Source organism: Gadus macrocephalus, chromosome 20, assembly GCF_031168955.1.
Source record: "Gadus macrocephalus chromosome 20, ASM3116895v1".
NCBI classification, from domain to species: domain Eukaryota; kingdom Metazoa; phylum Chordata; class Actinopteri; order Gadiformes; family Gadidae; genus Gadus; species Gadus macrocephalus.
This window is the reverse complement of record NC_082401.1, coordinates 4189515-4250462: the sequence shown is the minus strand read 5'-3', so window position 1 is coordinate 4250462 and position 60948 is coordinate 4189515. Positions and strand designations below refer to the sequence as shown.

Below are 60948 nucleotides of genomic sequence, written 5' to 3'. Positions count from 1 at the left end.
GCCACTCTATGATGAAATGATAATCACACTAAGGGCCGACATGGAGTTGCTGACATGCCTTCTTTTTAATCCAAAAAGTAAAAACAACATATCTATGGATATATTGTATACAACCTGCGTACAGGGTCATATAGGCTAGGTTTCATTTCAACATTTTGGGGGACAAATTATAGGTGGGGGGTATGGGGGTGCTCCCCCAGAAATCTTTGAGCATCAAACATTTCCTGCATTCTGGTGGATTTTTATTCATCTATCTGTGCCTTTTCTGCATCATTTTATAGTGGCAATATTTTTTTTTCTGTGAAGGAAAAGACAACATTCAGGTTCCTAAAGAAACAACTATTATGGAATATAATGCAGTAAGGCTCTCAGGCATCCTGGATTTTTCAAAACTTTTTGCAAATTGAAAACATATCACATGTTTTGGGTATTTCTTTTTCAGGAATCATGACTCAGCACCAGTGTCAACTATTTATGACACTTAACATTGGTAATGAAATGACAGCCAGCCTTGGAATTGAAAAGGGTGGGCAGCAAGCTAGTTAGCTAAATTGTAACTTAAGGCAAAAGTTGGAAACAAATCATGTTAGCATTCATCCTTAGACACTTAGACAATCAGTCATGAATATTGGCATGCTATTTAGCCTCATAGATTGGCCTATTTACAGCCCACAGAAAACTGACATATCTTCTTCAATGCAAGTTCATCAATTCATGGCTTAAAACCTTGAGCAGTAGAACAGAAATTCCTAGCAGTAAGCTATGCAAGGGTCCTAACAAATGGGAGCATGTGCGACGTGCGGATATGGCACAGGCTCTGCATGCAGCAAAATATTAAAAACAAAAAAGATTCAGGGCTAATCATATTAGATCCGGGGCTTTAGCCCCGAATAAAACAGCGTAGTGACGCCACTGCTAGACACACATAGGAACACATGGCAAAAAAAGCTATTGGTAATAAATGATTTCAGGAAATGACAAAAAAAAAAAATACTTTCCCTAACTACATGGTTGAGAAGGAATTTGGTGCCTTTGGCAGCGGGGCTCCGGCGGGAGACATTCGCGGGCAACAATCCCTGTCTCCTCCATGTCGCGGTTCAGTCTACTTCAGATTGATATGGAAGTGGATGAACCAAAGACGTAGGAGAACCCGCCCACGCAGTCGTTTGAGATTCATAATAGGCTATCTTCTGGAGGCGCACACAGCTTTCATGGTACCCTGGCCGCAAGCTGCTCAGGGCCACACCCCCGATCTCCACCTTGACCCGCCTCTAAAAAACGGCACGTTTGTGGAAAACTCATTGTGGGACTGACTCGTAGTGGCTGTAATTCTGCACCATGGCTGAAATTCTTGAACGTCTTCAAATACTGTATTAAGGGCCCACTAACACCTATAAATAAGTATAAGTAGCATGCCATGGGACCTTTAAAATAATCATTAATTATCCGAAGCTTCAATTAAAATACATCAGACCTTAGTTTAAAGATGTCTTACATCTCGAGCACTGCTACTGTTAGGGGGTCCTTCAATCAGCCGATTTCTTCGCGCTTTGGTAGATTCTAGTATTATTGTTGAGTCTGAGCATGGAGATGACCCATGGGATGCAGGATGATGTCCAATCAGATAAGGATGAGCCCTCTGAAGAAGACTCTCCCACACTGTTGTCTAGACACTCTCCAACACTATCCGAAATTATATTGTAAGTTTGACAATATAACTATTTTGGATATAGCCTATTATTAAATCTCTCTCTCTCTCTCTCTCTCTCTCTCTCTCTCTCTCTCTCTCTCTCTCTCTCTCTCTCTCTCTCTCTCTCTCTCTCTCTCTCTCTCTCAAGTTAGGAATAAGGTGGATAGGCTACCATGAAATTATTTATTGAACTTTTCCCACAAACGGCATTTCCGAATAAATAAACAGATAAATGAAAATATAAACGTATGCATGATACTACAACAAATCTCTCTCTCTCTCACCCTCTCCCTCTTTCACTCACCCTCTCCCTCTTTCACTCTCTCTCTCTCTCTCTCTCTCTCTCTCTCTCTCTCTCTCTCTCTCTCTCTCTCTCTCTCTCTCTCTCTCTCTCTCTCTCAAGTTAGGAATAAGGTGGATAGGCTACCATGAAATTATTTATTGAACTTTTCCCACAAACGGCATTTTCGAATAAATAAACAGATAAATGAAAATATAAACGTATGCATGATACTACAACAAAAAACAATATAAAATTATTACATGATGTATTCATTTCCTGCGTAGGCGTCCAAATGACGTCCAAAAGATTGTCCCAGTTCAAAGGTGAAATGCTACAGCTAGAGGAAAACTAATGGTACAGAAAACATCTTGAAACATTAAGCAGTACAGTTGTATAAAAATATGTCTAAAATTAGTCTAAATTTGACGTTGAAAAGACGTCACTCCGACGTCACATTTGGATTATTGGTGCATTGACATCGCTGGAAATTATGGGGCAAACATTTTCGCGACGTCGCAAAGTTCTCGTGAACGACACCTCATGCCGCTCTTATGATTCTACTTCCGTTCGGCAATTGGGGTGAGATTTTGATAATAGATGTTGTTTCCCTGAATCCTCGGACGCCAGCCTTCCATGTCGGAAGTCGGAAATCTTCCATTTTTCTTGCGGCATTTCTCGGGGGAACACCCCCTTTTTGTCTTCATCTCTCGGAATTCTGAGAGTAGACCGAGAGCAGCGATGACTTTATCAACAAAAATGGCTGCGCCCTTGAAGAGATTTATTTTCTTTGTAAAGAGTAGCAATGTAATCAAGTGTGTAAGAGCATTTAAAATCGACATTTAAACCAAAGTCCTGAGGTGCTCCAAGTAGACAAACTAGTAACAATTGTAGTTTATGTTGTGATAAGGAGTGTAGCTGCTCCTCTGATGATATTCCACACACATTGGTAGTTTCACTTACAGAGTTGGCGTGACCTTAGACAATGGGCAAAAAAGATTATGAAACTGAACATCACACGTCATGGCCACAGATTGATAACAACCAAACGTTGGGTGCCTCCACCCCTCTTTGTAGCGATAGGAGTCCTGAATATTACTGAGACATACAAATGATCGAACGCATAACCAGGGGCGTAGCCACATGGGGGCCAGGGCCCCCTGGTCAGAGGTTGATTCTGAGTGCAAAAACGTCTCACTTTTTAATGTCTGTAGTCTTGCAGCAAGATACAGACATTATAGCAGACAGGACATGAACACCATCATAGGTATTATTACATTTACAATTAGGGCATTTAGCAGACGCTTTTATCCAAAGTGACTTACATCGGTTAATACACAATTATTATTTCTGAATGTGATCCCCCATGCATGTGAACCGCATTATTACTGATAAATATAAAGAGAATCCTCAAAATGTTGACAGTCTACAATAAAATGCATTCTTCTGAACTGGGTGAAAGAAAAGGTAAGTAAGTGCAAGTACTATTCTGAAGTAGCCTACCTCATGCAATTACAATGGCATGAGGTCATACTTGACTATGTGTCTTTATAATACTTTATAATAGGCCTACTGGACATTTCGGTTACCTTCCTTAAATATTGTAACCCATAGAACATGAACCCCTTGTCACGTATTGGATAAATATATTCACTAAATATCTGGTGCCCTCTGCTGGCCAACACTGTTACGTTCTGAAATGCGGATCTCTTCCCAGAAAGTGGGACTGCCGTGGTCAGTCAAAGGGTGACATCCATCTCTTCACTAAATGGCGCATTTGATTGCTCTATGGTAGGCCCACATGTATATATACATACATATATGCATCTTTATATATATATATATATATATGTATAAATAAAAAGCCGAGCCGATATGCGTGACACCCGTCTAAGAGTGACGTGTATCACGCTACAGGAATGAACACTCAACAAGGTGTTTTTAGTTTCCTGGTCACGTGACGTCCCCTGCGACGTAGGGCTTCCCGGTCTGTCAGGTAGATAATGAGTCCCCAGGACCATGCTATTTGCGCTGGCTTAGCTCATCGGTTACTTCCATGTCACTATTGTATCACCGGCGGTGGCCTTCATGGCTAATGCTGATCGAACCGCGAGCGCTGTCCAGCGTTTTGTCGTGACTATCATCAAAATTCTTGCTTTTCCCATCATTTATGCGTTGGTGGTTGGCGATGGTTGTTTTCACGTTATTAGTTCAGGTTAGAGCAGCGTAGTTAAAGGACCCGGCAGACTCACCTACCTTATATTTCTGGTCAGGAGGAAGATAGTTTGTTCCCCCAGAGTTAGGTTTAGTTAGGGTTTCCTTTCTGTTTTGTTCTATTTCCTTTTGTTGATTTAATAACCATCCCACCATGTGTCTAAAGCAATGCTTAAATGAATTCATTGTTTCCAACGCAGCCCATTGTCTTCAGCCTGTATATAATGTCCCTTATGGAGCTCCGTACAGATCATTCATTGTTGAAAATTGTCTTTATCTAGCCATCTATTCTCTTGTTTTTGGCTAGGTGAATGAACGTCCGCGTCGATGCCTCGATCGCAAGTCCAGTGTCGCGAGCGGACGTTGCCATGACATCTAGAAATCATACCGTATTTAATGGGTTGGACAACTACCAGTAGGGAAGAGCCAAAGGGATAGGTGGGCTATTGGCATACTGAACTAAGGTAACAACACACCATGACACACAACAATATAACTTTCGCTACAATGAGTGACGACAGTCATCTGGGTGACCTTGGGTGTCTTGAAAGACGCCTCTAAATGAAATGTATTATTATTATTATTATTATTATTATCTAAATCAGCGGATAATGGACTATGAACAATTTACTGAATTTAACACATTGGATCACTATGAGCACAACACAATGGACTTGGAACTGGACATTGACCCAGATATAAATTTATTTTCCAACATTAATAACTCTTGTAAATACTACACTACTGAACAGTATGATCACAACATCAAAGCAGATGGGAAGTTATCTATTATTCACATTAACAGTAGAAGTCTATATGCAAACTTTAAATCCATCAAGAACTATTTGTACTCATTCTCACAACCATTCAATATCATTGCAATCTCTGAAACCTGGTTCGACAAGGAAAGGGAAATGGACTTTGAGATGGATGGCTATGAACTTACTTATAAAAACAGACTTAACAAGGGTGGAGGAGGAGTAGCAATTTATGTGGATACAAACTTCAATTTCAAGATTGTAGAGGCTATGTCACAGGTGGTTGATAACCTTCTCGAATGCATTACAATTGAGATCTGCATGGAAAACAAAAAAAATATGCTAATCAGTTGTGTATATAGGGCGCCCGATTCAAGTATTGATACTTTTAAGGACTGGATGGGAGGCATGTTCTCAGGAATAGTTAATACAAATAGATTTATATGTGGAGATACCAACATAGATCTATTGAAACATAGCAATCATAAAAGTACAGAGGATTTTATAAATACAATACACAGTATGTGCCTACTTCCTTCAATCACTAGACCCAGTACACTGTAAGACATTTCAGGTCAGTTCAACTTGCAAATGAAGGTTCACCTGCTGCCTTAAAACTCAATTTAAGATTACCTTTGTTTCAACTCTGAAAATAAAGTTCAAAAGGTTGATTATACTACACTGTTCTAGTTGTCACAATGTTGTTTTTTAAGTTGTCAAAGTTGACTTAACTTTTAATCACTTGTAATCATAACTTGATACCATTAGTTGAAACAAAATATAATTATACATCATTGATACATGAAAACTTTTAATCACATCTTGTTTAAACTTGATACTGTGAGTTAAAACAACATTTTTTTAAACATTATCAATACAATAACATTCTTTAGCTAGTAAAACAAACAGATATTTCATTATTATTGTAACTCACAGTTCTGAGTTAAACTAACTTAGCCGTATTTATACGACTCCCCATTTAAAGTTAAGAGGATTAAAATTCTAAATTTGTTTCAACTTGCATGGTAAATGACAGAGCGTCACACTGAATTCTTGCATTTGTCCAAGAACATTTATTTTATAAATACATTTATATAAACTTTAACAGAAGTTAAAGGTTTTAACATGCCATACCCAATGTATGTCTCTGTAATGTACAGAGGGTGGACTTGCAGACAGACATGACAGTCAGACAGAGGGTGGACTTGCAGACAGACAGACAGACAGACAGACAGAGGTGGGTGGACTGACAGCGAGACAGAGGGTGGACTCGTAGAAAGAAAGAAGGTGAGGTGGGGTTGAACAATGACGTATGTGAGATAGTAAACAGATAATCATAAAATCTCGACATGAATATGAACAATGTGGAACATTGATACATCTTAAACATGTCTTTGCATCAAAACAGGCCTCACTGAGGTTGACAACCGAGAGTGCTGAGGAAAGGGGGACAGATGGGCAGGTGTCATAAGAGGCAAAAAGTGAGATAACCGGTCCATATCGTCATATGAACAAAAACAATGGTGTACATTATAAATACTTACTCACATTTCACTTAATTGAACTGTTAATTGAACACAATTTTAAAACTGTGAATGAGAGAATAAGTATGGCGAAGTTGTACAGAGGAAAAATGTGGTATACGCAGAGCTTTACAAAACATCAACATCCACGTCTAAAAGATTCTTTAACCACAAAAGTTTGTTTTCATTATGCCTCAAAATGTTTTGCACATTTAAACTATTTTAGATTTTTCAACAATTTCAGATTTTTCAACTTCACAAGTGACACATTTGTCACGCATACCTGACTTGTGCTGAACAAACTAAGCCGATGAAAACCTGTATGCTAGTGTAAAGAACAAGGCAAGCTTCCCAAATAACTGCTGCCTCCTAGTAGTTGCTTGACAAGTGCATTTCTTTGTTTACATGCGATATCTAAGCATTTTATTTCTGAGTCCATGGATTCTGGCTGAACATTGGTCCGGTTTAATGTTCATGACAACCCTCTGAAGGAACTCAAAAGAATACTTCATATTACGTGGGTACTTAAGGTTTAGGCAGTAGATTGCACCCAGTAACATGGCAAAGCCTGTGGACACATCTCGGAGGTCATGTAGGATTATCTTCTCCTCTACTACCAGAGCCACGTTGAAAACATCCAATGGAAATGCATCATGCAGAGGGCCTTCGTGTCCAATCAACATTCCAACTTGCATCCCGCTCATTAGCACGTCAAGGGTTTCACCATGAGCCTGGAAACATAAAGACAAAAACACACATCTTAACTGACTGACTTAAACATCACTGCTAGGCTAATAGAGAAAGGCTACAAATGTCTTTGACATTAATTGAGTGAGTGTTGTCATTGCCTTTCTGAATGTTCATTGTTAAGCCCAAATAATAAAACAAACCAACAGTAATTTTGGCCACTAGGAGGAGCTAAACTGAGAGAAAATGTACTGAATGTTCTCCATTTCTCAAAAATGTAGTATATTCTGATTTTAAGTATAAATAAGAATTCAATGTTATATACATTGCATTTGAAATGAAAGAATGATTATAATAGACTATGCATCACACAGCTACATGCACATGGACAGAAACTCTGGGACACACCTCTTAACTAGCATATAACATGTGGTCCAAAAAAAAAAATCTAGGATGCAGCCCACTACTTTATCATCCCAGCAAACCCTTCTCTGATATACTATACTACATACTAAGCTATTTTAAAAAGTAGCCTAATGTGATAAGTTAACATTACATTATTTAAAAACAATATAAGTCTGGATATTTTATTACATATTGGTTAAGTTACTGCATTTTAGGTTTCATTACATTTTCAATTTAAATTAAGGGCACATTTCATTAATTTTTCACTCATTTACTATTTTATTTGTAAAAAATTACCCCTTACGACTTATGAAAATAAAAAATGTTAAAACAAAACAATGTAATATAAAATGTGTAAATACGGTGTCTTACATCACACATCCTGATTATGTCAGAGGAATCTTCTGCAAGGTAGCATGGAAGACCAAGTAGGACAGCTGCTCTTTTGTTTTGGTTCGTGTCCTACAAGAACAAGACAAGAGTTTGTGAATAAGATACCCAAGCCAGAATACTAATTTTAGTACATTAACAAGAAATGATTTCTGTGCAGTACATACCTCCTTTTGAAGACAACTGAGAACACTGCTCAGGCGCACCCTCCTGCCTGATGCAGCAGCTTCTCCGTACATCTGTAGAACACCTGGCACCAAGGCATCAAGTCCATCCAGGAATGACTCCAGCAGGTCTTTGGTGACGATTCTACTGAACTCAGCACTGAGCTGAAACCAATAATAAAACAGCAGAGAAAAGGGCAATGAGTGAGGGAAAAATAAGAGCAGCATAGAGCTCTAAGGGACACACAGAAAACACAAATATGATTGAAACATATAGTGCATAGTTTGACTACCTAAAACAACAAAATATAGGATTTCTATGCTGTACTCAGTTGGCAAAGAATTACCTGTCTCTCACTAAACAATGCAGGCCATCTGCCCTTGACTGCAGAAATGAGTGGCTCGTCACCAATGATCTCTTGTCTTCGCTGGGAGAATGTTGCAGTCATCAATTCATCGAGCAGGTGCAAATCTGGCTCTCTCTTCTGCACTTCCAAAAGCATGGTCTCACGATCCTTCTCTGATTTAACAGTACTTTGTCCATCAGGTGGCTCTGGTAAGTAGTGGATCTCTCCCTTTTTTGCCTTCTTGACTGGCTTGGTGTTTCCCTTTCTTTTTCTTTTATTTACAAGAACTTCAGGGCATCCAGCTGCCATCATCCTCTGACGGTAATTGCCCATCTTGAATATCAGGCTGAATCTCCAGCAGTACCATCCTTTACCTGAACCCGGCTCCCTGAGACAAGGATGCTTTGCAACAAGAGCTTTGGCTACGCTTTCTAAATTGTCTTTAGTTGGATAGCAAGTGATTCTGGTTATGCTATCAGCCAGTCTGTCCAGTATTTCACTCTTCACACTCTTTGAGATGACCGTCACAGCTCCATCCTTGGCATAGGCATCATTTGCTACCCTCAGCTGAAACTCAACGTCATGGGAGAAATCTGAAATAACAAAGTGATCAGGCCATTCTGAAGAATCACCACTACTAGGGGGCTCGGGGCTAGCACTATTCTGGGAACTGGGGCTTGCACTATTCTGGGAACTAAGGCTTGCAGTATCTAATGTCGAGTCAGAAACTGGTTCAGAAAACGTGAACAGAACTTTCAGTGTGGCTCGTTCAGTTGGTAGGTCCTTGATGTCTGTCAAATTGCAGAGCTCATTCCCAAAGTCTGGATCTTCAAACTGTAAAAGGAACTTCCCACGGAGGCCCAGAGTGTTGCCCAGAACTACACATAACTCATCAACTGATGGGGGAACCTCCTGTAGGGTGACACGTCTTATTTCCTGAGGTGAGACGATGACTCTGAGAAGCATCATTGATGAGATACCAAGAACTGAAACACAGTGAACAAACAAGAAAACGCTTCATTAAACAGTAAATAACATAAATCTAAAAGAAGCTGTGAATGGAGTTAAAACAGCAGAGAGATTACAACAGATAGGGAGGGTGAATTCAGAGATCAGGTAGCCATTTCTACACTACATCGTTATATAGCAAATAGTGTCGTCTAACCTTTTAAGTGCAGTTTATATCCCGTTATGTGGTCCAAAGATTAAGAGTTTGTTTAAATGTATGACAAACCAACCCAATCAAATATTACCTTAATGTAACATGAATGTCCTTGGAGTGACGAGCAGCTTTTCTTCAACAGGGTATGCAGCAAGGGGAATGTAGTCATTCAGACGGTCCGGATCAATGACCACAATTGTTGCAGGATCTCTTCTGGCGAGCTGGTAACACCTGAGATGCTCTTGGAAGGTCGCTGTGAATAGTTCAGTAATGAATGATATGCAACCATCCACTACACAGATCTCCAATACTCTCCCAAAATCTGGCAGTCCACACGTCTGTCCAACTGAGAGTACCATGCCTTTAGAATATTTTGTCCCATTCAAGTAAGCAATGGAGGTGAGTGAAACAGAGTCCAGACCTTCAAACTTATTCCATACAGCCTCTCTGATTGCAGCATCTAGGATGCCCACAGACACAACTGATACTCGTCCAGTCTCAATGCTTGGCTTGAAAATAGTTGGCATCTCCAAGTAATATGACAACATCAGTTGATGTCTTGTGGCCAACGTGTGCAGAATATTTTTGAAATTGCCAGTATTGTGAACCATTCTTTTAAAAAAAGAATGTTTTGCCTCAAATCGTATTGTCCAGAACTCAATTAATGGTCCAAATTTCTGAATCAGAACAGGATAATGTTCAAGATAATGATGTTTAGGGCGTAATTTAGTACCAGGAAATAATTTTAAGAGCAACTGTCTGTGGTCAGAAATTTTGGCTTGTAGGTAGCACAGGGTTTCTGTTGTGAATGAGGGGCTTGATAACACCTCCACAATGTCTTTCAGTTCAAGGATCACAGACCAAGTCTTTTCACTCTCTGGAATATGATGGCCAATCAACAGTGGAAGAAATCTCAGAAGTGTCCAGTTCTCGTGTCCGTTGCCACCAATTGTTCTTTTTTTTTTTAAAAGTTTGTTGGTATTGTCTGAGGCCTGTTAGTTTTGTCAGAAAACTGAAAAGGAAATGATGCTATTCTATCATTAAGATCATTCAATGTGAAATACTTTTTAGCAATAAGATCTGAAAGACATATACATAGTTCCACAGGTACAATTCCCTCCAATAAATCGTGCAGAAAATCAGGTGGAAAACCTTTTGCAGAATGAAAGTGGGCAAGTCTGCTTAAAGGACAGTCTCTCTTCAAACCATGAACACACGAGGCATTAGTTGTGGTAAGCACATTAATGGCTTCATCAAACAGTTCTGGTGTTCTCAAAGTAAATGCCCCACTTCTGACATCATGATGCTGAATATCTTTAAGGTTAGCCAAACAAAATCTGCTAAATTTCTCCACGTTGAAAGACTCTTGGTATCCAGCAAGGGAGTGTGCACCTAAGTTATCGGCAGACACATACAAAACAGTACCTTTGACACAAGACCCAAGTCTTTTCACAAATACACCAGTCGTCTCTAAATGCTGAAGGTCTCTAATCAGAGGCTCCAAAACTTTGCTGTAATCATATTGTTTTATATGTACAGTTTTGCACAATGCAGCTAGATAAATTGATGATAATGTTGATCTAAGTCTTATGGGTAAGTTAGCTATCACCCAATATATACCACACAACTTATGTTTCTTTCTTGAAGTTCCCAATGGATTACAGATTTCAAAATCATCAATGTATAAGCCAAGAGCTATGCCTAATTCTTCAGCAAAAAGTTTGTTTTCTAAAGTATTCACCATCTTGAAATGAGCAGTAATGACCTTCCTGTCCATTGGATCTCTGTAATGTCTCTAGAATCTCACTTCTTTCCAACAACTTACTTAACAAATCTAAAATAGGAACATAAACAAATGAATGATTTTTTTGTTGTGGATTTAGCACATATTCAACCGGTTCAATCACTGTAAAAATCTTTCTGTAAAATGACTGCCTTTTAAGTTCTGTGCCCAAAGGCCCTGCTCTTGAAAGAAATTTGAGTGGGTTCAACGATTGTATTTCATCAGACAATGATGTTACAACAGAGGCATCAGCTGCACAGTTATTTTCCTCCAAAACTTTCTCTATAATTGTTTTAATATTTTTATAGGCAAAGTCTCCAATGTCAAATAACTCATCAATTACTTCCTGTACTGCAGAATTTGAAACATGCAGAATTGTTTGCATACGGATAAATAAAGATGCCAACTGACGTTTAATTGACTCTCCATTTTCAAGAGGAGGTACACCCTCGGGTACTGAATCATATGAAGTTGATGCCTCAGTCCCAGAAACAGAATCCTCTTCTAGCACTGCATTTGTAAGTGCATGGTGTACAAAAAGCTCTGGTCTTAAACTGTTTAAGGTGGACAACCTATGATAGCGACTTCTATGAGAAGTAAATGTTGACAGTACATTGGACTTGAAAGAGCAACCTGCAAACGGACATTTAACTGTTTCCCTGTTCCTCAAATGAGTCTTCAGATGGGCACAATATTTGATAATGTTACTAGGCTCTGAGAATGTACACAAATCACAGCATAACTTGGTCACAATTTTATGACCTTTTGAATGTTCTTTCAAGTGGTTTTTAAGTTCAGTTTGGGTTTGAAATGTGTTCAAACAGTCTTGATAAATGCAGACAAGGCCTCCGGTGATGTCCATGATGCTCTTTATAATGCTGTATTATTTTTCCTTGGCCACTGGAGGAAAAGGCACAAAACTTACATTTCCACATGAACTGGACGTGCTTGAATTCTGTGAACAGAAAAATGTAAAATTAAATTAACATAACATTTATTTAGACAACTAGTGGTTAAGAACAGTTATCTATTAACTACAAAAAACAACAACTATAAACCAATATTCTATGTTATTTTCAATTACATTTAGTTTATTGGATTACGTTTAGCTAACACTTATGCAGTATGATTCAACAACCCTGCAAGAATTAAAACCTTTATGGTGTTTAAAATATTCAGTTTGGGTTTGTTATAAGTAGTGTTGCTGTTAATTTTGAAGACTGTAAATTGTGATGTTGAATATTACATTATAAACTGAATAAAACAAAAACACAAATCAATGTTATTATTCAATTCATCAGTAGTGCCAACATGAGTTAAGTAGGCTCTAAAACCTCCAACCTGTTGATAATGATTAGTTAAGCATTTAATATATCCTATCCTTCCTTTCCTACCTCTCTGACTAAACATTAAAATAAATATATTTTACAATCTGTTCAACTCAATGGTTTAAACTGGTAAACAGCCCTGTGCCATCACATATCCTCTCCTCTGTCATCAGCCTACTCCTCTGTCAACCAAAGTAATAATTCAACTGTTCTCAGACACTTAACGTTAGTTAAAACAATATATTTTTTATCTATAAATGACGTTCATTTTCAGTTAATTCATCAAATTGCAAGCTGTCATGGGTAGATGTGTTCGAGCGACTTGAACTAGGTGGTAAACACTCAGTCGTGACGTGAATTTAAACCGCGTTGACGCGGCACGCAACCCCTAATACAAACACAAGACGAGACGTTTTACGCTGTGTTAACATGTAACTAAACTAAATAAACGGACATGGAAAAAAACAGTGCATGCTGCTCATTATTAATTATCGGCATAATATCCATGTTAAAACAACTTTACTAAATGAATTGGAGTAACTAGTCAATATAAAATACAAAGTGAGCAAAGCACGAGCACGAAGTGACAGCAGCCCTAACACGCATCCTCAACCGTTAGGTGGCTAACTAGCAAACTAGCTAACTCATGTCGGGCTCGAATAAAAACTAATGTTGCAGTCACATTTTCCAGGCTATTAAAAAAGCACAACCTACACATTTAACGTTATTACGTTACTACACATGAGGTTAATGTTAAAAGACTTAATTAGAGATAGATACGAGGCTAAACTCACCTGCTGTTCCTCAGCCTTGTGTAAAAAAATCTACTTCGACACGTTCACCACTCGTCACTTCGGTCCCCGCGTCGTGTTACTCCGCCTCGGTTCTAGGCCGTTGTCAGGCATAGTCTCTTCCCGCGTGTCGAAGTAGTCCTTGATCATTTACTACAAAGTGTCTGTATTTCGATATGATATATGACTTATCTGCGGTGTTTAAATTATTCTGTTCATGCTTCAGCCTTGCCATGAATTAAAGAAGACAATTCAACTCAAAAGTCCAAATATTAATTTTGTAGCTCCCATTGGCCCACTCCCGCCTTTTCCCCCACGCCCCGCCCCCCCATCTGATAACTTTGAAACCCAAGTTCAATCAACACATACTTATCTGATAACATTTTCAAATAGTCAACACAATTAATAACAGTAAGTTCTACTTTTTAAAACTCACGCAGATGAGTTCAAAATCCAAAACTTGTTAGAGCTCTTTGTGTTAAAGAGAGGAAGTAAGTGGACTTAACTAAACGGAGCTGTCCTGTTTTACAGTGTAGAATCACATCTCATAGTGCCACTCTCATAGACAACATATTTACCAATGTAATTGATAACAAAATAAGTGGGTTATTAGTCTGCGATATTACCGACCACCTGCCAGTGTTTACGGTAATTGATTATATTTATAAGAATAGGACAGAAAAACAAAAAATATTTAGACGGATCAAGACAGACATATCAATTCATATGTTAATACAGGATCTAGTATCACAGAACTGGGACATGATTTATAATGAAAAAGATGTGGACGGTGCTTATAATATATTTTTGGAGATATTTAAGGCAGAGTATGATAAACATTGTCCAATCAAAGAATACAACAAAAAAAGAGCATATGATAACTGTCCATGGTTAACGAAAGGTTTATAAAATGCTTGTAAAAAAAAAAAAAGCATTATACAGGAATTCTATTACACAGAGAACCAAAGAGGATAAATATAAAAAATATAAAAATAAGTTAATCAGTATAATAAGGATAAGTAGGAAAGAATACTATAAGAATAAACTAGATCGTAATAAAGATAATATAAAAGGGATATGGAACATATTAAACAGTATCATAAGAGATGGTGTCAAACAAAACAGCTTACCTAAATATTTCAAAGAAGATGATATTGAAAATTACAATATGGAGGAGGTGGCAGATCGCTTCAATCACTTTTTTGTTAATGTAGGCCCTGATCTAGAGAGTAAAATTATGGATCGAGGGGTGGAAGGGAAGCATATGGGGGATCTGGTGAACAAAAATCCATGCTCAATGCTCCTTGAGAGAGTCGAAGAGAAGGAAATATTGGACATAGTAAAGAACTGTAAAAATAAACAATCAACAGATTTTTAATGATATTGACATGTCACTGGTCAAACTGGTCATTGAGGGGATTTCTAAGCCACTTACTCACATATGCAATTTATCATTTCAAACCGGTTCATTTCCAAATCAAATGAAAATAGCAAAGGTCATTCCACTGTATAAAAATGGGAGCAAACACCTCTTTATAAACTACAGACCTGTCTCACTACTGCCTCAATTTTCAAAAATACTGGAGAAACTATTTAATAGCAGATTAGATTAATTCCAGGAAAGACCTAATGTACTCTCAGAGAGTCAATATGGTTTTAGAACTAAAAGATCAACTTCTCAGGCATTGATGGAATCCATTGAAAGAATCACAGACGCAATTGATAATCATCAATATGCAATTGGCATCTTCATTGACCTCAGAAAAGCTTTTGACACTATCAATCACAATATATTAATTAATAAACTGGAGAAAATTGGTATAAGAGGCATGGCAATAGACTGGATAAAAAGCTATTTGGACAGACGGAAACAGTTTGTGAAGCTGGGTAACCATAGCTCAAATTGCTTGGAAATTGCTTGTGGAGTCTCCCAGGGGTCAGTATTGGGACCAAAACTTTTTATACTGTACATAAATGATATTTGCCAAGTATCCAAGTTGCTGTCTATGGTACTTTTCGCAGATGACACTAATGTATTTTGCTCTGGTGATGATCTAGATACATTACAAAAGAACATAAATGAAGAGTTGTACAAACTGAAATTATGGTTTGACTGGAACAAATTATCTTTAAATGTGAGCAAGACCAAGTTTATGTTCTTTGGAAGGTTCAGGTTAAACACACAGTTAAAGATATAAATTGATGGGGTGGCTATTGAGCAAGTGCACAAAATCAAATTTCTTGGTGTAACAATTGACGACAAGCTCAGCTGGAAACCACATATTACACATGTAAAATACAAAGTAGCAAGAAGTATAGCAGTCATAAATAAAGCAAATCAGGTTCTGGATCATAAGTCTCTTCACACTCTCTACTGTTCTTTAGTCTTGCCTTATTTAAACTACTGTACTGAAGTCTGGGGTAACAATTACAAAAGTTCATTACAGTCACTAATAATTTTAGAAAAAAGAGCGGTAAGGATCATTCACAAGGTCGGCTATCTGGAACATACCAATCCACTATTTCTACAGTCAAAATTATTAAAATTCACAGACATCGTCTCATATAAAACAGCAATAACTATGTACAGGGCTAGGAACCATTTGTTACCATTGAACATTCAAAACATGTTTAGTGAACGTGAGGGGGGGCATAGTTTGAGAGAACTCAATTTTAAAATTCAGATGAGAAATTCCACCATGAAAAGTTTTCGCATTTCCATCACAGGTGTCAAGTTGTGGAACAATCTGAGCGAAGTACATAAGCAATGTCCAAGCATCAATGTTTTTAAAATAATGTAGAAAAATTTATTCTTCACAGGATATAGTGAACTGCACTAAGAGTCAGTAGGTTTGTGTATGTTTAGGTATACACGCTGTTGTGTCACATTCATACTGTTACTTGTTAAATGTATGTTGTAGATATATATATGTACATACTTACATATGTATATTTATTTATATAACATAACATTTTTATATACATTTATTATTATCATTATTATTATCATTAAACATACAGAGCAAGTAATAAGAGGGGTGGGACTACATACGTTTTTACTTCTTCTCACTCCTTTTCGGATGTTTACATTAATGATTATTTTTATTTCTTGTTTCTTTTTGCTATTACTATTATTATTTTTGTTTTGTTATTCATTCTTGAATGGTTTTATTGTTGTTTTTTTTGCAAAATGTGTTTGTTTTTGTTTTGTCTACATATTCGAAATAAACATGAACATGAAAGAAAGAAAGAAAGAAAGAAAGAAAGAAAGAAAGAAAGAAAGAAAGAAAGAAAGAAAGAAAAGAACACCAGTTAATGGCCTTGCGGCTTTGTCATTCAGCCTGATGCTCCCTGGTTAGGGTCATCTCCTGACGGGGTTGGGTTTGATCCAACTGAAAATCCACGCCTGTTGGAGATCAAATGCCCAAATGCCAAAAGCTACGTTGACTGTACATACCTGAAATTACAAAGCGACACCTTGAAATTAAAAGAACAGCACGGCTACTACTGGCAGGTCCAAGGCCAGCCTCTCATTACAGGAATGGAGTGGTGTGACTTTGTTGTGTTTGCAGAAGAGGACATGGTAGTCCAGAGGATCTACAAAGATACAGAGGTTGCTGCAGTCATTAGGGAGAAGTGAGATTACTTATTTTTTTACTTTTACATGGCAGGTTGCTTGAAAATCTGAAGTCAGTGGTGTGTGATGAGTAAGGAAAAAAATCACAAGTTATGACAACGAGATGTTTATAAATCAACCATAAATCTTTCATGTGGCCCCGTGATATTTTTTCTTTTTTTTTCTTCAGTGTAATTAAAGACTTGAAAACACAGAATGGTTGTTGCTTTTGACTTTTTTATCAGAATAAGCCAGTAGAGTATTTTACCAGTACAAACATAGTCTCCTTTCATTTTCTTCAAGCTCTTTGAATTAATTCATAATTTACAATCTCATTCATAACAAATCTCTATCTATCTATCTATCTATCTATCTATCTATCTATCTATCTATCTAAATGTATCTATCGATCTCTAAATCTATCTATCTATCTCTAAATCTATCTATATATATATATACAGATATCTATATCTACAAGTTTTTAATTTATATTGTAGAAAGTACATTTATTTTGTGCTACCACTTAATAAATGGATTCATCTAGCGTAACCTTCTACAAATTGTAAAGTAGATCTGAGATGAAATGTTACTGCTTCTCCACTACAACCGGTAACAGTCGTGCAAACCACGGAAAACCCGGAAGTTAAGAGACGCCATCTTGTGCACGTGAAACCATAGAGCGTGAAACCATAGCGTGAAACTGTTGTTTTGAAAGGAACAGGAAGTCGCTCGTTGTTGTTTATTCAGAGGATTCTGATTCGCTTGCATGGCTTTATCCTTCCTTTATCTAAACTCCCGCCCATTGGTTTGGCATAGTTATAATGGTGCTCAACGGCGTATTTATGCGGGTTGATGTAAATGACAACTTTTTTGAAAACGATGTTGTGTGCACGAAGTTCTTTTTGAAAACGGAGGGGGGGTAATATTCCTTTCTCTAAATGCCCTGCTATGTATAAACGTGGCCTAAGTATAGAAGTGCGCGATTTCAGACACAGCATGAGACTCCAAGGAGTCCAACTGAATGGACTCACCTTTTTGTGAGCTTATTTCGATGAACTAGATGTGAAGGAATACGGTCAATAACATACGTTCCCCGAGTTACTACCACACACACACACACACACACACACACACACTCGACATTACATTTTTTTAATGGTTTGCCTGTTTGCTCCATTTAGAATCCCTCCCTCAACTTTATTTAAGCCATTTAGTTTATTCGACTTAAATGTAAAAATGTCGGCATAGCTCAGAAGGGAGAGCGCGTTCACTTGTAACCAGAAGGTTGCTACAAATGATTAGTTCTCGGATCATGTGTGTCTGCTATTATGATTTTGATTAAATTAAGCAATGCCCATCACATTATGAATGTTGCTGCTCATGTTCGTTTTTGTAACACAGTAGTTAAAGTAAGCACAAGTATATCCGGTGAATATTAAAGATTTTTTTGGTGGATGTCCTTAAAGGCACCGAGTGCAACTTTCGAGGCTTAAAAATAAACATTCAATTTCTAGTCTTTTTTACACGTAGTAAGTTTCAATAACTCCATACCATTACATACCGACATTTAAGCAGCAAAGATGAGACGTCGTTGTGTGGTGAGAACTGATACAAAATCGATAACAACAATGCCGCCATTTTCTTTATTTTTTGTAACCTACAATAAATAAAGCAGGCTTCCAGTCAATGGAAAAATGGCTTCTCCCCACCGGCGATTGTTGTTGTTTACGATTTTCTATCAGTTTTCACCACACAACGACGTCTCATCTTTGCTCCTTGAATGTCGATATGTAATGGTATGGAGTTATTGAAACTTACGTGTAAAAAAGACTAGAAATTGAATGTTTATTTTTCATTGAATGTTTACATAAAGTTGCACTGGGTGCCTTTAACAAAGAAAGATGTACACTACACAGAGAGTTTATAACTTCACCTTGTTTGTTGGCGACGTCAGCCTATCACTCACTTTTCAGTAGTTTCCGATAATGCTATATCCCACAATGCTAAGCGGTTCAAGTGCAATTCAAATTTTACAGAAATGTGTCTTACGACAGAATGGCGTAGCATACATTGATTTCACATTAAACAATTTCCATTAATTTCTAAGCTACAATGGACTGTTCATTTCGTGGTTATGTGCAGCTAGCTAACTAAATAAATCAATTATTTAAATTGTGTTTATTGTTACTGCCTAGCAAGATTATTGCTGGGCAGTAATTTATTTGATGAACCATTGAATGCACCTTTAGACTACAATAAAGTAATAAAGGGAAAACAGAACGAATTTGTGAATGTATATAGGAACAGTCATGATATTTATAAAACGACCGGTTTTAGGCCCTAAGTGCATTGTAAGGCAACTTACAGGCAGCTGTGTACATTCAAATCTAAACTATATTATACTACAGCCTAATGGAGCAAATGCAAAATGCTATGTAAAATGCAACAAGTTTAAATGGTTAAAGAATATGACGTGTCCATTTAAAAAAACTTAAGACAGACTTAAAATGAATTGAGATCATTTTATTGAGGTCCCCCAGAGGGAAAATTAAACAAATCAAAAAATGCTATTCTGAAATAAAGTTTGTAAAAAAAGAAGAAAAAAAAAAGGTACAATAACTGAAACAAAACCACCTTGACTGCATTTTCAGAAATATTTCATGCCAAAACAAAAGATAATGAAGAAAATCAAAGTTGTTTTTAAACCCAGTCGCCAATTTACTTGAGATTCAACGAAGATAGTTATAAGATATAATTTTGTTTCGACAGCTACTAAAGACATATCTAAGCTTGCTAATATTCCTCTCCTTCCTCATCCTCCTCAAACGAGTCAATGCCCACCTCTTCATAATCCTTCTCCAGAGCGGCCATGTCTTCTCTGGCCTCTGAGAACTCTCCTTCCTCCATGCCCTCCCCAACATACCAGTGGACAAAGGCCCTCTTGGCGTACATCAGGTCAAACTTGTGGTCGAGACGAGCCCAGGCTTCAGCAATGGCAGTGGTGTTGCTCAGCATGCACACGGCCCTCTGGACCTTGGCCAGATCTCCTCCTGGAACCACAGTTGGTGGTTGGTAGTTGATGCCAACCTTGAAGCCTGTGGGACACCAGTCCACAAACTGGATGGATCTCTTGGTCTTGATGGCAGCGATGGCGGAGTTCACGTCTTTAGGCACCACGTCACCTCGGTACAGCAGACAGCAGGCCATGTATTTACCATGGCGAGGATCACATTTCACCATCTGGTTGGCTGGCTCAAAGCAGGCGTTGGTGATCTCTGCCACAGAGAGCTGCTCGTGGTAGGCCTTCTCCGCAGAGATGACTGGAGCATAGGTGGCCAATGGGAAGTGGATACGAGGGTAGGGCACCAAGTTGGTCTGGAACTCTGTCAGGTCGACGTTCAGGGCACCATCGAAGCGAAGTGAGGCGGTGATTGAGGACACGATTTGGCTAATGAGCCTGTTGAGGTTGGTGTAGGATGGGCGTTCGATGTCGAGGTTCCTGCGGCAGATATCGTAGATGGCTTCATTGTCCACCATGAAGGCACAGTCCGAGTGTTCCAGGGTGGTGTGGGTGGTCAGGATGGAGTTGTAGGGCTCTACTACAGCTGTGGACACCTGGGGCGCTGGGTAGATGGCAAACTCGAGCTTGGACTTCTTCCCAAAGTCGACAGAGAGCCGCTCCATCAGGAGAGAAGTGAACCCAGAACCGGTACCGCCGCCGAAGGAATGGAAAACCAGGAATCCTTGGAGACCTGTGCACTGATCAGACTTCACACAGACAGAACACGGAATCAGAAACACTTTCAGTAAACATTTTTTCGAAAACCTGAATAAAAACATTGACATAATGTCTCACCAGTTTGCGGATTCTGTCCAGGACAGAGTCGATGATCTCCTTGCCGATTGTGTAGTGGCCGCGGGCGTAGTTATTTGCTGCGTCCTCTTTCCCAGAGATGAGCTGCTCGGGGTGGAAGAGCTGGCGATAGGTTCCTGTACGCACCTCATCTGTGTGGTTTAAAGATACAAACAGTGGATGAGAAATGGTTTTGCCATGAGTCATAGTTCCCATTAAGTCATTAGTAGATACTTATCCAAAAGCCATCAATGGCCCATTCAAATGCACGTTATTACAAGGAAAGCTTCCACTTGGACACTTTCCACCCCCATAGTTTGTGGTCTTAGGGACTAATGCGGATCACTTTTCTTTTTTTTTTTCCTCTTTCTTTTTAAATTGGACTTGGTCGAGTATTGAGTGAGAGGGAACAATTGCAGAATAATCTACGGAAACGGTAATCCTATTTGGCAATTATGCCCAGACAATGTACGTCCTCTAAAAGTGCTTGTTTTACCACCGACAGGCAGATACAGTTATTAAGTGTCTGACCACATAATAGAAAGGATTACAGCAGGAACAATTTCAAGAATTGTTGTCCGCATTTGCCCCATAGACCTAAAATGAGGGGGAAATATTCAGGTTCAGGTTGGAATGGGGGTCGCGCATCTTGTTAAAGGACGCCAAGAGGTAGGTGACCTACATTAGGGAAGGGGAACCAAGTACCTCAGCTGAGAGTGAAACCCTAGCCACAACTCTATCTTGCACCTTCTCATCACATATGCTCCTGTGAATATCCTGGCCTTTCACTACAATGCTCAGCAACTGACCAATCACGGTGGGTTCCAGGTCGACGAAAATGGCCCTTGGGACGTACTTCCCACCGCCGGTCTCACTGAAGAAGGTGGTGAAGGACTCGTCATGCTTTTTCTCTGCCATTCTGCCATCGGGCTGGATGCCGTGCTCCAAGCAGTACAGCTCCCAGCAGGTGTTGCCCATCTGCACGCCAGCTTGCCCCACGTGAACAGAAATACACTCACGCTGCAATGGAAAAACATACATGTTAACGAGGAATGGAAGATGTTGGAAAAGGGCCAAATGGAATTCCAAAGACCTGAAATTATTTTATCAGGCAGGACATTCAAAGCTGTAATTTTGTGTAAACACCACTAGGTGGGAGCAGATTTTAATTTTCAAGACAAGAGGTCATGGATCAAATAGTGCTGTAGCAGCTGTCATTTGCTCTCAAGTTACAACCCTATGCTATAGGAACATACGAGGAGGACAACATGGAGTAGAAATAGAGTAATGATTGTTCAAATAAAGTACTATCAATAAACCAATAACAGAAGACCTCTCTCCAACAAAGTCAGGCATTTTTACTCAGTCACATGGGAACACGGAATGTGAGCAGACATGTTCGGAAGGGTGTTGCAGGACTCCTTACACTTGAAAGGAATTATCTTTTTAATCAATTTATTTGCAGTAATCCTAAATCTTTGTCATAACCTGGAAAGCAGGATAAGCAAGTTTAGTGAACGATTTCGGCAAACCCTAAACAGATTCTATGTTGAAATTCTTTCAATCCCAATCCACATTAATACGACTATCATAAATCTTAAATTCATGTGTTCAACGGTCTGCAAAAAAGCATGCCAGGTCATTAAATCATAAAAATGCATGATGCCATGTTACTTTAATCCCAGACTTGACATTTGGGATTATTTTAAACTGGGTTCCAACCGAGTTTCATACAAGGGTCTGGTCAAGTAAGAACTGCATTATATAGCTTTAGAATACCTTGAAAAAAACCCTCATGATGTTTTCTTTTCAATTATTGTTACATTATTACACAAATGTTTCGTTTGCATGGATTTAGTTTGCCCAACATGAAGCGATAGGGTCCGATAAGTGACAAACATTAAACATTTGTACCGGGGAACATCATTTGAACTTTTCCAACTTTGTGTATACAATAACACCGGGTGATACCAACACAAGCAAAACGCCATGTTTGAACTTCTGCTCTATATCATGGTTTGGCTATTACAACCTTTGCCCTGTCAAGTGTCATGTGACTGGATACTCCATGAACCTGTAGCGTTTATGAACTTTTTGTACCCCTACAACTGCAATGGTTTATTATATTTTTCTAAATACCGTACATGACCCTTGCTAGATGCCCTAAATGTAAATCATATGATTTCCGATGTACAGGGCCTGAATAACAAGCATATTTGACCATAATCTTCCCATATAGATCGTCAAAGTTGGATGGAGGGAGAGTAAAGGTGGAGGACGCATGACGACCTAGTGAGCGCCAGGGTGTGACAGTGGAAGAGGAAATGGAAATGAGGCGAGGTGATGGGGAAATTAGGTAAGGGATGGATTATGTTGAGGCTCTTTTTGTAGGTTATGATGTTGGCTGGGTGGATTTTCTTCCATAAAGATGTTGAAAAGGCAAAAAAATAAATAAGCCAATGTTACATTTCATCCGTTCAAACTGTTTCAGATCTGTGATTATTCTGCTTTAAATCTAAATTAGGCATAGTTATGTTTCGTTTGTGAAGACGAGGCCGATAAAATAAGCCAGTCCTGGACAGATAAACATACAAGAAGGTCTCTTGTCAGCTTCAATCATCACTGCCTTTGCAACGTTAAATAGTGACGATTCCAACCGATGACCAGCTTAACCATGTCAGCTTATTTGCACGTAGATTCTATTTTGAGATTCTTATTAACCAGACACCCACAGCTGTTAATGACACGGGTGACGTGAGGACGTTTAAATGTTTATTTTGTGAATACATTTTTAAAAAGGAAAGTTACTAATGCCAAGATTAGTTGGAAAATGCTGTAGTTATTACGACTCCAACCGCATAGTATGTTTTGCAAGCAATAAACAAAGGCTTTCTGAATCCGTAAACTGTCCCTGTGTGTGCGCTTTGACAGACACACAGGGTGTGTCTGTGGACTCAGGCCACAAACTGCTGAAAACAATTCAATGTGTGGTTTTAAAAAAATTGGTCAATAGAACTACTGTACTTTGACCTAAGAACATACATGGGGAAAGGCAGAGGAAGTGAGCCACGTTTGACTTTATTCAGTTCATTACGTATTTGGGATGACATGGCTACCTTCTTTGACCCCAGTGCCAGGCCAACATAACATTTACCCATATGGATTGCCTTCGTATGGGTATATGAGTGCAGCTCAACGCTAGGGAAGGCCATTTGGAGAAACCAGCCAGAACAAGCTAGTTTTTGAAAGTATACAACCGACAAGTATCTAAACACTCCCTCCAGGCCTCCCCGATGGCCCCTCCTCCCGTCCACGTGACCAGCTTGCTAGCTTTAGCATTAGTCTGCGTAGGCTCGTGAGGACTTATGCGCAATAAGTGCCCGGGAACACTGCGTGCAGACAGCCGGGTAGGTTGCCGGAAGGCCATCCAATCATTTATATGGGGCCGCATTAAACGATTGGATGGAACGTATACAACACAAAAGGTCTACATATAAGCCACATATACCCCTAATCCGATTTATTTCCCCTGTTTACATATTTGCATATGGTCGTCGATTTTCCCTCTCATTTGGTTGTATTGCGTCACCTGGTATACCCTTCAACTCTGTTGTTTGGGTGTGAATATCAAGCTTTTGATAGAAACGGTGTCGATATCCACATGAAAAAACAAACGGTGCGCAGCAGCTTTTGATTCAGAGTCTAACGTTCAGGCGGACTGACGCAGTTGGGACACACCTAATCCCATTCCTCGGATGCCTGGACCTCATGGAGTCCAACCTCGGCCGCCTTTTGGCCCTCTTCCTGCACTCATTAACCGACATGATTTTCAATCCTTCAATCCTTCAATCCTGCTTTCAATACGCAAATCTTCCAAACAACTGCTCTGTCAGGTCACTGGCCAAATATAGCTCGGTCGACTAGCAGCAGTGAAGGTCTACTTCTGGTCGACCAGGCTTGGGGGGGGAACAGGACCGTGGAGGGAGTCCATTACACTAATCCGTCCGCTCTTCCAGAGAGGCGCACACTAAAATCCTCGGACATAGTTTTAACACAAGGATTGGCCTTTATTGTGAGGATTGAGTCCGAACAAAAAAAAAACGCACTATACAAAACATGGCGATAGTTAGGCATAAAAGACATACAACCTGATTAAATAAAGGGTGAACTTACCATTTTGCTTTCGATGTGACTGCTTTTCAAAGATTGAAAACAAAGACTAAGTAGTCTAACTTTATATCTTCTCACAGCAACCGTCTATGGGGCTCTAGTGAGTTAGTAATGCCAGGTGGTTGAAGAGCAGTCCTGCTATCCGAATGAGTCATTCCCGCGTCACCACGCCACGCCCCCCGATAGAAGGACGTCACCAGGTCACGCCCCCCGGTAGGAGGCCGTGAGATGTCCGTTGCAGTTCGGCGACCATTTTGTTTTGCAGACGAGCCTGCTCGTCTTGTATCGTAAATAAAAGGAAAGGTAGAGACAACGAGCGTAATAATGTGAACGACTCCCTAGTGATACCGAAAATACGTTTTGTATTTGTTTACACAGTTAGTACGAACTTTTTTAGTGTGAGGAAGTACATTTAATATTTTGTACTCTGCCGTTTTTGCCCTTGTGTGTTTCTGGGAGGGGGGTGGGGCTTTAACAGGGCAGCCAACACAAGCTCTACCGGTCCGTGTGGCCGATTCTGAATAAGACATAGCATGTCTACTGATGTATTTCTATAGAGTGAGACAGTAGATGCGGAAGTGAAAATCCCATTGATTCATATTCTCATTAGCCATAGTCATTAGCCATAATTAACCACGAGCCGTGAAGCGATGGCATATGCTCCTGTAGAAGCCACAAGTTAAAGAAAGGTTCCCAGAATCCTAAAGAGTAAAACGGCGTCTATGATTGGTGGAGCTCCCTGTTACAATGGATTTTACCTAACCTTATTTTTTTACCTAACCTGCGAAAGTGTATGATCGTTTAGCACAGAGCAACCATGATTTGCTACGATCGTTTAGCACAGAGCAACCATGATTTGCTATCCGATATGAAGCAGTTTTCTAAGAGGTGAAGTCAAGAATGTCTAAGGGGGTGAAAATCTATTTAGGCCATGTATTGGACTGTTGTAGTTGTGAGGACCAGCAAGTGGGTTCTGTAGAGGCCAGTATAAAAGAGAATACATATTACGTTGTGATGAGTTTTGCAGGCTTGCAAGTTAGGTAGCTGACATTAGTTTTGCTAATCATGTCGTTATCATGCTGCAGTGAATATTACAAAATTACAGTTACATAACAGCCAATTACATGTCTAGCTAAAAAGTGAATGCTGATAACACCAAAGCCTTATGGAATATTAGAGGACTGTAACAACGTTTAGTTATCTTTAGATAAAAGTAGCTGTAAATGGTGAAAAAATATGAAATGGTATGGGACAGGATAGCTAATATTAGATAAATGCTACAATAGTACAGTATTATGCCAGCATTGATAGACGCTGGTGCGGTGAAAGCATTTAGGAACGAAGCACTGTACCATGCCGAGGACAACAGTATACAATGCAATATATGAAAAACTACTATAGATGGACACAGTCTTGTATATATGCCTTTTTTCAGTTTTACAAATGTTTTGATCTTTATCAAATGTTTTGTCAAAAATCATTAATTGGAAAATTGGCTTGAAACTGTTACATTTATGGATCCGGACCGATTAAAAAAGGGGGTCACTGTTAAGCTTGATTGCGGTGGAGGTCAATGGTGTGGGATCTCTCTGCCTCCTCCGGAAGTGGCAGGTGCTGTACTTCTCCTAAAATTCTGCTCCTGATGGAGCCTTGCACGCAAGAACACAGAGGAATAGGGCAGCCATCTTAGTTCTGAACGCTTTCTGAATAAGGAAACTGACACTGCAGTCGGATGGTCAGGAAATTATAGCAATGTACTTTTCCTAACCTAGATTGAAAAGGGCATGAGGTCACAGAAATATGTAAAGGAGGACGTAGGAAAAGACAACAGCTGGGCTGAGAGAATCCCACTACACTGCTACGCCATATGGGTCAGCCGTGATTGAACTACACTGTTCCGAAAATGGAACTACTACTATAAGCGCATCTTAGATACTTTGCCCCGAATGTTCTTACCCTGTTGTTTCATGGAGGCTGTATAAACATGGACAACCCAGTGAAAAATATAACTTCATTATCATGGTTAAATTCCCCAATTTATCTTTTAATAATGGCTCTCAGTCCCAAAAGGAAACCAATATATTTGTCCCATTTAGAATGCTTGCTCATGCCCACACATATGTCCGCTCAGGTCTGGGCATAGATACAAATAAATTGTATTAATAAATAAATAAATTAATTGTATGAAAATAATTATTGGTCATCTTGATTGTTTTTTACCGTGAATGGCCGAATGTGGTGACGTTTTTAAAAGTTCCTGCCGCAAGGTTTTGTGGGACGGCATTATTTCCTCTCCTTTCGTAGAGGAAGGTGCAGTGTACGCTATGCTAAAGAAGACAATTAAGGAAGCATCGAAGCACCTTTCCTTGGCATTTAGAGAATTCACACAGCTCTTATGTCACTTCGATACTTCATTTCACTCAGTAAGGAACCTTCTAACCTTCTAAGAATATTCGTCCGCAACCTGCAGAGGATGTATATTAGTTACGATTGACACCAAGATTGCAGCTGTATAGTAGAATAATCTGCATCACTACCCTGCCGTGCTGTTATACACTGCTTCAATGTTTACACTTGAGGATATTTGACCTGAATAGAGAAGAGAGAAAAGAGAAGGGAATGACACCAGCAGGTCTCTGTGAGAACTAATTAATAGAGAGAAATATAGAGAATGACACTCATAGTTTTCCGTCTACTTACATCTCTTTGAAGACCTATTAAAGCTCCCTGCCACCAAATCCACAAGCACAGCTTTTTCTACTACATTTGTAAGTTTTGAGGTGAGGTCCAATTAGAATCAGGACGATTTTGTTTACAGCTGTCTTTGCCCAATGCAAAAATGCATGGGAAGACGCCTCGCCAAAACACAAGGGGCATTTTTGGATTGAACATCTACGTCAGTATGTACAAATTGACATGACATATACTGTATCTTTGGATTGATGAATCAGCTTATTATTTCCGGTTCAAAAGGAAGTTTGCTTTTCATAATCAAAGGTTGTCAATATTGCATTCTCTTATAGCCTAATAATGGTGCAATTAAGGTGTGTCACACAAGAGTGTAGCACAGAGAAAATAGTTCACCTAAGGTGGGGGACACTCATACAATCTTCTTGGTGACTGACACAGTCGGCTCTTCTTGGATTCAACTCCTTCCATCTCATTTCATCTGCAATGATTCTGACCATTTCCCTGCGTCTTTCAGCAGTGGGATGCTTCTTAAATGCAATGGCAGTTGTGACACAAAAAGGTATCCTGGTCCGAGGAACAATAAAATTGAGCCCAAATAGATTGTTGAACCGGACCTTGACCCTCCTGGAGTGCTATGGGCTGTGACAGAGTGGCTGGAGGTGGAGGCCTCTGCCATGAGTGGGTTGATAGCTGTAAGTGTTTCATACCCATCTATAATAAATGAAAAAAGTCGGGTCAAAGTGGGTCAAAAAAACGGGTCAAAGTCCGTTGAGGGGCTGAAGCAACACGGTTGATTTGCCTCTGTGGTGGCACGATGATGGGTCTTTCTTTCTTGATACAAAAGTGAATATAAGTGGTGTTGGTTAATTGTAAACAGCATTTCCCACAGTAGCCTATAGGAAATGCTCAAAGGTAAATCAACGTAATTAAACATTGATTGTCGCTTCTTATGAGGGAAGAAGCAACGGTGGTGAACAGTACTAATCGTCCAATCCATTGTATCTGTCTGTGAAATGCTAATCAAACAAAATGTATTAATCAAACACATTTAATAACCAGGAGAAGGGGGGAGATATCTTCCTTCGTTATGCGCCCCTCTGATTTCTCAAACTTTGTTTATGTATTTGTTATAATGTCCATGGTTTATGAAATAAACCATGAACTAATACCTGTATAGCCCTGAAGTGTGTGATTGTAGGGAATTCAGAGCACAATTTATTAGGGCAACAATTTGGGGTAGTCGGCAACAGGTGTGGCATGTGGTTGCTCCCTCTCTTTGCCTGGTATATGTATAGTCCATTCTTTTGAGCTCCGCAACCCAAAACACATTTTCCAGGAAGCCAACTGAGAACCAAATTATCTCCAGCTATTGCACAGCCTCTTTAATGCATTTCCTATTTCGCAAAACAACCCTTGATAGAGATTCACAATTCACTGCATTTGCATTTACCACTCATTTGTACCAACGTATAAATCAATCAATGTTGTGTCCGACTGTCCAGATCCGCCAATACCGAGACACTTCTCACTTCTTCTCTGTATAGATGAGACTTAAAGGCTGAACATTTCCTGAAAGCACTATAAGAATTGTGTCTACCATATGTGATGGGCTGTTCATTACTGGGAATTTTAATATGCTGTGTATACATATATTATTGTTTACTGTTTACTTTTTATTTTACTTTTTATAGTTATCTAAGAGTGTATTGTTTATCTTATATTGTATATAATTTAATATTGTGTTTCTTTCTGTAAGCTACTGGACAATCAATTTCCTTGAGGGAGTCATCCCAAAAGGATCAATAAAGCCTAATCTAATCTAATACGGTCAAGGAATGTATTAATCGCTTAACAGTTAGATATGGTTTGGTATTGTTGTATGTTTGAGTTTTGTGATGAATTAGGGAGAACAATAATGGGAGCGATAAGAGGATTGACACTCTAAATTGAATTAGGACGCAAAATTAAGAGTCAACAATGTAGCATGATGGCGTTTGTTGTTGGGACATCCTGCGTGAGCCCACGAATAAAGCATTGAAGGTGAATTATCTATTTGGGACAATGGACTGGACCCTTGCACCTTGATTTAGTCTATTCATTATTTGGCGAGATAGGCCGGAGAGAAAAGGAGGACCACATCAGATCTATACTCCTTCAAAACCTTAAAGGTGCCATGACATGCTATTTTATGGATGCTTTAATATAGGTATTAGTGGGCCACAAACACAGTATTCAAAGACGTTCCCGAAATTCAGCCGTGGTGCAGAGTTACAGCCACACCGAGCCAGTCGCACATTGAGCTTCCCCCAAATGCGCTGTTTTGGTGTCTGTAGCTATAATGCCATTGAGGAGGAGTGAGGCGGGTCAAGGAGGAGGGTGGGGGTGTGGCCCTGAGCAGCTTGCAGCCACGGTACCATGCACTCTGTTTACAGTGGATGTATTGCAATGGCGAGGCGCATACAGCCTTTAGCCGTGTTCTGTAAATATTCTAGAACACACAGGAGTCCTGGAGCTCTATATCTAAATAATATCATACACTTATCTATATCATATAATATATATTATTACGGTCAGAAACTGTATGAGCCGATATTATGAATCTCAAATGACAGCGCTGGGTTCTCCGACATTCCTGGTTCTTCCACGTCCACATCAATCTGAAGTAGGTTGAACCGCGACATGGAGGAGAAAGGGATTGTTGCCGGGCAGCGCTTAGGCACCTCTGCCTCCTGCAGCGCCGAGGCGGTGGTCCCTCGGCAGCGGGAAGCGGGGCTCAAGCGGGAGACATTCGCGTCCAACAATCCCTTTCTCCTCCATGTCGTGGTTCATGTTCTTGAGGGAGTCAAAGCCAAAGTTCCTTTCCCCCAATTCATTCAACCATGGCTGAGATAACCCCCACTACGAGTCTCGTTGTAGAAATACCAGAGACAAGTCCGACGTTAACCAAATAACAAGTAAGTGTACAACACTTGCGTTACAGTCCTGGAGCTCTATATCTAAATAATATCATATAATACATAGATATCTATATCATATCAAACATATTATCACGGCCAAAAGCTGTGTGCGCCTCCAGACGATATTATAATGACCACAGGCGAGGCAGTGAGCTAAGTAAGCTTGATCGCGGGAATTTTTTTATTGAATTCCACAACAGGACAGTCAGGAACAGCTGGACCGGAAAAACTACAACCACAACAACTCCCACGCGGAAGGAAATCCCCGGAACCCCATCTCAGAAGGCCCGCCCCTTCCTCCAAAACCCTGTGACGCTACATTACCCCCCCTTCACAAAGTTCCTCGCCCTGAGGAATCACAGAAAAGACACAGCCCTCCGAATAACTTAACTTCCCTTTAACATAACGAGCTTCAACCCCCCCCCATATAACAACAGGCACAACACTGAACAACATTACTTAACTCATCCTACAGATAACAAACAAAGTCTTTTAAGTGCCCTGGTGGCCCCCTGGGCCGTCGAGTACCCCCTCCCCGGGACTCCGGTGTAAGGGGTGGGGCAAAGGGTATCGGTGGAATCGCTCCACCAGTCCATCACTCTGCGGCCTCTGGGGAGTGGTGCGGGGATCTTATGAATGCCCAGGCGCTCACACATAGCGGAGAACACCCGGGACTCAACGTTTCTCCCCTGGTCGCTATGCAAGGTCTCTGGCACCCCAAAACGGCTGAACATGCCCTCCAACAGTGCGTCGGCCACGGTCTCAGCTTCCTGATCGGGGATGGCATATGCTTCGGGCCATGGCATATGCTAGCGGGGCAGCGGCCCCACTACATCTACCGCCACCCTCTCCATAGGTGTGCCCACCAGAAACTGCTGAAGGGGAGCATGTGAGCCCAGTGGGGCCCTTTCGTGCGGTGCAGGGGTCACACCCGCCGGCAAAAGTCCTCGACATCCCTCCGGGACCGGCCCCAGTAAAAACCCTGGTGTAGGCGTCGAATTGTCTTAGCAACCCCGAAGTGCCCCGACCCGCGGCCCCGTGCATGGCCTCCAGCACTGCCCCCTGTAGGCCCTTGTGAACCACAACCTGCCACCTCTCTTCGCCCGTGGCCGGCTCCTTCCAGGCCTGCTACAGCACGCCCCGGCAGAGGTGCAGGACCCCGAACTTGGCCCACAGTACCTTGACATCTCTGGAGAGGGCGGCCACCTCCTCCCACGGTGGTTTTCGCTGCGCCTCCACCCACTGCAACACCGGCTGAAGGTCGGTATCTTGCTCCTGATGCTTTCTCCAAACTCCTCCATCTATGGTCTCCAGCCCTCGGCAGACGACCTCCAACTGCTGCACCGCGGCGCATCCCTCCTCCTCTGCCCGCAGTTCTCTCTCGCGGGCCTCCTTCCTCTCGCAGCAGCGACACCCCTCGGCAGCGCAGGGTCGCCGAGAGAGTGTGTCGGCGTTGGCGTGTCGGGCTCCAGCCCGGTGTTCCACTCCTCCAACCACCTGGCCATCTGCCCTTCCAGCTCTTTGAAGGTCATGAGCCACTGGAGAGCTGAGTGGTCGGTCCTCACTGTAAAAGGCAGGCCGCAGAGGTAGTACCTGAAGTGTCGGATGGAGAGCACAACGGCCAAGAGCTTTCTGCGGGTAACGCAGTAGCGCCACTCCGCCTTGTTAAAGGCCCAGCTAAAGTACACCACTCTCTCTCCATCAGGCCCCACTTGGGAGAGCACCCCTCCCACCACGATGCCGCTAGCATCGGTGTCCAGCATGAACGGCAGTGAGGGGTCAGCTGGGGCCAGCACGGGGGACTTGCTCAGGCCACGCTGAAGGCTGGTGAACGCCCCCTGGCACCGCTCAGTCCACACAAAGACACTGTCCTTTTGCAGCAGCCTATAAAGAGGAGCAGCCAAGCATGAAAAAACCTGTACAAACTTCCTGTAATAGGAAGCCAGGCCCAGGAAGCTCTTTAGCTGTTTCTGATTAGCCGGGATGGGCCAGTCTGCCACCGCCTGCACTTTCGCTTCCATTGTGCTGATGCCCTCCCCCCCACCAAGAACTGTACCTCTCTGCGCATAAAGTGACACTTCTCTGGGTGCAGCTTCAGGCCCGCTGCACGGATCCGTTCCAACACCCGGCGCAGGGACTCGAGGGCGGAGTCAAAGGAGCTGCCATGCGCCAGGATATCGTTCAGGTATACCAGGCGTTACACAGTCCAAAACGAAGGACTTTGAACTGCCACAAACCCCGGCCCGTGCAGAAAGCTGTCTTGGGTCTTGCTTCTGGGGAGAGGGGCACCTGGTAGTACCCACTGCGGAGGTCCAAGGCAGAGAACCAGGACGATCCCGAGACCAAGTCCAGGGACTCGTCGATGCGCGGCAGCGGGTATGAGTCTTTTTTGGTCACCCCGTTCACCGGCCTGTAGTCTGGGCAGAGCCGCCAGGTGCCGTTCTTTTTGGGGACCATGACGACAGCGGACGCCCAAGGACTGTCACAAGGCTCAATTACGCCTGCCTGCAGCATGTCCTTGGTCACACGCCTCCTGACGTGCCAAAGGGAGACGCCGCGGCCGACACTTGATAGGCATCCCCAGTGTCGATCTCGTGCAGCACCAAGGGAGTCCGGCCCACGTCATCCTCCCTCATAGCAAAACTGTCCTGGAACTCGAGCAGCAACTGCCACAACCGCTCCAGCCGTCGTGACTGGGCCGGGGCTGCTTGGGGCACATATGTCATGGGAATGGTTACGGACGCCACGGGCAGGGGATCGCTGACTTCGGGCTCTACTACACAAACTGCTGGCGAGATGGGCCCCACGGGCGGCTCCGAACCTGAGCCAGCGGGCAACAAAGCGATCACAGGCCCCCCTCGGAAGCTCACCGTGCCCCCGTCCAGATCGAGTCGACAGCCTTTGGCCTTCAAAAAGTCAAAGCCCAGAATACATGGGTCCTGCACCGCTGCTACCCACACTGGGTGACGTACGTCCTTTCCCCCCAAAGTCACTGTAAGCAGCCCCGTACCTTTCATCGGGGCCAGCCCCCCTGTGGCTGTGCGCAGCTGCACGTCAGTGGGCTCCAATCGAATCCACTCCGGGCGCACGTGTGGTCTGAGGTTTATTGAATTCCACAACAGGACAGGCAGGAACAGCTCGACCAGAAAACTACAACCACAAAAACTCCCGGGCGGAAGAAAACCCCCGGAACCCCCTCTCAGAAGGCCTGCCCCTTCCTCCCAAACCCTGTGACGCTACTATATTATGAATCACAAATGACTTTGTTGGGTTCTTCGACGTCTCCGGTTCTTCCACTTTCACATCAATCTGAAGTAGACTGAGGCCCCGTCCACATGAAGCCGAAACGGGCGAAACCGTTCCGGTTTCGATCTATCCGGTTTCGGAGTATCTCCGTAAAGACGGAGTCAAGCGAAACCGGGTAGATCTGTAGAAACGCTGTAGTACACATGCCAGGCCCATAGGGGGCACTGCTTCTGCTACAGAAATCCAGAAGAAATATAAAGAAGAAGAAGAGGCGAGCATGCGCTTAAAGGCTGCCCCCCAAACCACTAACAAGACAAACAAACTGTCAGTCAACAGTCTCCATAAATAATGGCTTAGCAACCCAACAAGGGACATGATCTGCTGCAGAACGATTACAAGCCTGTAGTCCGCCATCATCTTTGTTGTTGTGATTCTGAGACTCCGCAGGCTTAACAGACATTGGCTAGAGGGTTGAGGGGTGGGGCGATGACATCATGGTTTACGGTTTCAGTCGGTTTCAGGCGTCCACACGAATTCAAAACGAAACCGGGTAGATTTGAAACCACCTCTGAGGGTGGTTTCAGAAGTTTATGGTTTTGGCGGATTCGCCGGCTTCGTGTGGACGGAAGGCCGAACCGTACAAGACCTTTGCGGTTTCGCCATGAAATCGGCTTTGTGTGGACGGGGCCTGAACCGCTCACTGCCTGCTGCCGGCTGCCCGCTGCCGGGCGGTGGTGCTTCGCGACGGTGGTGCCACGCGGCAACCGGCAGCATGTCGCAGTTCATGTACTTCAGGGAGTCAAAGTCAAAGTTCCTTTCCCCCTTCTCAACCATGGCTGAGATAACCCCCACTACAGTCTTGTTGTGGAAATACAAGAGACGTCAAAGAACCGACAATAAACACTTGTGTTACAGTGTGTGTATTCACACACACATGTGGCGCCTGCACGGTTGTGTCACATTGGCGGGCAAAATTCTCTGGGCAGGCCAGGCAGAGGACGGGGAGGAGCTTAGATGCTATGTGACGACATATTAAACCACATTCGAAATCAGCTCGCTCAGTTTTTTCAAAGGCAAGAAGAACACCTAGTGCTCGTTTTACACCGAACACAAGTTTTAGGCACTGGGGGACCATAGGCAGGCTAGGGGAACTCATATTTATGTTAGAAAACTAGGGATGGGAATCGAGAACCGGTTCTCGTTCAGAACCGGTGCCGAGTCAACCGATTCCTTGGAATCATTAGCAAGCCTGCTTAACGATTCCGCTCATCGGTTCCGGTCGCGGCAAATGCGTCATGACGTCACACACACGCTGCTTTGTTTTGGTTCAGAACGCAGCCGAGGAAGAAGCGTATTTTGCGTTCACACCAAATGCGACGGGGCGACAGGATTCCATACAAAGTGAACGTAGAGACACGTATCGGGCGAATTTTTCGCGAGCGAAAACCGCCGCCAAGTTTTGATTTGTCGCGCCACACTTTCGCCGTGCATAGGCGAGCGCGTTCACGAGGATTTGTGCTGCGGCAAATTCGCTCGAGTTGAAATATTTCCACTTTGACGCGAATTTAGCGTCAAAGCCAATCAGCGTTCAACAGCGTGACAACTGAGTGACATGTGTAACGTAACAGCCAATCAGCGTTCAACCGTCAAACTCAGTGCAGTGCAGTCCGGGGTGAACTGCAGCATGGAGGAGAAAGTGATTGTTGCCGTTTGCCACTCCCGGAGCTCTATATATAACAGTATATGATATAAGATATAATATCAAGGCCAACAGCTCTGTGCGCCTCCGGATGGCCGTAGCGTGGGGAGCTCTCATAGGGATTGGGCTTCTCTGGGTTTGTTTACCGGCGTTGCTATGGTTTCCGGTCTTGTGTGTTATTAGACGGTAGGCCCATCTAATAAATCTCTGTCTGATCAATACTTCATTTTGTTTATGTCAGTTGAATTTTGTTACAAGTTGAATGCAAATGAGCACTGTTAGTATTCCAAAAGGCACAAGCTCTTGCTTGACTGTTTTCAGTCTGTGTTTTTAGTTTTATGGCACATAATGATGGCATTTTGGCTTAAAAAGCCAAACATATATTTTTTTGTCCAGACCAATTGATTTGAAAATGTATATTTTCCTAAATATAGACGCACTTCTGATCAGATATTAAAGATATTTAACACAAACAAACACATTTGTACTTATTTTCTCACCCAATGAGAATCGATAAGAGAATCGATAAGGAATCGGATCGATAAGCAGAATCGGAATCGGAATCGTGAAATTCTTATCAATTCCCATCCCTATAGAAAACCACATAAAGTGAGATTTTCATGCCATGGCACCTTTAATATAGTATTTATCTAATAGCTACAGATTTGGCAGGCATACATTTCTGGGCTAAACTTGGTGTACCTAGCAAAACTCTAGCTATTGCGAAACACCCTTAGAGACAAGAAAAAGGCATGTCAGTCATTTTTGACAGACCACACTGATCACTTCACTTTTGTTTATTTGATAGATACCTACTTGATATACTGTGAAGACAGAGGTCACATTTAGATTTTATTTGGTTTAGAACATATATCAGCGGGTAGAACACATATCAGCGGGTTTCACTATGTATGAGGCCAGTTTGATTTGTGATCGCGCCGGGCGGCACTTGCTCGATTGCGGCACGTGAGGTGAGTGAGCACGGGTGAGGTGGTAAAGGTCTGTGGTTTTCGGTCGGGCATGAAGGGTTTGTTCACCGGGGAACGCGAGAGAACGCATTGGTAGGTAATTCCCTTTGGCACCAAGGTGTAGTTTGCACAGTGCGCAGGTTTCTGTCACTTTTTCACGTTTCTCAGGTCTTCCATGGGACGGTGCAGACGTCCTTAGAGACATCATGGACGTTTGGTGAAAGCGCACGTGGTGGAAATGTTTGGTGTATAGAAAAACATTGATTATTAGATAACGCACTTTGTGGTAAATATATACCCACTTATTAAATTAATTAATTAATAAATTGTTGATTGATGGTGATATGGTTTTTCATGGTGTATATTTTTTAATATTATATATTTTGGGAGAACCTATATAGTGATACTGTAATTATTTATTTTTGTTTATGATGATGTCTAACTGATTTATTCGGATTTGATTTAAATGTTTGATTACACATTTTCCATTTACTTGGAGAACTTGATTTCATTTTTGACTTTGTATCAATAGGTTTTCAACCTAATCCTAATCCGAAATGCTTGTTGCGCATTTCATGTTCAATAAAAACAAGGAAAAGGATTTGAGCTGTTCTGCGGCCTCTGTCTTATCCATGCCATTCAATGAAGTTGGGTAAGCACAAATGAAAATAAAACCCAGATAACTTGACAGTTGAAAACCAGCGGCGCAGCTTAGAGAGGAGGACAAAAGGACTTGGAAGTCCAGGAAAAGCTGCAGGAGAAGAGAGCTGTGTTGGTCTGTGAGGTCAAGATGGCGGAAGATGTCTTGGGAAAGACGGTGAGGCAGCTCAAAAAGGAGAGAACTGCTGCAAAAAGCACCTTCACCAGACAGGCCAACTTCCTCAGCAAAGGGGCAGACAGCATGGTGGAAGCAGAGCTGAGGGAGGAGTTTGCAAAGCTCTCATACTCCCAGAAAATCATTCTTGAAGCGAATGATGATTACAAGACAGGGCTTTTGGCTGAGTTTCAAAAGTCAGAAAAGGAAGACGCGGTTCTCGAGGAGAAGGAGGAGCTAAACGTTGAGAGAACCACTTACGAAGCGGATGCAGATTTATCGATCAGTGGCTTTGGGGCGCCTGTCAGGCTGGACAGGGACGCCTAATCTACGGGGAAATCTCAGGGTGGTGGTGTGTGTGTATACATTAACCAGCGGTGGTGCAGTAACATCACCATCAGGGAATCAATATGCACAGCTGACATCGAATTGCTTTCTATCTCTGTTCGCCCGTTCTATCTCCCAAGAGAATTCCCCCAGTTATTTGTGACTGTAGTGTACATACACCCCAAGGCTACCACACTGCTAGTGTGTTAGCAAGACCTCCTCGAAGCAACGAAAATGGGCTATTAAATTTAAGATGGTTGCATGGACGGGAACAGGGATATAGTGCCATACGGTCAATATGAATTTCATTCATATATATATAGGCTATGGTCACATCACGGATCCCTGTGAGACCAGGTTGACTCGTTCATTGAAACGGGGATCTGTGTGTGTGCCACGGAATATGAGTGTGATCAACTTGCATTGGAGCAAAATCCGTGGCCATTTCATGGAAATTGGCGTGTTTCCATGAGGATTCCATGGATTTTGAGTTAAGCATCCGTGGTCATTTCACGTATTCCTGTGAGACCAGGTTGTATTCATCTCACCCCTGTGTACAGACCTGGGCTTAAGAGGGGGAAAGTAAAAACTAGAGAGATTAAGGTCTCACGGTGTCTTTTGTTGTTAAGGGTGGGTGAGGCCCTGGACCCAAGGCAATTTGCATACAGGGCTAGAAGAGGGGTGGAGGATTACACTACTAAATCTCCTGTACAGTCATCTAGATGGTCCGGGCACACACGCCAGGCTTTTGTTTTTAGATTTTTCTTCTGCTTTTAATACTATCCAGCCACATGTTTTAGTCAGTAAACTACTATCAGAATTTAATCTTCAGAGTAATCTTGTGAGCTGGATTATGGATTTCCTAACTAACAGAACACAACGAGTAAAGGTAAATGGTTGTCTCTCAGAAAGGTGTGTCTCCTCCACCGGCTCTGCCCAGGGTTGTGTACTTTCCCCTCTAGTCAGTCCCTCCAGAAAAACGCGATTATGCGATCGCATAATTCAACGCATAATCAGCCTAAGTCCGCATATTCATGCGGGGGCCGCATTTTTTTAAATATGCCGCACTTTCACTGCATAAACTGCCAATTTCCGCGAAAAAAGCAGCCATTTCCCCCTGTTGCCATGGGAACGTTATGAAGTGACGTAAATACGCGACGTGAACGTCATCGCAAACCCCGCGACGAAGGCAAGATGAAGCGGTCTCATTTGCCAACAAAGATAAGTGCAAAAGACCGTGCAGAGTAGCGGTGGATTCAATGATTCGTTTCGCGTGATTCAGTTCGCCACGAGGAGTCGTTCGCGAATCGTTCGTTCGTTCGTTCGGTCGAGTTTCCGGTAGCACTAACTCCACTGAGTCTGACTGACTCAGCTGAGAACCATGCAATGGGGTCCATTCCATGATGCGATTTACCGCTACCGGAAACCAGGCTGAACGAACATACGATTCGTGAACGACTCCTCCCAGTTCAGTCGAGTTTCCGGTGAATCGATTCACCGGAAACTCGACTGAACGTGGAGGAGTCGTTCGCGATTCAGCCTAGTTTCCGGTAACGGTGAATCGCATCATGGACTGCACGCCATAGCATGGTTCTCAGCTGTGTCAGTGAGACTCAGTGGAGTTAGTGCTACGGGAAACTCGTTTGTTCGTTCAGTCGAGTTTCCGGTGAATCGAATGGTGAACGAGAGACGACCGAACGAACGAGAGAGACGAACCGGTTCGGGTCGTTCGTTCTAAAGACCGGTTCATTCGAACCGGTTCGCGAACGAACGAGCCAACACTAGTGCAGAGCAGTTTCCCGGATTGTTACACGACAGTGGGGTCAAATTATTTTGCACTCCGTGCAACTGCATGTTGGACCACAGGCGGAAGTCGACGCTGGAAAACCACTTTGCCGCAGCCAAACATGCAAGGATGGTTAAAGAGATGGACGTTGAGGGAGAGGGGATGGAGGATGAGGAATGATTGGCTAGTGTTAGAGGCTGCAGTTAGTTTTCATTTTCACAGTGGACTGTTTAGTAGTTAGTAGTTTCATTCAATGAGTTGATTCAACTTTACAGTTGTAAGATTGCACTTTTTTGTTACTCTTCTGAAAAGCTTCTTCTGTAAAACAGGAACATTTATTTATTCATATTTTATTTATTCATTTTTACAGAAGTTTTAGCAGATTCTTTTTGGAAAGCTACAGAAGTTGTACTCAATGTTTTGTAAGTTTGAGCCACGTTTTAAGGTCTCAAATAAAACAAGACTAGAACTTAAATATTCCAATTTACAATTAGGGCATTTATCAAATGCTTTTATCCAAAGCGACTTACATCGTTTAATACACACATTGGCCCTCATTTATCAAACGAGCGTACGACAGAAAACGTGCGTAAAATGGACGTACGCTCATTTCAACGTTGAGCTTGGCATTTATCAATTTGAACGTGAGCGCAGGCTGCGATGAAATCTCACGTCAGGTCTGAGCTCGTGTACGCAAGTTTTTTTGGCGCAACATACGGGTATTTCAATGATGAATAGTGCAACACAAGTAGCCCATGTTCAACATCTGTATTAATTACTAAATAAATTGGAATTAGCCCAGCTGTTCAAACAATTACAATCAAGTCAGGCCTAATTAAAAACAGTATTGCTATGAAAATAATTAGAATGTGACAGGTGAAATGTTTATTCAGCTGTCTATATTAACAGGAGCTTTGCCAAATAGGTGGTCGTGTCTCAGCGATGGCAGATCTGGCTCTGTTAAGGACCTCAACGCACAGACGAGAGAGTTTTTCGAGACCGCGCCGATTTTTTTAAGGAGGGCGATGAATGGCTCTTGAGTCGTTTTCGTCTCCCAAGGCATCTCCTGATGGAGCTATGCAATGCTTTGGAGCCACAGTTAAGGCGAGAAACTAGGCGATCAAACGCAATACCTGTGCAGGTTTGCTCTACCTTGGGATTTTTGGCCACCGGGATCTTGCAGCGGGAGATCGGGGACAGGTCTGCTATTTCCCAGCCAAGTATTAGCCAAACCATGCCAGCAGTTTTGGCAGCTATAATGTCCCTCTCCGAACGTTATATTAAATTCCCATATAATAACGATCAGCAAACTGGAATCAAACGGGATTTTTATGCTATTGCTAGGTTTCCAAATGTGATTGGTGCGGTTGATTGTACCCATGTGCGTATGAACCATCTATTAATGTTTACGCGTACATCAACCGCAAAAGCTACCATTCAGTTAATGTTCCGATTATTTGCGATGCCAGAATGTCAATTCTGGCAAGTCAATGTTCGCATCCACCAGTGACCCGAGCGTCTCCATTTGGGTCTCGGAAAAATTCCTCTATTTTACCGTTGGACGTTTCTCCATGTCGTAAAAGTTAGGGGCGAGACTTCTGAAGACGTGCTTTTATATGGGCGTGTTACGTTAATTACGATCGATCTCAGCCGCCGTATTTATCAACACCAAGATCCTTCGTACGCTGGGATTGGTGTGATACGAAGGTTTCGTAAATCTCACGTGGGTCCTATCGTAAGATGAATCATGCGTTCAGATTTGCGCTCATTTCTACGTTCGTTTGATAAATGAGGGCCATTGACACCAGAGTTCCCGTTGTCCGGTAATTACCGGTCTTCGACCGGAAAAAAATGAGGAGGACCGAAAATTCTAAATGTCTCCGGTCAGAATGACCGATTGGAAATAAGGCCCCGTCCACACGGAGCCGAAACGGGCGAAAACGATCCGGTTTTGTTTTATGCTTAATGTTCAAGGCGCTGGTTCTCCACAGAAAAAAGTGGAGCGCATCAACCCTGCCCTCATACAGCATGCGCGCTGTATACAAACATTCAGTCACGAGGAGATTCAACCATTGATCAGAACAACATTGAGCAGGTCCTATTTTCCCGGTTTTCCCCAAAAAGGGTCCTATGTTCCCCTGTAGCCATACATACCAGGGAGCATAGGACCCTTTTTGGGAAAAGCGGGGAACATAGGACCCTTTTCCCAGAAAAGGGTCCTATGTTCCCCGCATGTCGAACGTAACAGCCAATCAGCGTTCAACCGGCCAACTCAGTGCAGTGCAGTCTGGGGTGAACTGCAGCATGGAGGAGAAAGTGATTGTTGCCGTTTGCGACTCCCGGAGCTCTTTATATAATAATATATAATATAATTGTATAATAATATCACGGCCAAAAGCTCTGTGCGCCTCCGGATGGCCGTAGCGCGGGGAGCTCTCGTAGGGATTGGGCTTCTCGGGGTTTGTTTACCGGCATATGAATATACTGCGTCAGGTTCTCCGACGTCTCTCCCTCTTCCACAAAAGGTAAAGACATGCAATGGTAGTTATCTCGGCCGGAATTTGGCAGTAATGGTGGAAAAAGTTACAGACCGGGTAACATAGAACCAAGGGGCCTATGTTCCCCGGTCACATACATATCGGGGAACATAGGACCCTTTTTTGGGAAAAGCAGGGAACATAGGACCCTTTTTAAAAAAAAAGGGTCCTATGTTCCCCAGTCTCATACAAAGAGGGGAACATAGGACTCGGGGAACATAGACACGCTCCCCTATAGACTACCGTAGGTTTATGAACTAAACGGTTGATAGCCTGCCTATCAATTTTTTTAAGTGCAATAAACACGGACAATATCCGACCGTTTTTTTTCCAATTTGACCGGTAAAATGAAACCTTCCCGGTCACATGACCGGCACCAATTTCTTCTAGCGGAAACACTGATTGACACACAGACGGCAGAGACAACCATGCAAGGCGACAGCCAGCTCGTCAGGTCAAATTGTAAATTGTAAATATTCAGAGCACTTTCTGTGATGTAGTATGCTTGTTTTTCATAGAAAGTAATAAGAAATGAGTCTTTACATTAAGGTAATAGCCTAGTGAGAACAGGGTGTTGGGGGAATCACTTTTTCCCCACTTTTTCAAACCCCAATTTTCCCACAATTTCATTGCATAAAATTGCATAAATATGCCGCATAATTCATCGCATTTTTTAAGAAAACGTGCCGTTAACTTATATTAGCCTGTGTCTATCTCTTTGTCGTGTGTCCTTGTGTATATTGTGTTTTTTATGTGTACCTGACTGCAAGAAAAGTTTCCCTTTTGGGACAATAAAGTTAAACTGAACTGAACGGCCTCGCTCCCCAACAGTAAAGGTACAGTTGGGGCTACATTCTTGAGAACATAAAGACAACTAAGGGGGGAACCAGAGTGGCAAACAGCATACACAGCCCAAGTCCACGAGATGGTTGAGAGGGGCGCAGCCATAAAACTCAATAATGATGTCATCGGCAAGTGGACAGTAACAGTGTGGTATGTAAGCCATTTGGTGGCGGCAAACCCTCAGTGACGACTCCAGTCTGGCTTGTGTTGAACAGCAGACAGAAGTGCAGGGGAGTGAGCATGAATGATCTGCTAAGGGGGCCAGATGTTCTTAACCCGATCAGAGCTGTGCTGCTGAGGTTCAGAATAGTGTGTATGCTGCGCTTGGAGACATCAAGAAGATGCATAATTCAGTGTAGCAGAGCGAGAGATGCAACCACTTAAGGGCAACACAGACACTAGACTGTTTTAAGACTGGCCTAAAAACCTTTTTATTCATAAAGGCATTTCCTACTTTTTAAAAAATGTATACATTTTCTTAAACTGTCCTTTTGTCCTTTAGCACTCTGAGATTCTGCTTAGAATGAAAAGTGCTCAACAAATAAAATGAATTATTATCTCCACAGATTCCTTTGGAGGGACAATCCAGACGAGGAGATGGGTCAATATGCCATCACAAGAGCGAACATTGGAGACAGACCAGCCGGTTGCTTTGCACAGGTAGCTATGGGAGGGACAGCAAGATTGGCCATCTTTGCTCACATGGAAGAGGAGCGCAGAGTCCTTGAAAAGGACAGTTATGCGTGGATGACATTCAAACTTTCAAACAGCCTGGAGCAACTATACAACATCACTGAAGGGGTTGAAGAAATTCTGAGAGCTGGAGGCTTCTTTCTGAAACCGTGGGTCCTGTCAGGCCAAAGTTGGAGGCCAGAGGCTGCAACAAAGGTCCTGACATCAAGAGTGGAAGGGATGGAGAAGAAGAAAACCTTCATCCCCCCAAACCAAATGAGGGTTGAAGACAACAAAGCCTTGGTTATTGGTTAAAAGGTGGAGGATGACAAGCTCTACATGATGACCTCAATCAACTTTTCCAAAGGGAAAATGAAGATGAGAGTAGGCAACGATCTTCTCAGAATGGAGGTGAAACCTGGAACGCCTAACACGCTGATAAGAACGGACCTGTTACTCCAAGTAGCTGGACTCTATAACCCCATCGGTTTGGTATCACCTGTGAAACAGAAGGGTGCTATCCTTGTTAGGAGAGCATTCCAGGAGGCAGGAGGAGGGAAGTTGACACTTGAGACCTGGGATGAACCACTATCAGACAGCCTCAAAGAAGATGCCATTCAGCTGTTTGAGGAGTATGCGCAGCTTGGAGAAATTCAATTTCAAGGGAGCCTGACAACTGCTCACTGGAAAGGGAAACCATGGGGAATCACATTCTCAGACAGGAGTTACAAAACATAAGGAGCTGTGATGTACCTGTGGTGGAGCACAAGTGAAGGAGTCGATATCCGGTTTGTAGAGTCAAAAGCCAAGCTGACTCCACTGGATCCGAACAGAGAGGCCTTGAAGACTGAGATCTGCGGGCGGTCTTTGCAGCCAGGATCAGGAAGTATGTTGAGAAGCATGAAGGCCTGGAGATAGAGCGATGGCTCCATCTGGTGGAAAGTCAAACAGTCCTAGGAGCCATTCAAAGAGAGTTATGGGTACCAAACCGTCTACGCGAACAGAGTGGGTGAAATCCAGAAGATGAAGATCTAAAGGAGGATTCCACATAGCAGGATGGACCAGAGTTAGTAGCCAGTGAACATTCATATATATATATATATATATATATATATATATATATATACATACATCGTCGTTGAGTTAAATAATTCAGTGAGGCCACCATGGATTTTGAGTTAAGCACCCGTGCTCAACTTGGTTGTTGAGACGGGGATCTCTGTGTGTGCCACGGAATATGAGTGTCATTAACTTGCATTGGAGCAAAATCCATGGCCATATCACGGAAATTGGCGTGTTTCCATGAGAATTCCACAGATTTTGAGTTAAGCGTCTGTGGTAATTTCACAGATTCCTGTGAGACCAGGTTGGTTCTCACGCTGTGTTATTCTCAAAGGAAAGTTTGAGGCAGGATGTCTTTTGTTAGGCGGACACATGGCGTGAACGGGTGGCTAGTTGTGTAAAGGCTACTAGCTGGCTACCGCATGGTGAACGGAAATAGAGGACTGAGCTGTGGCGGGAAATAAGGAATCTCCGTAACAACAAGACCGGCAGTGAAGAGTCACAGGAAGGAAAGTAAAATATAAAAATAAAGAATAGAAGAATGGCGGCTCTGATTGGACATATCGGACCATTTGAGGAAAACACTGGACCTTGGAATTCATACCGAATGGTTTTTGAATATTTTGTGCTTGCTAACAAGATTGCAGATGATGTTGTGGTGCTCACATTTTTGAGTGTTATGGGACACCAAACATTCAACTTGCTGCGCAGTCTAGTACAACCTGCTAAGCCAGGGGATTTGTCCTATGAAGAAACAGTGACAATATTAAGAAATCACTACTCCCTTAAGCAGTATTGTGCCCGAACGCGTTCATTGAACGATAGTTCATGAACTCGTTCATATTTTGGGCGAACGTGAACTGAACATACTGTATTACTGCCTGATTAACGTTACTTTGAACTCGTTCATTCTGGTGCCTGTGAACGGGACGCTAGCTTAGTTTAACTTCGTTCAATACGGGGGTTATTTGTTTATCAACACAGCGGATGCGCGCGCAGAACGCTGTGTTGTTTGACTGGTTGCCATGGTAATCTCTGTGTGGTTAATTTGAAGTTGCGGCAGAGCCCGTCTACGAAGAGCCTGGGCACTTCCTATACGCCCCATTGTACCGATCTTGGTTGTAGTTCCATTAGACATCCACTGGGTGTGATCGCGGGCGAGTCCAGAATGAATGGGAGTCTTTGGGGCTAGACGGCTAAATATGTCTCTTTCACCTGCTTGTCGTTGAAATATCGCAAATTTTATTGTAGATTCCGCAAGTTCAATATAGATTATAGTTCAAAAGTCGAATGAATGAGTACTTATGTCCTTTCGATTTCTTACAGTTTGGGCCATTGTTGGCCGTACACGCTAGCATTCTGCTAATGAATGCTGATTGGTCAGGGACGGACTTGCGACTGATTACGACCAGAGACCCCTCTTGACGGCATCTGAAGCTGATCAGAAACATTCCGTCAAGGTTAATTTTTTGCGTACTGTATTTATATTTTCCTGAAGGCCCTTTTATTTTTTATATAGTTATGTATGGTGAAAGTACATGGGCATATTGGAATTTCTTCAATTTCTTGTGTTCAATGTGTTATATACATGGTAGGTACGGTATGACCACCTTAAATAATACAGTCAATGTCCCGTTCAATATCATTTCATCTGTCATTGTCTATTTTTCAAAAATAAAGATAGTTTAAAAAAGAAATGCCTCGTAAATGTGCAATGATAAACTGCTCTAACAGTGGAAACGGATTGTCCGTCTTTTTGTTTCCCAAGGACAGAAAAGGGTAACGTTCTTGCTTGCTCCTGTATGAATGGTCCTAGGCTACCTGAGGCTGCACCTGGTAAGGAAAGTTGCGCTGGAGCCCGGGTAAAATCGCGAGTGTCGAGACTCAAGCACTTAACTTACCTTAACCGATTGTTCCATACAAATTGTTTGTTAACGATTTAACAACTTCAACATCTGCTATTACTGTAGTTCTTTTTTTGTAGGACTTACTTGGGCTAATGACCTTGCACAGAGCGAAAACCATCTACACCACTGGTCATTAATTGCTATGCATTCACTGATCTTTACAGATGGGTTTGTTTTAAGCCATTGAATATAATTGCTCTGCCCTGCAACACATTATAAGCTACGCATGTTTGTTAAATGAGAAATATGGTCTGGGTCACATTGAAACAGTAACAGTTGTATAACAGTAATTATACAAACATTATACCAACATTGAAACAGGCAAGTTTATTCAAACATCACAATAACAAGAACACAATAAGAACAGTAAAAAAAAAGATAAATGATTTAACAACACTGAACATACAGAACAGAGGCAGGGAAAAAGGACAGAGGAAGAAGACTTGTCCGTTGTCACAGCATCAATGTCCAACTGTAGAGATCAAGAAAGGAAGAGGCATGAGGAGGAGTACAATAGAACACTGCTCTCTAGGAAATTGTTTACTGATGTAAACTTTGTTGATGCAGTCTTAAAATTATGATTCTAATCCAGGTTTCTATTTCAGGAGAAAGAAATGGCTCATAATCATTACAAAAAAAAAAGCTTTATCATCGGCACTAGTGAGGATTAAAAAAAAACACTCTGTAAGTTACATACATAATGTAAAACATTCGCGCATTCTTTTTTTTTTGCATTAGCTCACTAAAACTCTGTAACTAGTAAGCAAGAAAAAGCCTTACCTCCAACAGCTGGTATTATCGTTGCGGGAAATGCGGAAGTGCTTCAGAAACTGCCGTAAAGCAGTACCCAGTGGTTAATTTGAGCCGGATCATGCCGGAACAAGATCCGGCACCTCTTAATTTTGGCCTCCCTGTGTTCCGGTACTTATTTGGGCAGATCCGGTACCTCTCATATAAAAAATTAAAATTTGTTAAAATAATAATATGCATACATAAATGTACAGAACAAATCCTAAGAATTTCATGTTGTTTATTAAGATTTAACGTCATTTGAAAATGTCGGAGATCTGTTGACGCACTGAAAGAAGCGGGCCAACATTTACCACGCCCGACAGTTCGCCGCATCTGAGGAGCAAGCAGCGAGGAAAAAACGATGCATGAACACATGCATGTGCGCCACGCACAAGTTAATAGAAATTACGATAAATTAAATATCACAGAGCAGGATTGTGAACGTTTACAATTTCTCTTGTCAATTTACAATCGGCAAAATGCGCCAGCGTTGGCCGACTAACTCTTTTTCATTAGGATATTGAACCTCCGCGCCTCCTCTTTGCAACGGAATTTGTTTAAGATATAAAAACATTTGATTGAACATACACACATTAAAACAGATATTTTAGTTTTTAAATAAATAGTTGGAAACTAAAATTCATGTTTCCCACAGTGTGCCTCTCTGGCATTGAGCGGGTCTTCAGGATCGCACTCTGCACAACCCAGTCGTTGAAAAAGTCACGGTCAAGCACGACTCCGTAACCGACGCTTTCCAAGCATCGTGGTGATGGCAACATTCTCCGCTAAGGACAGGATCTCACGGAGGGAGGCTGCTGCTTCGCTGTACATTTTCTCCAGCCGCACAGTCCTAGTTTGGCGACATGGCACTGCGTAATCTGACTCGAGAAATGCGATCAGATCGCGGAAGACTAACACGTCACATCTCTGGAAAAGACTGCCGTATTTAAAATAGCATGCATATGCATCAGTTAGGCCTATATTCTCAATTTAATTTACAGAGCAATCCCAGCAAAGTATTTAGGTTAACTCTATAAGAGACTAGGATTAGTGTGCGTCTGAAAGGGGGGGGGGGGGGGGGGGGCATGCCATCACGATGGTGGCCCTCCATCCTGATGTCAGTCAGCCATCACGACGGACGATGACATCGTTCATCGGCACAACCCTAGTAGGCAGTGTATTTTTCTTTGTTCCATTACCTCTAACCCCCGTACTAAGTCGCCGGATCCACCCCCCCTCTGCATTCCGGGACCTCCCACTTTACAAATTAAGCACTGCTTTAGACCCTACAGCAGGGGTTTTCAAAGTGTGAGAGAGTGAGCCCCCCCTCAGAGAAAAAAATTCAGCTAAGCCCCCCCCCCCAAAAAAAAAAGTTCTAAATACCTGTGTTTTGAAAGCTATTTTAGTTATTTTACACATTTTAAACATCTCTGATCATAATTTTAAAACATTTGAAACATATTTTTGAAACATATTTTTTTAACATATTTTTTAAACATTTTAAACATATTTCTGAAACATTACAACAACTTTGTGCGTTTTTAAACACATTTCTTAACACAATTTAACAACTTTATCTAAGCATGTTTTAGCTTAACCTTTTTTAAATACATTTGAACATCTTAATCTGTGTAAACTGCCAGTTGAGTCTCCTTTTTAGCTTAGTGGGAGCAATGAGTTTGCGTCTTTGGCGCGCACAGGCGGCTGATGCGGGGCTGCACTGTAGAGAGGAATAAACAAAGGTCATCCTCTACCCGCAGCCTTGACCGGTACTTGTTTTTAATCATGGTTAACGCGGAAAAACCGCACTCACACAGCTATGTGGAGGTGAAGGGGAGGAGAACCTGCATCGCTTTTTTGGAGAGGTGTGGGAACTCAGTCTTCACAGACAGCCAAAAGTGTGCAAGTGACACTTCACTCATCTTTTGTTTCAAGTCCATATTAGAGTTGAGCTCAACAAGGGCCTCTTCCTCTTGCATGGTCAGTCTATCACAGGGTGACACTGGGAAAGAGAATGGATTTCTCACCAAAATACTCTCCAAACTGCTCACGCAGCCCCTCCAAATGCGCAATGACCACCTGTTGTACAGTTCCCAGTTGGAGCCCTGCCTTCTCCACGACATCTTCAAGGTCGGGAACATTTCCACCGAGCCCCGTTTAACACGAGCACACCACAGGTCCAACTTTTTCCTGAATGCAGAGACTCGATCGTGTGCCAAAAATACATTGCATTCTTTGCCCTGCAGAGAGGTGTTCAGTGAGTTTATCCGTTCAAAAATATCAGAAAGATATGCTAACATTGCAACCCAGTTCATGTCCTCCATATGCCGCAGCAGTGGGGAGCTGATTTCGGAAAGAAATAGGCGCACTTCCTCGCGCAAATCACACAAGCGTGTGAGGACCTTTCCCCGAGACAGCCACCGGACCTCGGAGTGGAACAGCAGCTGTTGGAAGTGAGCGCCAATTTCATTGCAGAGGACGGAGAAAAGACGAGAATTCATGGCGCGTGATTTAATTAGGTTGACAATTTGTACTGCCTCATCCAGGACTGCAGGCAGCTCTTTTGGCATCTTCTTGGTCGCCACGGCCTGGCGATGGATGATACAGTGCTTCCAAACAGCGGCCGGGGCAACCGCTTGCACTTTCTTCACCAGGCCGCTGCGTCGGCCTGTCATTGCCCTTGCCCCATCAATACATATTCCACAACAGCGGCTCCAATCAATATGACCGTCCTGCATGAATTCATTCAAAGCCTTGAATATTTCTTCAGCTGTAGTGTGAGTTGGCAGAGGATGACAAAACAAAAACTCATCCTGGACACTGAGCTCTTCAATATAGCGCACATACACCATTAATTGCGCACAGTTAGCCACGTCGGTAGATTCATCAAGCTGAATGGAGAAGAACGGGCTCTCATGAACACCGTTCAGCACCTGTTCTTTCACGTCAGATGCCATGTCTGAGATGCGGCGCTGGACGGTGTTGTCAGATAGCGGGAAGGCATTTAGCTTGGCGGCAGCAGCTTCTCCCAGCATCATGGAACACATATCTTTGGCAGCAGGTAAGGTAATGTTTCTCCGATGTTGTGGGGTTTACCTGCCTTAGCTATGCGTAACGCCACGTGATATGACGCTTCAGTTACCTTGTCATTTACATTGCTAAATGTCTGGATTACTTTTTTCTGTGACCGCAGTTCATTTAGCTTCCTATCAAAAAACTCCCGGGGATTGGTCACCAGACTTGGGTGCTTGGTCTCAATATGACGCCGGAGTCGACATGGTCTCATACCGTCATTATCTAGCACCTCTTTGCAAACCACACACTGTGGCAGTGGAGCATCTTCAGATCCAGTCCATGAAAATCCCAAGTTTAAATATTCATGGTCATACTTTCTTCTTTTTTTGCTTGCCCCAGACTCTGTCTCCTTACTCACTGTAGATTTAGATACTAAAAACCGATCCATTTTGCTAGAGTTAGCCAGCAATATTATTTTCTAGGGCTGTCCCCGACTCTGAATTTTCTGAGTCGAATCAGATCTGCCTTTTCAGTCCAGAGATTCGACTATTCGGCGGGGTTTGTTTACCGGCATTACTATGGTGACCTAAATTATTATAAGCAACTGAAAACGATGCCGGTTTGAAACTAAAACTGTGATTCTGAAAAAAGTATAAATGCTATCAAAATTCCGTTTTGTATTGAAGATACAAGTGTGTCGATTTGTTTAATGGTTTGAACGATGGTAAAAGGTTGAAAAAGGAATGAGTTACGATGTCTAGAAGTTGGTGTATCAGAATGGGCAGACGTCTTCAATGAAAACAACTGAAAACGAAGCGGTATGAAACTAAAACTGTGATTCTGAAGAAATTTTAAATGATATCGAAATTCTGTTTCGATATTATTGAAGATACAAGTGTGTAGATTTGTTAAATGGTTTGCAAGAAGATAAACGGTTGAAAATTGATTTAGTTATGTTACTTCTACAGTTGAAGTACGACTGATGATTTGAATCATCGACTTTCAGGTTTTTTTTCCGGTTTATTTTTTTCTCACGTCGCGCCCCCTCTGAAGAACTCTGGTGCGCCCCACAGTTTGAAAACGACTGCCCTACAGTATCTGTGGTATAAAGGCTGAGACGAATTTCGAATTATAAATATGTACAATCCATAACGTTAACTCTCTGGCTCATAGCTCAGCGGACTAAAATACCTTATAGAATCATTGCTTGTTGGTCGGAAACAGAAAAGGGGGCTGTTTACGTTTGGTTGTAGTCTTTTCACTCGGTTCTCCGTCTCAACAGTAGGGCTGGAACCGAGCAAAAAGACTACAACCAAACGTGAACTCCCCCCCTTTACTTTTCCAGCCAACAAGCAATGAGTCTTCCAACAGAAATCAATGGGATTTAAAAAATGTGCTAAATGTGCAATAAAATACGACATAAACTGTATTTCGCTACGATACTAGATTCAACCACTCTATTTCATCCTAGAGAAACCACAAAGCGGGCTCAATGTTCAAAATACCGGAAAAAACGAATAGCTCACAGCAACATATTGAAAAAAAGAACTATGAACTTGTTAATTTTTTGGAACTGTGAACTTAGTTCAAAATGTTGAATTATGAACTTTTAACTGAACTAGTTTATTTTTTTAAATTTGTGAACTGAACTTTGAACTAGTTCACGTAGAAAGTGAACTTTCCCAACACTGCCCCTAAGCCACTGGTGATCGCCGAGAGGTTCAGATTCCGCAAAAGAAACCTAGAAGAGGGGGAATCAGTTTCACAGTTCGTAGCTGTACTGAAACGATTATCAGAACATTGTGATTTTGGAGTTTCACTTAATGACGCCTTACGTGACAGATTGGTGTGTGGTCTACGAAGTGAGGCTATCAAAAAAAGACTGTTGTCGGAGGCTAAGCTGACGCTGGATAGGGCTACAGAGATAAGTACATCAATGGAGATGGCTGCCCGAGAAGCATAGCAGCTGGGGGCGTCCTCCCATGTGCATAGGTTGTCTTTTGAATCCAAGAACATGACCGCAACAGGCAAGCCATGCTACCGCTGGAATACAGCCAGGGCCGGCGCTCGGCATAGGCGACCTAGGCGACTGCCTAGGCGGCAAATGGTTGGGGGCGCCCTCTGGTGGCGCCCTTAATTAGTCAATTAAAATATACGAAACAAATGGAGAAGGGAGGGGGCGCGGAGCGGGCAATCGCCAGGGCCCCCCCGAAACCGTCACCGTAGTATGCAGGACAATGCAACACACCCCCCCCCCCCCCCTGTAGCTTCTCCTTGTAAACACTTCATTCATAAAAAATGAAAACATTCGGGAGTATGCAATGATACAAATTATTCTAAAGAGGTCAGAGACTCAGTCCGTGCACAGCCCCGCCTTCCCCAGTGAAACAAGAAACCCCGCGCCGAGACGAACGGGGGATTTGACCCCCTCGATTTTACACAGGAAACTTGAGATAAGAAGGTGAAATCGCCGGGCTTGCCAATAAGCTGCAACTGAGCCGGCTCGGCAGTGTAGAAAGACCTATAGCCAGGGTTCGAGTTCGGTGGGAGCCAGTGGGAGCTAAGCTCCCATTGAGAGAGGTCTGGCTCCCATGAAAGCAGCAAACTCAAATATCTGTGGGGGTCTCTGAAAATACAGCAGCATAATATTGTAATTACAAATTAAGCTATTTTCCCTTCCACATGCAGAGTTATATTGACGTTAAGTGGGATGATAGAACGCCGGTCATTATCGGGAAAATAAGCCCAGACAGGGCGAACCGGACACCGACGCGAAACGGAGGTGCTTCGACCAGAAAGGGGCTTATTTTCGATAATGAGCGGCTACTTGCCAAACGAAAAAATAACTTCAAGGTGTTTTTTTTACAATTTATTTGTTACCAATTTACCATACGTAGTGTTGATCAGCAGAGAAATAGTTAGCCAAAGACGTTGACGCCGCTTAGCAACAGAAGAAGCTAGCGTTGTTGTGAAGGGCCCATGCCAAGTGAACGGAGCGTTCCAGGGAATTGAGAAGAGCCGGGTCATAATAGCCCATAATTACGTCCTATATCCCCCCCCCCTCCCGTCAAAATTCAGCGCAAGGCCGGTACGGTCTCCCCCCACCGTCAACAACAGTCCTCTGCTGTACACGCTGCTGACCCATGACTGTGTGCCAAGGCACAAGAACAAAATGATTGTAAAGTTTGCAGATGACACTACAGTCGTGGGTCTCATTCATGGGAATGAGGAATCCTGTAACAGAGAGGAGGTCAATCTGCTTGAGAGCTGGTGCAGAGACAACAACCTGGTGCTCAATGCGGAAAAGACCAAGGAAATGATCGTGGACTTCCGTAGATCACAACCTAAGCACACACCCCTCTGCATCAGTAATCGTGAAGTGGAAAAGGTGGAGAACATCAAGTTCCTGGGAGTACAGATCTCTGACAACCTTTCCTGGTCCAAAAACACTACTGGGCTAGTGAAGCGAGCCCAACAGAGATTGTACTTCCTGAGGAAACTCCATCAGCCCTCACTACCTCCCAGTATCCTCACCACATTCTACAGGGGGGCAGTGGAGAGTGTGCTGACGTACGCCATCTCTAGCTGGTTCTCCAGCTGCAGTGCGGCGGACAAAAAGGCCCTGCAAAGAGTGGTGAGATCAGCGGAAAAGGTCATTGGAGCCTCACTTCCCTCTGTCCAGGACATATTCCTAAGCCGCTGCAGGAATAGGGCCCAGAAAATAGTGAGAGACCCCTCTCACCCTCTGAACAGCTTCTTTCAGCTCCTACCCTCCAAGAAGCACTATCGCAGCTTAAGATGCTCCACCACCTGGCTGCAGACCAGCTTCCTGCCTCAAGCTGTCAGGATGCTCAATGCACCAGCGTCCTAGATCTTCTCACTGGACTTTATTTATTATTTATTTATTTATTCATCATTGGGACGTTTGTTTGAAATGTATGTGTACTTGATCTTGATCCCTGAGAAACGCCTTCTCGTTTTGTTGTTCAATCAACAAAATGACAATAAATTTGATTTGATTTGATTTGAGTGCAGTGAACACGCGTTCATGTTAAGAGGAGTTTCGGGATACGCTCCAAAAGAAATTCCCGATGGTTCGCAAGATCCATCGTGAGAATGATCGTACGAGCGAAGATCCATCGTTATGGGGAAACGATTTTGCAATGTTAAGCTTTGCAACTTCAACGCAACATCAACCAATCACCGTAAATTCCGGGCGTATCGCAAATTTAACCAACCACCGCAAATTTACCGCAAATTTGAAATATAGTGGCGTCATCTTGAACTGACGTCGACAAACTACCTTCCGCCATACTTCCGTATTTATAATCAAGCGATTCAAGAGCTGTGTTTGAAATCGTTCCCTATCACGGATATAGTGCACTAGGGTGCTCGCCATTTTGTAGTGTTGTTCGAATTCTCCGTGGTTAATTTCATGCACTATATAGTGCACTTAAAATACCAAATTTTGAGTGTACATACGATGTTCCCTGCATGTTACTCCCGTATACCACACTGCAATGCAGTCGTGTTTTTCCGGAGGAGAAGAAGAAGGTGAATAACCGTGAAAACGAATACATTTAATGATGGAGTCTCCGACTTTCGTTTAGAAATGTCAACAATTTATTTGGGATTTAACATAGAAAATGTAACATACAAAAATTAATAAAAAAAAACTGTCAAGGAAATGTTACATTTAACATCAATACAACCTCCAGCTTTCCTCGTGAGTGCCCGGTTTGTTTACATCAGTGGTTCTCAAACTTTTTCGGTCATCCCCCACCTTGGACTAGGAGGAATTTTCAAGCCCCACCTGCCCCCATCGCCACAACACAATGCTAATGAAATAATCAAGCTTAACATTTTCAAGTTTATTGAAGGAAAATCAAGTAACATCAACATCGTTGTATCTAAATTCTAACTCAATAACATAAAATAACAGCAAGTTCAAAAATAGAGAAAATAACAGTGCCACTTTGCAATCTCTTCAAAAAATAAAAGAAGAGAAATGCATTTGGCAACACATGAACACATGAACATATGAGTTTTACCCCTGCATTAGTGACTGCAATGAGCCTGTTTTGCGTTGCACATCTTTTCAAGATGTGGTATGAGGCTTGAGGTTGCAGGCTTGATACTGCCACCCTCAAGTCATGCTCAATGTTCAGCTGAGATCTGTACTTGGTTTTCAGTGAAGCAACAGCTGAAAAGCCCATCTCACAAAGATATGATGTGGCAAAGGGAAGAAGAATGCACACAGCTCTCTGCCCAATGAGTGGATACTCCCTCTCCACTCCAAGCCAGAATTCACAAAGAGTCTGAGCTGTAGACCTCAGCCTCAGGGTGGAGTCAGTTGTCATTTCAATGAACTGGTCCTCCAGACCTAAAATCAGCAGGTGCTGCAGATAGAATATGAATAAATAAATAAACACAAAGAAATCTGTTTTGACAACAATCCATTCCAGTTAGTAAGTACCATCTAACACAAATAAAATGCAGGGATAATATACGAGTAGGCCTATAATATAAAAAAGAAATGTCAAAATACCAACCTGCTGCATTGAATGGATCCATAACCCAGTCATAGCACTGTTGATCGGGAAGTATTTTTGAAACAGTCCCCTCAGGGAAGAGAGGTGCTGCTTAATACATGGGATCACTGTGGTGGCTCCAGAATCAGTGGTTTCAGCAACTTCACTCAGGTTCTCAAAGACTTCTATATTTTGTTGATCGAGGCGCCTTCCCCATACCTACCTTGGGTACCTTGGATTGGCTTCGAGCTGGATCGCTCAGGCCAACATACCTCGAACTTTCGGGAGAATTCAGTGATTGTGTCTGCCAGGTGAGGGAGGTGCTTGTCTTTGCCTTGGAGCTGAAGATTCATTCAGCTTGCCAAACACATCGCTGAGGTAGGCCAACTTCAGCAGAAATTGTTCATCACTGAACTTGCTTGCAGTCTCATACATGCGCTCCTCCTCTAAGAAGATCAGAATCTCTTCCCATCTCTTCCCTGAGCTCAAAGACGCGCGACAGCACTTTTCCCCGGGAGAGCCACTTTGTTTCACTGTGAAACAGCACAGATGTGTGATCAGCTCCGATTTCCTCACAAAGTGCGGAGAACAGACGCGCTTTCAGTGGTCGGGTTTTGATAAAATTTACCACGCTCACAACTTCTGTCAAAACCTCATTCAGTTCAGGGCTGAGCTGCCTTGACGTGAGCGCTTCCCTGTGAATGACGCAGTGCGTCCAGTGCGCATCTGGCGCAACCCTCATTATTAGTGCCTGCAGCCCGTTTCTTGACCCTGCCATGGGTCTGTGCGCCATCGGAGCAAAAGCCCACACAGTTTTCCCATTTAAGGCTGTGTTCTTTGAGGTATCTGTCCATGATCTTAAACAGCTCATCAGCTGTGGCTGTATTTTGTATGTATTTGCAAAACAGCAAATCCTCGCACAGTGACTCGCAATTCACAAAGCGGACGTATGAGATGAACAAGCAGTCCTTATTGCTGTCAGTAGCTTCGTCCACTTGTAATGCAAAACGACTTTCTTGTAATTTTTCCATGAGTTGTTCCTCAAGATCACTTGAAATGTCACATATACGTCTCGTAATTGTGTCGTTTGACAGGGGGACGGCTTTTAATTTTGCTGAGCTTGTCTCGTCAGGCATAACTGACACCATGTCTAGTGCAGCGGGGAGAATGAGCTGCTCAGCAATCGTGTGTGGTTTTTGCATTGTGCAATTCTGTATGCAACTCTATATGACGCCATTTGAGCGTTACGGTTTACTGATGCAGCTTTTACCATGCGATTCTCCTGTTGATGGTATTCTGCCAGTTTTCTTTGAAAGAAATCAAGTGGCTTATTGACGTGACTGGGGTGTGTGGTCTCTAGGTGTCTTCTTAATTTGTTGGGTCTCGCACAGGGGTCTCTCCTCTGCCCCCAACACCGCTGACGTAAATCCAAGAGCAAGATAATCTTCATCATATTTTCTTTTCGGTTGGCTTTTTGGTTTATTAGCCCCGTCAGGTTTCTCTGGAGGCGCTGGATCGACAACTTTTGAGTACCGTGTCACAAATGTATCCATCTTGTGTTAACAGAATGCAAACACATGCATGACAAAAAAAGAGAGCTACCTGATGTCGGAAAAAATATGACGGCATAATATCCTATTATCATCAGAAGGCCTATGCTATATGCTATATGCCTAGAAAGATAAAAAATATATTAGTTACTCAGTTAAAGTGACTTTTTAAACTAAGTTAATTTATTTCACACACACACAAACACACACCTCTGCATTGGATATGCGATCACAGGTAGGTACTGGCTGTGTAGGCCTGGCACTGTCCCTGATCTTATCTGCTGCTTTGGGGGTTTCTGGAAGAGGGTTTCGGAGAAGCTGTGCAACACTTTGTGTAGTTATTGTTGTTGTCACTTTCCTCCGATGAATGTCTTCCTTACAGTATGCATACAGGGAATGTACACCCCTGCTGGCATAATTAATTTCTTTAATGCAGAGTGTGCATTTAGCACATCCTTTTTTCTATTTTTTTTTGAAAAAGTCAGACAGTGGAAAGTCAGTCGTGGCTTCTAATTTTAGCCATGACCACTTCCAACTGCACTTGCACCCTGCGTCCTGCTGCACAATAAGTGCATCATTCTCCGATATTTCCCACCACTATCCTCGGGCCGGGTCGGGCCGGGCCTTTTATCGAGCGTTTTTATTTTTATTTTTATCATTGGTTTATTGGCCTAATCTGAGGAGAAATATATACCATAAACAGAAATATTATAGGCTTTTATTACAAGGGGCTTCTCAATGCCGTGGAACGCTCTTTTCACTTGGGTAGTAGTCCGGTGACTTGTCAACCCCAGCGTCTTCCGTTGCTAAGCGACGTCACCGTCTTTGTGGACAATTTATAATTTCTCTAGCCGTGTAATAAGCGGGATAATGTATAGAACGTCGCTGGTCATCATCGAAAATAAGCCCCTTCAGGGCGATCAAAGACACCTTCGCTGCGCGTCGGTGTACTCTTCGCCCTGTCGGGGCATATTTTACCGATAATGACCGGCGTTCTATACATTATCCCTTACATATATATTTAGCAGAGTAGGCCTAGTAACAAATGTGTACAAAGTTACATATGTGTTAACATAAATGTCGGGTTGAAATCGGGCTCGGGCTCATAATTACAGTTAATGTGTCGGGTCGGGCCGGGCTCGGACAGAACGTGCACGGGCTCGGGCCGGGTCGGGCTTGATTTTCTGGGCCCGATCTAAGCTCTAACGTGCGCATGCGCATCCAATATTTAACCTTCAGTCGACGCGACGATGATTGGTCCCCTAACAAAATCATTTCCGGAATCACTTTTCTTTACTTCGAAGGCTCGAGGGGTCTCAGTCAGTCAAATTACGGAATATTGACACCTGCACGCGCGCACCGATCGACCCGCGCACCGATCGACGACCCCCCCCCCCAAAAAAAAACTCTTTGGATCTGCCCGAACCACACAGGTCCCCAAAATGTATGATAAAAAAGCGACTCGCTCCAAAAAGCGTGCCGTTTGCATGTCTGGTTTATTGTTCACGCCAGCTTGCTAACCGTCCCGGCAAAAGTTTGGTCCCGCCTTATCAACCCGCGTGTTCGACATGATTGATGCCCCTCGGACGTGATTGAGGCCCACGCTGTTGGTGGGCGGGATTACAATTTTTTCAGCGCTACGGCTCACGCCTAGGGATAACCCAATAGCGATAGCCTTAAAAGGCGAAGCCTATACGATATAGAACGTACACTTACCACTTTTGTAAAAGCCATATATACAGTACATTCAGATTGTATGATAGGAATACATCTATTCCGATTAGAAATTGAATCGGATCAGAAGTGTCGATGTAAACGCGGCTAGTGAAATTTCCTCCCGTTTGTCGCTCCCCACCTTTCACGTCTCTATTCCCCACTAGTGAGGCGAGCCCCACACTTTGAGAACCGCTGATTTACATGATGTGGGCGCATCTGTCTGCTACACAAATACCCGGCGCATTTACTGACGCAAATGACGTTTAGAAATGTACAGCGTAGTGTCCGAATTCTCGTTTGTTCCCTATATAGTGCACTATATCATAAACACTAGGGAATAGTGAGTGAGTGAATAGGGAACGATTTCTAACACAGCTAAGCATTCATGCAGCATGTGCGCGTCCAACGCGCGCGCAGGACGTCAGACGACGAGGCAGATCACTGTGACAGAGGCTGTGGCATCCAAGTCAATTGCCAGCGCGGAAGCAATCGAGAATCAATTATACATAGGACCATTTCTCAGTGTTTTTGTTTTTTTCAGTAATAACTTAATATTTAACAAATGACTCGGGGAAAGTTGCAGTAATAACTTAATATTTAACATCAGGAAGATCGCAACTTTCGGTTCCTCTTTCTCTGTAATCGCAACAAAAACATAAAAAACACCACAACTTTCATCGCAACTTTTTGGAAAAACTCACGCATCATCAGGCATTTTAGGCCGCAACAATCTCAAAAGAGGCCCGCGAAATCCCAATATCATCCGACTGCAGACACAAATGGGCGTTCCCGTGTCGTGGGCGTTCTCGTTCAGGCAGACTAAAACGCCCCCCCCCGGCGTTCTCGTGTGGTGGGCGTTCTAGGTATAAGTGAGATGTTTGATATAGTTGTTTAAGAATATTCCCAAATTAAATAATGAATAGATTAAAATAACACTTGGGACATTATGCAGTTCAAATCCAGTTACCAGACACTATGAAGGCTCAAACAGTAGGCCATTTGACTCCAAGTGTTCACTTACTTTTCCCACTGAATGTTTTCAATAAAGACAAAATACAGTAATTGCTCTGTAACAATTAACCTTACAACATACATCGTAGGCACAAATGTATGTTATACATCGTAGGCACAAATGTATGTTATACATCGTATAGCATTTGTCACAAAAACAAAAAAGAAAGGAGTAATAAAATACCAGCATTTCTGGGCAGATACATTTACTACAGTAGTATGTACATTTACAAATTGAAGGGATTGCAAAAAAAGACGTCCCAAATAAAATGAAAAAGGAGTAATAAAAGAACATTATGCTAGGCAGACATCTTTTATGACAAACCTGCCATATGCAACGTTCCTCAGTACCAGGGGTGCGCTTGGCCAATTCTTTTTTGAGAAGCCTTTGAGGCGTAGCGCAAGGCCACTGCCACAGCCTGCATTGTTGTAAATCTTTCTAACCGTTATGTATATGAGATTGTCTTTATTAAGCTTAATGTCCCCTGCCAAACTGTCATTTATATATATGGAAGGATGGAGAGGCTTGATTAGTTATCGGAATGTGTTTGAAACCTTGTTGAACACGCCAAGCATCGCCATGTCCAGTCTCAGCGTCTCTTGTACAATTTGCTGAAGGACTTCGGGTGGTAAGAATGGCCTGTCCTCTGTTGTGTTAGATTG

General features: G+C 42.6%; 2 protein-coding genes across 3 annotated transcripts; both read right to left on the bottom strand.

The window, feature by feature from the left end:
* Positions 1-5992: 5992 nt before the first annotated feature.
* On the bottom strand, positions 5993-12361 carry LOC132448746 (uncharacterized). Of its 2 annotated transcripts, XM_060040256.1 has the most exons (6): positions 12329-12361; positions 9712-9873; positions 8459-9444; positions 8115-8276; positions 7930-8019; positions 5993-7196 (listed from the first exon to the last, which is right to left on the bottom strand). In XM_060040256.1, exons 3-6 carry the CDS (start codon positions 9425-9427, stop codon positions 6867-6869), a joined length of 1551 nt encoding a protein of 516 aa, XP_059896239.1. In that variant the 5' UTR covers positions 9428-9444; positions 9712-9873; positions 12329-12361; the 3' UTR covers positions 5993-6866. The 2 variants fall into 2 exon arrangements, with proteins under 2 accessions (XP_059896239.1, XP_059896238.1); XM_060040255.1 differs by lacking the exon at positions 12329-12361 and having other exon boundaries at positions 9712-10736.
* Positions 12362-19640: 7279 nt separating this feature from the next.
* LOC132448204 (tubulin alpha chain-like) lies at positions 19641-22047 on the bottom strand. Its single transcript, XM_060039305.1, has 3 exons — positions 21801-22047; positions 20995-21143; positions 19641-20906 (listed from the first exon to the last, which is right to left on the bottom strand). The coding sequence occupies exons 1-3, from the start codon at positions 22030-22032 to the stop codon at positions 19932-19934; spliced, it is 1356 nt and encodes a 451-aa protein (XP_059895288.1). The 5' UTR covers positions 22033-22047; the 3' UTR covers positions 19641-19931.
* Positions 22048-60948: the final 38901 nt, after the last annotated feature.

Bases quoted from the DNA above. Each gene is read 5' to 3' on its own strand.
- LOC132448746 (XM_060040256.1), bottom strand. From the start codon at position 9,427: ATGATGCTTCTCAGAGTCATCGTCTCACCTCAGGAAATAAGACGTGTC. The intron at 8,277-8,458 runs GTAATTCTTTGC...TATTGGTTTCAG, and splicing joins CATTGTTTAGTGAGAGACAG to CTCAGTGCTGAGTTCAGTAG. The intron at 7,197-7,929 runs GTAAGACACCGT...TTATGTTTCCAG, and splicing joins ACATAATCAGGATGTGTGAT to GCTCATGGTGAAACCCTTGA.
- LOC132448204 (XM_060039305.1), bottom strand. From the start codon at position 22,032: ATGTATGTTTTTCCATTGCAGCGTGAGTGTATTTCTGTTCACGTGGGG. The intron at 21,144-21,800 runs GTCAGTTGCTGA...TAAACCACACAG, and splicing joins CCTGGAACCCACCGTGATTG to ATGAGGTGCGTACAGGAACC. The intron at 20,907-20,994 runs GTGAGACATTAT...GTCTGTGTGAAG, and splicing joins TGGACAGAATCCGCAAACTG to TCTGATCAGTGCACAGGTCT.